The sequence below is a fragment of the Oncorhynchus tshawytscha genome, linkage group LG15 (assembly GCF_018296145.1).
Source record: "Oncorhynchus tshawytscha isolate Ot180627B linkage group LG15, Otsh_v2.0, whole genome shotgun sequence".
Lineage (NCBI taxonomy): Eukaryota > Metazoa > Chordata > Actinopteri > Salmoniformes > Salmonidae > Oncorhynchus > Oncorhynchus tshawytscha.
Genome location: NC_056443.1, coordinates 11,211,934 through 11,283,413, shown reverse-complemented (window position 1 = coordinate 11,283,413; position 71,480 = coordinate 11,211,934). Strand labels below are relative to the sequence as shown.

The following is a 71,480-nucleotide window of genomic DNA, read 5'->3' as shown; positions in this document are numbered from 1 at the left end:
ACCAAGTCTTGAGATGTTGCTTCAATATATCCACATAATTTCCATTTCTCATGATGCCATCTATTTTGTAAAATGCACTAGTCCCTCCTGCAGCAAAGCACCCTCACAACATGATGCTGCCACCCCCGTGCTTCACAGTTGGGACAGTGTTCTTTGGCTTGCAAGTCTCCCCCTTTTTCCTCCAAACATAACGATGGTCATTATGGCCAAACAGTTATATTTTTGTTTCATCAGACCAGAGGACATTTCTCCAAAAAGTACCATCTTTGTCCCCATGTGCAGTTGCAAACGGTAGTCTGTTTTTTTTATGTCGGTTTTGGAGCAGTGGCTTCTTCCTTGCTGAGCAGCCTTCCAGTTTATGTTGATATAGGACTTGTTTTACTGTGGATGTAGATACTTTTGTATCTGTTTCCTCCAGCATATTCACAAGGTCCTTTGCTGTTGTTCTGGGATTGATTTGCACTTTTCGCACCAAAGTATGTTCATCTCTAGGAGACAGAACGCATCTCCTTCCTGAGCGGTAGGACGGCTGCGTGGTCCCATGGTGTTTATACTTGCGTACTATTGTTTGTACATATGAACGTGGTACCTTCAGGCGTTTGGAAATTGCTCCCAAGGATGAACCAGACTTGTGGGGGTCTATAATAATAATAATAATTCTGAGGTCTTTGCTGTTTTATTTAGATTTTCCCATGATGTCAAGCAGAGGCACTGAGTTTGAAGGTAGGCCTTGAAATACATCCACAGGTACACCTCCAATTGACTCAAATGATGTCAATTAGCCTATCATAAGCTTCTAAAGCCATGACATCATTTTCTGGAATTGTCCAAGCGGTTAACAGGCACAGTCAATTTAGTGTATGTAAACTTCTGGCCCACTGGAATTGTGATACAGTGAATTATAAGTGAAATAATCTGCCTGTAAACAATTGTTGGAAAAATTATTTGTGTCATGCACAAAGTAGATGTCCTAACCGACTTGCCAAAACTATAGTTTCTTAACAAGAAATGTGGTTGAAAAACGAGTTTTAATGACTCCAACCTAAGTGTATGTCAACTTCCGACCTCAAATGTATATATTTTTAGCTGAACAGGTGGTGCTCTGCTCCGCCTTCCGTGAATGATGGATCGCCACTGGGTGCTCCAGCACTGCAGGTGGCGTTAAATCACCGATATTAGCTTTACGCTTTTTTCAAACACAAAATAAGAATATATGTTACTTTAAAATGGCGATAGCGCTCGACGGTGCTGCTATGCGGTCACGGAAGCCATTATGGCACAGCTACAAAGACGAACCCTCATTCTATTATGGGTGACGAGTAGGGTAACGCCAGCAGCAAAAACTGCGGCCAAAGACTTCCGAGTCATGACTAAAAAAAAACATTTCCTCAAATTAAACGCAATGTTGGAAGGTAAACCAAACTACATAACACTCCAATTGTCTTGTATTTTAATTTTGGTGTCGCTATGGTGATAACAGTTCTTTTGGAATTACAATAATTATGTCATTCATTAGGCTGGGGAATAAAAGAGATGCTCTATGATTCATGAAAATAACAGACATGCCTGCCTATGAATGAAATGATATTAACAAGGCCAGGGTATGTCGTGCACTGGGTGCCAATCTCATTTGTGCCAAAACTGAAACTATCGAAATTCTAGTCTAGAGAGTGGTTTGTAAAATGTTGGTCCCAATCAGGGCAGGGCAAAAGCTGCTACGCGGAATTTGTAGGCTAAACAGTATTATTAATTACATTTCGTGCATGATATGAACTCATAATTATTAAGGTTATATGGTCTGTAGCAAAAGGTTTGCAGAACATTCCAGATGTGACACGTTAGTGCATGCGTTAAGTTCAAGGTTGCTTAAATGTGTAAGTGAAAAAGCCTATAATCGCCGACTTATTTAACTGGGACTCAAAGAAAGGCGGTCTTAATCGTTTATATGAGTCAGTGGGCAGTCTCCAGCACTTGAATGAAAGCTCCAGTTTACTGCTCAGCTGCTGTATTGGGTGGAGTCCTGTGCGCTTAACGCTCCACTGGAACAGGAGACCTGCCACATTACGCACGGAGAGTTCGCCAAGCACGCCTGTTCCGCGAGGAGACGGGAGGGAAGAGAACTTACAGAACAAAGCTAACGATTTCATGTTTTTGTTTACGAAAAGGAAGAGTTTGTTAATCCATCCCTTTTATACAGAGTGGAGTTTTGGGACATTTTTTATATTTTTCTCTGTAGCCTATGATTATTTTAAGATTATTTGAAAAGGTAAGTGCATCTCTCAATTTTTAAGAAAGTTAAGTAAAGTACATTCAATGTAAATGTGTCTACCATACCCTGTGTCTATGGAAACCTATTTTGGACTCACTGGGTAGAATATTTGCCCAGAAAATACTGGGACTGGGAATAGGAAGTCCCAGTGTCCCACAGCAAAATATCTTGATTTGAGGTTTTATTTGATCATGACCTAAACTCATAAGCTACATCGAAACCAGTGGCGAGAATGGAATGTGTCAAAGCAGTCACCTTGACAAATCACTCAACAGCTTTGAGCGTCCAATGTAGGTGTATTTGAAGGTCCTAAACACGGAGGGCTTGTCTGGTGGAGCCTGTTTGCTCGTCGCTAACATACCTGATCCAGAATAACTAGTCTATCAGTTTATGAGCTCTGTACCAGTGATTCTGTGCCATAACTACCCATGGAGTGACTGGTGGGGGAAAAAAACTACATGTAATAGGTATATTGTAATAACTACATGTAATAGGTATATTGTAATAACTACAAGTAATAGGTATATTGTAATAACTACATGTAATAGGTATATTGTAATAACTACAAGTAATAGGTATATTGTAATAACTACATGTAATAGGTATATTGTAATAACTACATGTAATAGGTATATTGTAATAACTACATGTAATAGGTATATTGTAATAACTACATGTAATAGGTATATTGTAATAACTACATGTAATAGGTATATTGTAATAACTACATGTAATAGGTATATTGTAATAACTACATGTAATAGGTATATTGTAATAACTACATGTAATAGGTATATTGTAATAACTACATGTAATAGGTATATTGTAATAACTACCTGCTATAGAGAGTGTAATAACTATCACAAATGACAAGGACACACTCGTCGAAGGACCTACTGAACAAGGTGCACCTTGTTCTTGCCTATGACTTGGGGATGTGCTCCCCCCAGCTGAGGAGACCAGCAATGGCAAACATGACGACCTGTTGCAAAATGACTGTTGATACTTCACTTCAGCTGAGATGGTTGAGTCAGTGTCAGCTTGGAGTTCAAACTTTGTGTTGAGAGTTTGGTATTTACATGATGTAGACTTACACTGAATAAGTGTTTGGGGAGGGGGAAGGAAGGAAGGAGGGAGACATTTTCCCAAGGAGAGCTGTGGGGGAGTGTTCTGTTCTCACCAGCTGTTTCCCCCGAGAGTATTTAGAGAGTCAACAACATCATATTTATGTTATAGTAAACCAAAACACCACTGTATTATTACATTCATTCTATTACAGTCTTAGTCCAGGCTATCAGGGAAGTAGTCTTATACTGTACAACTACTACTGTGTTATTGTTTGAGCTGGCCTCCTTTTCTTTATGCCGTTCCTCCTCTCTCTATTTGTTTCTAGACTGTGTTTGAGGAGATTAAAAGATTATTCAGAGTGAGAGCAGACGCGTTCCAGGACTTTATCTCCAAAGACTGCTCGGAAACCACTGACCCCTCATGAGATACCCACAAGTCACCTGGCATTTGACCCGATAACCATGGACGTCCGAGTGCAGGCCAATCCTAACCTCCATTTCGGGGTCAACGGGGGTCATGATGGCGCTAATAGAAACTCCCGCAGTAGACCATTTGTGAGTATAACTTGAATGAAAACATTTCAGTTAATGTTTTTTTTTTCTTAGTATCTCAAATATAAAATTCGAAATATTTCTCCATTTGTTCACAATTTATGCACCCATGTTAGGGGGGTATGGCATTGAAGAATTCACCTGTTCCTGGTTGAGAGCAGGTGCTTTTCATTGTGTGACTTGCTGTGCTTTTCAAACCTGACTGTGCTGTTTATACAGCGAAGTCTGTCTCCATGCCCCCCTCTGTCATACTGTCACTAAGAAATTACACAGGAATAACCACTACATCCTGTTGCATGCCTCAGGGATGACACACACACACATATATACACACATACACATACACACACACACACACCACAGAGACTAAGGGAAACCGGTTAAGGTGCAGTTTTGTAGGTCCTGCATCACACAACAAAAGTCAGTGGTGTTTGGTTTCAACTGAGTTTGTCTGCAGGTGTGTGTGTGTGTGCGTGCGTGTGTGTTGGTGCGTGTGAGTGTGCACATGGGTGCGTGTGTACATGTGTGTGTATGGTTGGTGTGTGTATGTGTGGCTGAATAGAACAGGTCTGTGTTGTGGTAAATATTTACCTCTGGTAAAGGTTGATCTCTCCATCCCTACAGTGATGCCTAGCAACGAGATGGCATTCTGCTGCAGTGGCAACCTGTTACCCTAGTAATCACAGGCACAGGGTCGTAACCTGAAACTGCAAACAAAAATAGTTTGTTTGTCACTGATTGACAGTGATGGTAATTGTCAATGAAAGGTGTATGGGTGCATCTGTTTTTTACTTTCTTATTGCAATAAAAAATGGGCCATGGTCAGCCAGGTATTTGTGTCTGTGTGTGCTTTCCTGGGTTTGTGTGTCTACTCCCTACATGTGTGTATTTAGATGACACATTGTTTTATGGGGGATCTACAGTATATATAGCTAGTCTCTAGCTGGATTGTGCATTCTGTTGACCTAATGCCTTTTTCCTAAAACATTAAGGTTCATTTTAAACAATCTAACCAGGTTGCCCTTTGATTCAGCGCATTATCTTGAGTGAAACAGAACCCAGAGAGCAGTGGAAAAGCTATAGTCAGTGTCATCCAGCAGCTGTCAAAGCAGCCCTATCATTGGATACCCTATGCCTGTTGTTCTGTGGCTGCATGTGCTCTGTACAGAGGGACAGGTAGTGATGTAACATGTAGGCAGTGAGGTCTCCCTGTAGGAGGGGCTAGAGGGTGTAGACCCTCCCTCCAGGGCTCTGAGCTTGGTTGGGGGGATTTAGAAGGTTGGGAGGTGGGAGAGCACGAACAAGCAGCCCTGTGTTCTCACCGTCGCTCATACACATACATAAACATACGAGAGATGGCAGGCAGCTTGATGGATTGGGACACAGGGTCTCTCAGTTAAGAATTGTGCAAAAATGTTGGCAGTCAGCTGTCCACCAGCGGGTGGTCTCTAATACATGGCGCACCGAACGAACGCCAGACGAACGGCAGATCAACATTTGGTGTGGTCCTTTCAAGTAGGAGGAGAAAGGCTAAACCAACAGGATCTATGTTTGTTTACATCCTTTACATAACTCTTTTGGGCAACATGAAATATATTCCATACACTAGACCTGGGATGTTATAGGAGATACATTACTGTGACATACATTATTGTATAACAGTAACTCATGTATGACCAATTACCCCTTAACCAAAGAGCACCTTTAACCTACGTTTTTGATGATCTACTAGTGTGTCCCTGTAGCCGGTTCCATTCAAGTGACTCGTGTGTGTTGTGTTGCCCTGTGCTCTGTGTCACCCCCTACAGGAGGATAACGCGCTTCAGTTCTTAAGCCAGGAGGAGCAGGATTGTATCCTGTTCTTTGAGGAGACCATTGACTCCCTTCTGACTGCCCCAGTAGTAGATGAGCTTGATGGACCAGGACCCCCCATCCTGGCATCTGCCCCCAGCACCGTAACACCCCGCTCAGCCTTGGACAGACCCACCAGCACCAAGGACCAGGACATCATAGACCTGGTTCGCCCAGCACAGCCTGATCTAGTCCACCCCATACAGGCACCGTTCAAGTCCTCCATGCCAGGTACAGCACAGTCCACTACTTGCTCCACCCTGAACAGTACTGTTTACATTTGATTATAATTACCAGTCCCTTTTGATCATTAGAATTACTACAGTCAAATGAGATCAGACTTTATCACTGTCATCAGAATGACGGATTACTCAGCATTGACATTTGCAGCGTGTAGTCATTCTACAAGAAACATGATTCAGACTTGCCATTGACCCAATGGTTTTTTGAAGATATAGACTTGTCATTGACCTTGTATTTTGAAGATACAGAACATGTCGAGAACTGATGAGTTTACTTCTCAAACTTTCTTTTTGCAGATTTCACCCAGAATATGGTGATGAACAACCCTGAGAGGCATTTTGATAACAAACCGAGGCGCGAGGGGATGGAAAACTTCCCTACAGAGTGCAACCTGCCCCTTCCTGGAAAAGACAATGCCCCCTATGGCCACGCCCTGTACCAGCCTGTAGGCTCCGTCCCCACCCCCGTCGTCATCGCCCAGAAGATCGCCGAGAACCAGGGGAGCAGGGGGAATACCAACATCCTCTCCTCCTCCCTCCTGTCCAACCACCGTAGGAACCTTGATTTGGAGAACATAGAGAGACCACCCACCTCCCCAGATTATCCAATCAAACAGGGTCCGACCACCTCAGCCAAGCCCAACCATTACCCTGTCAATATCAGCATGATAATGGGCAGCAACCAGCACCACAGCGATTCGCTGGCCAGTGTGAACCTCCAGGACAGGAAGTCTCAGATGCTGGCTAACCTATCAGGGACGTCCCACCCTGTGGAGGCAGAGGAACTCCATGGGCTGCAGAAGGTCCAGGTAAACCTTCCCACCCGCAGTGTGTCTTTCAGGGATCCCACTCCAAATAAGTCTCGGATGGAGGCACTGTCCAAACTGGGCTTGAGCCGAAACCGCTCCCCGTCAGGGGATTTCTCTCTTATAATCACCCCCAAGAGCAGCACAAACGCCAAACCCGCTGCTGCCCCGATTCCGATTGCCACCCCTACACCCGTTCCTACACCTACACTGACACCCATGAGTAAACCAGGCGTGGCCAGACAGGCAAGCCCCTTGCCACCAGTAACAGTCAACACCAACAGCTCTCACGCCAGTATCCATGACAACAAGCCTGCTTCTCCCCCGCCCGAAGTCTCGTCCAAGGACTTTAACAGCTACGGCGGGAAGACCATCGTGGTGAACCCCTCTAAGGCTGCTGCTGCTGCTCCCTCTACCAGTAGCCATGGCAGTAAGGCCCACCCAGTGACCTCTCACAGTGACTTCAACTCTTACGGGGGTAAGACTAAGGTAATGAAACCTGCTCCTGTTACCACAACCAGGCCTGATCCACCACAACCAGACATCCAGAGCAGGGCCATACCTCCCCCAGCATCCACCTCCGCCAGAGTGATGCCTACCCCAGCCTCCAACTTCACCCCAGCCAAAGTGATGCCTCCCCCTGTCTCCACCCCCACCCCAGCCAGAGTGATGCCTCCTCCAGCTTTCAACTCCACCCCAGCCAAAAGGATGCCTCCACCAACCTCCACCTCCATCCCAACCAAAGTAGAAACCATGCCCTACGAGGTCAACGGCTACGGGGGGAAGACCAGAATGGTCACCCCATCCCACACCACCCCCTCCCCCATTACCACCCCTGACATCCTCACACACACTCTAGTGAGGTCCCCCAGCAAAGCTTCATCCCCAGTGCCTTCTCAAGCCCCCAGACCTTTCTGCTACAGCACTCCCCTTAGCTCCAACACGGTGGTGGCGTCTCCCCCGGAACCCCGGCCGAAGTCCGCCGTCTCCAAGCCGTCCTTCCGCTCCCAAGGGATCACTGTGCAGTTCTCCGGACGGGGAGCGTCGGATGAGTCGCGCAGGGATGCGCTCCGGAAACTGGGACTGCTGAAAGACACTTTCTAACTCTGGGATCGCCACCTCTGTCATCCTTCTTTCATTGTCTCCTCTGCATAACCTCCATTCAGATTCCAGGTGGACAGGCGCAACTAATGCATCCAACGTTTTTTTTCTGAAAGGATGTGAGGTGTGGCAGGAGAGGATACCTACATTACTGTGGAATGAAACAGGTTCCTGGTTGAAACCCGGCACACCAGGTTCTGAGCCAATGAATGCTGACAAACGAGTCCGACGCGTCACATGGCCTAGTTGACAAATGAGCACGTGTACGTTTTTTTTTTCTTCAAATACACACACACGCACTCGTCAAACACATACGTGCACATGCACTCATACCCACAAATACATTCACCTAACAACTCCCACACTCCCACGGAGCTGTTATATGCATCAAAGCTCCGTCTCTTTAATGTGCTCTATTTAACTGTAATCCTACTCAGTGTTTTACATTGCCTCTGAACCAAGACATGGTTTTTCCCGCTACATCACAGTAGACATGTACCTCTATTTTTTTCTCTGGGCCAAAACAGACAAAAAACAGACCTGTGCAAAGGGGAACGCAGACAGCTGAATGTCTTTGGCATTGGCACATTTGGCAGAGACAGACGTTTTACTCCCTTTGCCTCCCCCTGATGTCACATACTCAGCTACCAGTGAGAATCCTTTCATCCTCTCACTCTCCAAAGATGGATTTATATACCCCCCCCAAAAAAAAAAACTACATTTACTTTGTATGACACTATATTGATTACTGATCGGTTTGAGGCTGGTACTGCTGGTACTGATAAAGTGAACTTGAATCATTAGAAACTGACATTGAAGTCACCTGAGAATTGAAGAGCCTCACAGCATGTTATTTTGTTAACCGATATGAGCATTGTTGCTGTCCAGGGGGTTATTATGAGTGTGATGTATCTCACCATACAGTTCTTATGAGCATGAACAAGGACATGGCTTATTTCCTGGTAGAATGAGGTTGAATTAGCTTCACTCACTGATCTATTAGAATGTACCTATATTCCCTGTGAGGACGGTAACCATCCTACTCATGCATATTGATTATATTTTACTATATAGGTATTTATGCACCCATTGATTCCCACTGCTGCCTTATGGTATGTTGAAGACAGGTCACTCGGAAGGGGCTTACATTCCTTCAGGTAAGAGCAAAGCTTATAAACGTAACGATTGATTGACATAGCAAGCAAACTAAGCAGCAATTAAAATAGTTTACATTCATTTACCTCATATGCTCAGCTCTAAGGATATAACATTATTGGAAGTTCTGAAGTGACCCCATGTGTTTATCTCCTCATATGACATTTTTGTGACTGTAAGTAACAGAAAAGAACCCAGGCTTGAGTTTTTAGGAAAGGAGTGATATGTCACTACACCGCTGGCTAAAGGGTATTTTTTACTCCATGGATGTGCCTCCCACACAAAACCACTAAATGTGGTTTGAAAAGTAGACTTTTACTACTTTGAGGGTGGAGAAATGTACTTAGTGAGGACTGGCAAGGGCTTGTAATGCCCAAAACACAAACACCGAAGCCACAGAATCCAGAAATACTCACAAGGACCATTTTCTTTTGTTCATGTATGCTGCACTTGCATTTGCAATATGTAATTGAACTGTCATCATAACTGATGCCTCTTGTTTCTCTCTGGACTGCGGCTATATTGGTACATAACCCTGTGCGTGTGTGTGCGTGTGTGTGTGTGTGTGTGTGTGTGTGTGTGTGTGTGTGTGTGTGTGTGTGTGTGTGTGTGTGTGTGTGTGCATGTGTGTGTGTGTGCGTTTGTGTGTGTGTGCGTGTGTGTGTGTGTGTGTGTGTTTGTGTGTGTGCGTTTGTGTGTGTGCGTTTGTGTGTGTATGTGTGCTCGGGTGTGTCTGCGTGAAACATGTTTGTCCATTTTAAAGTTTTATTTGATGAAAAAAGTCAGACTCCGGTTTTGTAGTTCATCTACAGTAACTCATGAAGGATCCTGTGTTACACCATGCACACATTATTGTGGTTGTGTGAGTGAAACATATTTAACTATTAATATCTTGACTCCGGTTTTGTAGTAAATCTACAGTAACTCTTGAAGTATCTAATACACACAAACACACACTGGGGGAAATATACCTGTAGTTTGCAGACCCAGAGCGAGAAACAAAAAAGCCTCACGGACAACATCTTTATTTGACATTCAATTAACATTTACAAATTGTCAACTTAAGTTGCTGGTATGGTACAACAGCGCCTTCATATTTGTTGCTCATTGTCAAATTGTACACAACGTTTAATGTACATCTGTGTCACTTAATAAAGAGAGTAATATACATGACTTTTCCTATCCAGAGTTTGTTATTCTTCGCAGGGCATTTACTATGGAATGTTATGGATGAGTAGAATCTCAGTATTTGGTTTATAATGATTGACCTTCCCTGGGAAATAATTCACCATGGTTTTAATTGAACAGTAAACGGACACGACTTCCATGCATGCATTAACTCATCTCAGCCTACATTCTAAACACTCATTCTATTACCCTTTTGACTGTCCATCCATGAAGGTCATGATTCCAAAGTTCCGTGTCTCCTTTCTGCCGCTACGATGAAATAATTGGAGAGTCAAATTCCCATAAATCTTCCTCGATATTGTTTTAAGCTTTCCCTTTTTCAGATCTGACGGCAGAGGAAAATTGGAAGACTATTGAGATACTTTCTCTTACATACAGAATATTTCCTGGAGCGCTGTAGCCTCTGTGTCCTCTCTCTGATAGGTGGACGGCAGCTCCCAGTTTCACATGGGTATGCTGTCTACACTGCAGTCAGACCACTTTTCACCGCCCCAACAGGGAGCCTTTCTTTCCCTCTGTGGGGCATTGGTCTAAGTGTGTATCTGAGTGTGTGTGACCAAGAAGATCTGGGGCATTGGCTTCTTTGGGAGTGTGAGCGAGGGCAAGTAAAGCTGTGGTTTGGTAGTGTGTGTGTGTGTGTGTGTGTGTGTGTGTGTGTGTGTGTGTGTGTGTGTGAGGGGGGAGGTACTCAGGCAGAAAGTGAGGAAATAAGCATGTTTAGGGTCTGTAATTGTAAAACCCTCTAAGAGTGCCCTCTAACAAAGACACACACTCCCTCTGTCATACAACCTCTTTCTCTTACACACAGATGCACGAATATAGTCTTGCACTCCCTCTAATACACACAAAGGGACATCAATGGAGGAGCAAAGGCTCCAAGCCATATAAGTGGGACCATGTAAGGGACTACAAAAAAACGGTAACTGTAATCCATTACGTTACCAGCAAAAATATTGGAATGAGATTACAGATTTTTCTATAGGATTGAGGTCAGGGCTTTGTGATGGCCACTCCAATACCACAACTTTGGAAGTATGCTTGGGGTCATTGCCCATTTGGAAGATCCATTTGCGACCAAGCTTCCTGACTGATGTCTTGGGATGTTGCTTCAATATATCCACATAATTTCCATTCCTCATGATGCCATCTATTTTGTGAAGTGCACCAGTCCCTCCTGCAGCAAAGCACCCCCACAACATGATGCTGCCATCCCCATGCTTCACAGTTGGGACGGTGTTCTTTGGCTTGCAAGCATCCCCCTTTTTCCTCCAAACATAACGATAGTCATTATGGCCGAACAGTTCTATTTTTGTTTCATCAGACCAGAGGACATTTCTGCAAAAAGTACGATCTTTGTCCCCATGTGCAGTTGCAAACCGTAGTCTGGCTTTTTCATTTGGAGCCGTGTCTTCTTCCTCGCTGAGCGGCCTTTCAGGTTATGTCGATATCGGACTCGTTTTACTGTGGATACAGATACTTTTGTACCTGTTTCCTCCAGCATCTTCACAAGGTCCTTTGCTGTTGTTCTGGGATTGATTTGCACTTTTCACACCAAAGTACATTCATCTCCAGGAGACAAAACGCATCTCCTTCCTGAGCGGTATGATGGCTGCGTGGTCCCATGGTGTTTATACTTGCGTACTGTTGTTTGTACAGATGAACGTGGTACCTCCAGGTGTTTGGAAATGGCTCCCAAGGATGAACCAGACTTGTAGAGGTCTACAATCTTTTTTTCTGAGGTCTTGGCTGATTTCTTTTGATTTTCCCATGATGTCAAGCAGAGGCACTGAGTTTGAAGGTAGGCCTTGAAATACATCCACAGGTACACCTCCAATTGACTCAAGCCATTACATAATTTTCAAGCTGTTGAAAGGCACAGTCAACTTAGTGTATGTAAACTTCTGACCCACTGGACTTGTGATAAATTGAATTATAAGTGAAATAATCTGTCTGTAAACAATTGTTGGAAAAATTACTTGTGTCATTCACAAAGTAGATGTCCTAACCGACTTTCCAAAACTATAGTTTGTTAACAAGAAATTTGTGGAGTGGTTGAAAATCGAGTTTTAATGACTCCAACCTAAGTGTATGTAAACTTCCGACTTCAACTGTATTTATACACTACCGTTCAAAAGTTTGGGGTCACTTCGAAATGTCCTTGTTTTTGAAAGAACAGCACATTTTTTGTCCATTAAAATAACATCAAATTGATCAGAAATACAGTGTAGACATTATTAATGTTGTAAATTACTATTGTAGCTGGAAACGGCAGATTGTTTGTGGAATATCTAGGCGTACAGAGGCCCATTATCAGCAACCATCACTCCTGTGTTCCAATGACACGTTGTGTTAGCTAATCCAAGTTCATCATTTTAAAAAGGCTAATAGATCATGAGAAAACACTTTTGTAATTATTTTAGCACGGCTAAAAGCTGTTGTTCTGATTTAAAGAAGCAATAAAACTGGCCTTCTTTAGACTAGTTGAGTATCTGGAGCATCAGAATTTGTGGGTTCGATTACAGGCTCAAAATGGCCAGAAACAAAGATCTTTCTTCTGAAACTCGTCAGTCTATTTTTGTTCTGAGAAATGATGGCTATTCCATGCGAGAAATTGCCAAGAAACTGAAGATCTCTTACAACAGTTTTTTTTATTTTTTTAACCTTTGTTTAACTAGGCAAATCAGTTAAGAACAAATTCTTATTTTCAATGATGTCCTAAGAACAGTGAGTTAACTGCCTGTTCAGGGGCAGAACGACAGATTTGTACCTTGTCAGCTTGGGGATTTGAACTTGCAACCTTTCGGTTACTAGTCCAACAATCTCACCACTAGGCTTCCCTGCCGCCGTGTACTTGTCCCTTCACAGAACAGCTCAAACTGGCTCTAACCAGAATAGAAAGAGGCGTTGGAGGCCGCGGTGCACAACTGAGCAAGAGGACAAGTACTTTAGAGTGTCTAGTTTGAGAAACAGACGCCTCACAAGTCCTCAACTGGCAGCTTCATTTTAAATAGTACCCACAAAACACCAGTCTCAACATCAACAGTGAAGAGGTGACTCTGGGATGCTGGCATTCTAGGCAGAGTTCCTCTGTCCAGTGTCTGTGTCCTTTGCACATCTTAATCTTTTCTTTTTATTGGCCAGTCTGAGATATGGCTTTTTCTTTGCAACTCTGCTGAGAAGGCAGTTTCATCTGTGGATTTGCCCTTTAAACAGCTGCATATTATCAAGATATCAAAGTGTCACAAAAAAAAGTTAGCCAATAGGCCTATAGCAAATGCAGTATATGGCATTCATTTTTCACATGTAAATAGCACTTTTCTGTAGTGCTCAAAGCATGCCATTCCATGAGAGCATTATTTATTTTCAGCTCGAATCAGTCCTCCGTGACAACAAAATAGACAACATTGGGCTGGCTAATAAGTCCTTCGTTTTGGGGTTATGCTCAGGTAAAAGCATTTGGCTAATCTATACTTCTATATTTCCAAGTCCTATTCTTGAAGATTAACGGGTATAACATCTATTGGACTGACTGGAATTCTGATAGACTGTTTTTTAATGTAAATATATAATTTAATCGTTTTATATGTAGTAGAAAGTGATGGGTTAGAAGAAGCCTACATAACCAACTCATAAAGTAAAATGTAACATCCATATATGGTCACCTATGTAAACTTCAACATTTATTTATCCTGCAATAAATTTGGTTCAATTGGTAACATACATTTTTGTATTCTTCTAAGGACTCTTAAGGGGTAAGAAATCTACAAGTAACTAAATGTAATCAGATTACGTTACTGAGTGTGGGTAATCCAAAAGTTACATTACTGATAACAATTTTGGACAGGTGACCAGTAACTGTACTTAGAAAGTAACCTACCCAACCCTGGGTGGGACACAGATCATGGACACAGTAAAGAAGTCAAGCCAGAGGACTGAGTCACAAACTGACACTTTTACTGAAACACAGGCAGAAATCGGCTTACAGAGCTGGTGCAGAAAAGCCCATGCAGTACAGTACAGATTATCTATCTATATATTCAACAGACAGAAATAATCAAACAGAAATGATCATCACTGAGCATGACTCAGGAGGCAAGAGCACAGATAAGTATCTTATCCATTTGTCCAAAACTACAATACAGCAGACAAATTCCAAATCAACAAACTGTATATCACCCCAAAAAAGTATAGATTTTTCATGAAAATAAAGGAAACATCTAGAAAGCAAAAATGCTGAAAAAATAAAGAATATGTATTATATTCATCACTTATTTTTTATTTCTGATGATGAAACGCTGGTCAGTCAACCCTGGTCTTGTAACCGCCTTGGGGTCAGGGTCGTCACCGTGACAAGGTGTTCCACTTCCAACAGGGTTCGGAGGGGCAAACCATCTCTATGGTACAGATGTAGGATCATAATTTGATCACCCTGTTGCAGGACAAATTACTTTCCTGCAATGCAGGACATTTTAAAACGTGTAGTTCATGAGGTTTAAAAAGGCTTCTGAAGATTTTAATTTCAACTTTACAAAAATTTATGTAAATGTAACCAAAAAGTCTGTTAATCATAATAATTCACATTTCCTGTTGCTGCAGGATTATTGTCCTGCTGTAGCAAACTGACTCAAATGAAGATCCTACATCTGTAACCCTTGCTCACACAAGCAACCACGCCTTTCTGTACATCATCCTGTCCTCCTTGTTCCCTTGTTTATCGAGTCATTTAGTAGTGGTGACCCCATCTGTGCTCCCTCTCCTCCTCCTCCTCCATCAAGCTGCCTTTGAACAGTGTGTGATTTAGCTAGATAAAGAGAGAAAAAAGACTGAACAACAGATCTGTTCCCAGTAAGAGAAGCACAGTTCATCTCCAAAGATGTTACACCCTCACCCGTCCCCTTTGCTTTGACACATTCTGTCCATTGTCCTCCTCATGAGCCCTTGTACACTATATCCTCATCCTGCACGGGAGCGAAGAGAAGACGACTGTAGTCCTGCAGCCCAGCTGTCCGTGCGTCTGTTTGTCTTCGTCCATGTCTGCCCGTACATACGTCCGACAGCTGGTCGATCGCTCTTTCATTCATCTTTTGATTTGTTCTTTTGTTCAGGCGGGGTGGGTGTTTGTGCTGCTGTGCTGGTGTCGTCCCGGGCGACGCACAGAAAGGAAGGGGTGTTCTCTGGAACGCCTTAACTGGCTGAAGGAGGTGCCCCCCTCTTCCCCACCCCTCGTTGATGCCCTTTCTCCTTCTCTTCCTCCGGCGGCGGGGTTAGGTGTGGGGGTCTGCGCTTGCGTCAGTGGGCGGCTGGCGGACTCACTCCCTGCTCAGGCGAGACCGATGGTCTGCTCGCCCTGCCTTGCTCTCTCATTTGCTTGCTCCCTCGGCCAGACTCCAATCAGCATCTCCTAGGGGACAGAGCAGGGCTTTACTGTAGTAGCTGTCTCCAGAACACTCACTGGAGTATTTATCCCATCCTCAAATCCCCAAAACATCCATCCAAGATCCACCTCCTTTCCCCCACCCATCCTTCCCTCAACCTCCTGCCCCAATATCTGTCCCCATTCACTCCTTCAGTACCATCATTACTGCATCTCCTTCCATCCATAGGTTGCAATGGTCTAGCGTCTGTTCGTGAGAAAATGTAATTGTGAGTGACAATTCAAAATAAAGTTTTGTTATTCATCAAAAACATCATTGTGTACTTTGCCATCAGTATCATGTAAGCATCTGTCAAATGTATGTCAGGCATGAATATGATGCGTTATGTTGACGTGGATCTAAATATCTCCTTTCTGAATTATTGTCACTTTTCCAATACAAATATGAGGAAAGGACAAAGAACCACAAGCTATTTCTGTTCTCATGAAAATAGAAAGTTCGGGCAATCTTTATTTCCAAAGATAGAAAGGAATCTTTACAGCTTTAAGGAAAAATAATATGAAAATGCACTTTAGTGCCTGCAAAGCAGAACAGATATATTTTCTTTCACTGTGCAAAAATAAAGGGGGACAAAGTCTGTATCTGATCAGAATACTCAAAACAAAATATTTTTTGACAGTTGGGAGACATTAACCCTTTCTGTTTTTAACATAAGCAGGGCCTGAGTGCAGAATGCAGTCTGTCAGTAGCGTGTCCGACTGAGCTGGCTGGCCCTAGCCTCCTGGCCCTCATATCTGTTGTTTCTCTTGTGTTTCTCTTGCCTTTCTTGTCTGTCACGCTTTTCGTGCCTTTCATTTCTCTCCTGCTTTGTTTCCTGCTTTCTGTTCAGGTGCAGAGAACAAGGAGGGAGAGTCAGTGAGTTGACTAGCACCAAGTCCTTCGACAGGATCCCATTCTAATGCCAACCCTATTCCCCCCGCAGTGAATACAGGCTGTGTGTGATTGTATTTAGGTGTGGTGGTGATTAGGACACAAAACAAACTTTTCATTCCACCACTGTCCCAGCCACTGTGACTGCTGCATTAAAGAAAGTTCACCAGTCACTCCGACTTTCTACCAGCATTTGGCTGGTGGTCTGCTGTTGATTCCAGGCCCTGGTGGTGTGTGTGTGTGTGTAGTGGGTAAGTAAGTTGAGGAGCGAGTCTCACCTTCCTCCGGTCTTGAAGATGAGGTCGGCGTTGGGTGCCCCTTTGGGGTGTTGGTAGCGCGGGCGCCGCTCCCGGTTGGTGTTGGCGGGAGCGGGCCGCTGGGCCAGAGACGCCATCATTTCTACATAGCAAAAACCAAGAAGGTAAACGCAATGCTACACAAACCACGCGAGTTTAAGACAATGCTACAGAAACAAATGCAACACAAACCAACAAAATGTTGAATTTTGGTCGTACTCCTGCTATCTCTCAAAAACACTCCCCATTTCTTTTCCCAATGCCCCATTCTCCAGCTGTCCCTCTTCTTATCAGTACTGTATAATAAAAGGGTGTCCAATCAAAAATGCATCTTTTGACAAACGAGTAAAGTAATGTGTAACTCCTAAGAAAACCTCATGTCTCTTCCAAACCTCATGTCTATCATAATCCGTTACAAAACCTATTGGGAGTTTTAAACTCTTGTAGGATGGCCAGAACTAAATCAATGGAGGCGCGAGAAGAAAAGTAGGCAACAGTCAGGACAATTGCATTGCGTCAGCTAGGAGGATTCTCTGCAAGAATTAAGGCTACTGCTCCCTGACAGGCTCACTTTCCCATTGAACTCGTCATCTTTCTTTGAATCGGCAGTACATAAAACAATAGAGGTAAGATGGATATCAGTTTTGAAACATGACACATAGTATTTTCATATTATACGCTTTTTCAGTTAGAAGATTTCACACAAAAACAAGCATATCTCTGTGAAATGTCAACGGAGCACTGAGCGTATACCATGTTCATTATTTTCAAAGCCTTTTACATTTAATTCAGCTCGTGTCATGCTAATTTAGCTTTTCTGCGACCTGCAGAAACAACTTTAAAGACGACAGCCACAAAATGTCAACTCTTCAAAAGATGCTACAAGAAACCTGCGTCGCTATTTCAACAGAGCACGGTGCTTACTCAAATCAAATCGACATTTATTGGTCACATACACAGATTTGTATTGCAGGTGCAGCGAAATGCTTGTATTTCGAGCTCCAACAGTGCAGTAACACACATAATGCATGAAGTAAAAAAATTAAGAAATTAAGAAATATCAGAACGAGCAATGTCAGAATATATATTATATATATATATATATATATATACACACACATACATACAGTACCAGTCAAAAGTTTGGACACACCTTCTCATTCCAGGGTTTTTCTTTATTCTTACTATTTTCTACATTGTATGAAATATGAAATAACACATATGGAATCATGTAGTAACCAAAAAAGTGTTAAACAAATCTAAATATATTTTGGATTCTTCAAAGTAGCCACCCTTTGCCTTGATGACAGCTTTGCACACTCTTGGCATTCTTTCAACCAGCTACCTGGAATGATTTTCCAACAGTCTTGAAGGAGTTACCACATATGCTGAGCACTTGTTGGCTGCTTTTCCTAACTCATCCCAAACCATCTCAATTGGGTTTGTAAAGGCACACACCTGTCTATATAAGGTCCCACAGTTGACAGTGCATGGCAAAGCAAAAACCAAGCCATGAGGTCAAAGGAATTGTCCGTAGAGCTCCGAGACAGGATTGTGTCAACGCACTGATCTAGGGATAGGTACAGCCTTGAAGGTCCCCAAGAACACAGTGGACTCCATCATTCTTAAATGGAAGAAGTTTGTGACCACCAAGACTCTTCCTAGAGCTTGCCGCCCGGCCAAACTGAGCAATCTGGGGAGAATGGCCTTGGTCAGGGAGGTGACAAAGAGTTCCTTTGTGGAGATGGGAGAACCTTCCAGAAGAGAACCATTTTTGCAGCACTCCACCAATCTGGACTTTATGGTAGAGTGGCCGGACGGAAGCCACTCCTAAGTAAATGGCACATGACAGCCCGCTTGGAGTTTCCCAAAAGGCACCTAAAAATTCTCAGACCATGAGAAGCATGACTCTATGGTCTGATGAAACCAAGATTGAACTCTTTGGCCTGAATGCCAAGCGTCACGTCTGGAGGAAACCTGGCACCATCGCTACGGTGAAGCATGATGGTGGCAGCATCATGCTGTGGGGATGTTTTTCAGCGCCAGGGACAGGGAGACTAGTCAGGATCGAGGGAAAGCAGAACAGAGCAAAGTACAGAGAGATCATTGGTGAAAACCTGCTCCAGAGTGCTCAGGACCTCAGACTGGGGCAAAGGTTCACCTTCCAACAGGACAAACGACCCTAAGCACACAGCCAAGACAACGCAGGAGTGGCTTCGGGACTAGTCTCTGAATGTCCTTGAGTGGCCCAGCCAAAGCCCAGACTTGAACCTGATCGAACATCTCTGGAGAGACCTGAAAATAGCTGTACAGCGACTGACAGAGCTTGAGAGCATCTGCAGAGAATGGGAGAAACTCCCCAAATAGAGGTGTGCCAATATTGTAGCGTCATACCCAAGAGGACTCGAGGCTGTAATCGCTGCCAAAGGTGTTTCAACAAAGTGCTGAGTAAAGGGTCTGAATACTTATGTAAATGTGGTATATATTTTTTGCTTTGTCATTATGGGGTACTGTGTGTAGATGGATTAAATAGTTTTTTCCCTCATTCATTTTAGAATAAGGCAGTAACGTAGCAAATGTTTTTTAAAGTAAAGGGGTCTGAACACTTTCCGAATGCACTGTACATATGAAGTGGGTAAAACAGTATGCAAACATTATTAAAGTGACCAGTGTTCAATGACTATGTACATAGGGCAGCAGTCTCTAAGGTGCAGGGTAGAGTACCGGGTGGTAGCCGGCTAGTAACAGTGACTAAGGTTCAGGGCAGGGTACTGGGCGGAGGCCGGCTAGTGGTGACTGTTTTTTTTTATTTTATCGGCTGTATTAGGTTATGAAATCCAACATTTTGGATATAAAGTTAATGATATGTTAGATAAAGACCACACCGAATGACTCGGAACATGAATAATCACATTTGCCTTGGTAAAATGTATTTTATAACATAAGGAAGTGACATTTTATCACCAAAGTTAGTTTTCACCCACTCGAGGCAGAGTGAGTGGACACCCTATTTAATACCTTGGTAGTCTTCTTGCTCCTGTCTCTCGTTGATGTCCAGAGTGAGCTTCTTCATCCTCATCCTCTCCTCCTGCTCTGCCTGCTGCTGGTTGAAGTGGTTGGCAGCCAGGTGGGAGGATAAAGGCACGTTCAGGATCTTAAACTGGAAAACAAGAGAGACAAAACAGAGACACATTCAAGAACTTTAACTCCAGTTAGGAGATCTGAAACAGGCACATTAAGCATTGAGAAGGAGCAAGAGTTACATCTCATGCTGTCGGCAGACAATGGGACAAGTGTTCAGTATTCACACTGCAGAAACATGCTCTCCTGGCTCACTATTCAACCTTTTACAACATGCCCCGTGATGTTTTTTCTCTGGCCGTGCTAAAACTCAAATGTGTTTCCCGGACGGTGGTCCAGGCAGCAGAGAAAGTGAGGGAGGGCCACTCCCATGGTGTGGAGCTGACAGAGGAATGCAGTGAATGTGTCTGACAGGGAGGGGTCCAGATAGCTGTGACGCTTACTAACACACACTGAACCGCTTTATCCTCACCTCAGGAAACGCACTACAGGAGGGGATAGTGTGTTTAGCATGGGGGTGTATGGAGAGACACGGCATCTATAATGCATTAAGCAATTTATATAGCTTCATTTTACATCAACAAAAAACGTCTATAGCCGGTACTGTTATTTGGTCAAAACAAATGTTTACATAAGGTTTGTAATCCGGTAAATGTCCTTTAAAAGCAGTTGCTGGAAGTGTAGTGGACTGAGTTTAGAGAGGTTTACTTTAACGTCTTGATTTTTCTGGACAGAGAATGTGTACACACTCTGAACCTACAACAGTAAAAGAGCTTGTCGTCTCTACCCCACCACCATTCATTCCACCAGCAGACTGGGCCATAAATACACACACACACACACACACACACACACACACACACACACACACACACACACACACACACACACACACACACACACACACACACACTCAGCTCAGAGTCAATATTATCACTGGGTCTGTCTGACAGTGCTGATTCTGTGGAGGGATCTGACTGAACTAACAGCGAAGGAGACTTCAACAAGTTAGTATGTGTGTGTGCGTGTACCTGCTGTTTGTTGCCCTTGCGCGTGAGCATGACAAACTGCATGGTGTCTGAGATGCCTCCATCTCCCTCTCCAGAGCAGACGGGTCCTCCAGGGCCTTTCTTCAGCTGGCTCTTCAGCTGCAGGGGGATGGCCACGTCCAACTGGTGCACCTTCACCGCCTCCCCGCTCCGCTGCTACACACACACACACACACACACACACACACACACACACACACACACACACACACACACACACAAACTCCTGTTAATACCTGTTTATTTAACAAAAGTAGTACAGTACTACGGACATAGTGACTGTGGCACACAGATTAGAGAGAATAGGAGAGATACTGTACCTGCAGGTTCTCCAGCATCATCTTGTCCAGAGCCTGGATGAAGTCCTCATCCTCAGCACATGCCACATGCTTCAGACCGCCACCACGGATGGTCACCTCCTACAGGACAAGACCGTCAGCAACACAATAAGCCCACTCCCTTTCTCCCTCTCCTTGCCATCTTCTTACATTGTTCTCCTCGTCCGTCTCGTTCTCCTTGTTGGAGTCGGTCAGATAGTCAGTGTTCTCCTCCTCCTCTTCCTCCCGCTCCTCTTCCTCATTCTCAGACCCTTCCTGGAACACACAGCAGGTTCTTAGATGGGGGGGTGATTGTGTGCTAGCTTCTGTAAGGTAGAAAAACAAAACACTAAACCTGGAGAGCTATTGTTGTACGTCGGGCATGATAAGAGTTGAGTCAACACATCAATCTAGCAACACAACAAGATGACCCGCTTCCTTATACAGTATCTTGCTTAGGACTGGGCTTCTGTCCTCAGTTTGCGACCCCCCCCTACAAAACTAGGGGTGAGGGCCAAATGAATGAATGATAGAGGAGTGAACGAGTGAGAGATCTAGTATCCACCTATTATGAGAGACTTGTGTCTTAGACATGCAATGAATGAATGGATGAATAAAAAATTGACAGAATCACTTCTTCCTCTGGCTCATTCATCTCGCTCTCATTGCCAGACTGTTCCTCTGTGTCCGCCCCTCCCTCTTCGTCGTCATCCTCGTCATCCTCGTCTAGAGCCTCGCCTTCACTCCCCATGGCACTGGAGGGCCGGCCGTCCTTCTGTCCATCCATGGCCAGTCCTGCAGGACACAAACATACGCACACACACATACGCACACACACACACACACCTTCATTCGAATGGCGCAGTGTCAGGTTGCAAGACTAAGTCTTGAAGCAAGAGACTTCGAGAGAAAACAGATGCTTGGGGAGACCATGAATATAACTTCAGAAGCCTGATGAGCTGAGAGCAGTAGAGGAGCAGATAGATGTATAGTTAAGAGACGCTACTAAGCAGTAGAACTTAGTTAAGGAGGGTTCGGCAGAGGCAGAGGAATGCCTTCAGTGCCTTATCTTGGTTAAAGGATGAATGGCGAAACAATGAGGCCACTGTACAGCCTGTGGCTTACATCACCCTCATCAATCACTCATAACACTCACGGTACAGACGGACAGACACGCACAGGGTTTTTCAAAAGCGTTCTCTCTCGCACTCCACGTCAGCACCTTGAAACCTGGAGACAATGTTCTGTGCCTGGGTTAATACAGCGGACTACTTGTTCTGTGACTCAGAACGCATTACACCCGCTAAGCGAATGCTTCCTTCTTCCTCCTCTGTGTCCCACGGGGTATTTCATGATCTACATCCTGTCGGTCTCTTGATTGTTTCTCTATCTCTGTGCATCTCTTTACTTTCCTCTCCATCAGATAGCGAACAACTGTGTTTCACCTAAAGAAACACTTTCAGTATTGTGCCACTTTAGAACAGCAGGCGCAATAGGGCTATGTTGTATTTGACAATATATTGACACATCGTGTCATTGGGATGTCACTCAGGTATTTATTAATATTCCCCTATAACCCTGAAGTGAACACTTTACTTGAGTAAATATGTTTTTGTTTGTGCAGACTTAAGAGTGTGCGCTTTAAGTGGCAGGCTACAGTGCAGGCAGGTCTGACTGCTGTGTGTTTGTGGTATATGTGTGAGAGGGCCAGGTATGTGTGTTATTATGAGGGAATTAGACCTGTCTGACAGACAGAGAGTGGTAGGAGCTGAAGCAGCCTCCTACACACGGGGGAATGTTGCTCAGCAGGGAGGACAGAGAGCAGGAGTGGGCCAACCTGAGGAGCTAGCTGCTACAGCAACATATTTCCGAGGCCTGCAGGCACACACACACGCACTAGAAACATGTGGGGGACTCGTGTATGACAATGATCTTTAACAACCTTGTTGTAATGTGCGTGTGTGTGTGCATGCGTGTGTGCCCTTAAGCATGCATTCCTGTGTGTCTGTCAAAATCGCTCTCTCTCCGTCTCTTACCCAGTTTAACGAGGAACTCCCTCTCCAACTCGGTGACGTGTCGTGTGGAGTCTTCCAGGGAGATGCAGAGCTTCATCTTGGGCCGGAGAAGCTCCAGGGTGTCACTGATCATGTAGTCAATGTCGATGGGGAACAGGTGCTCTGCACTCCACACCTCCACACTCTTCTTCCACCAGATATACCTCTGGAGGACAGACAACAACACATCGCAATTTAGGGACAGTCTTGTAACGAATTCATGTATTTGACATTATGTCACAACAGTATCAAAAACCATTCATGGTGAGAGAGAGAGAGAGGCTGAGAGGAGTGAAATAAGGGGAGGTTAAACGGTCATACCGACTGACCTGGAAGTAGATGAGGAAGCAGTCCAGCTTCCTCTTGCTGGAGCCGCGGTCAAAGTACTGTCCGCAGGTGTCAAGCAGGGTGCAGACCATGCGGATGCGGAACAGGTGCTCGGGGGGGTCCAGGGGGCTGGGGCTGCCGTCCGGGTTCACGCCGAACGAGATGAAGGAGAAGAGGGTGCGGAAGATGACCGCTGACTCCACCATGCGGTAGTTGTAGAGCTCCCCCAGAAACTTGGCACTGCTGATCCGACGCTGGTTGAACTTCGGCTGGTTCACCTGCAAAGGAGAGAGGAGAAGGAGCGATGATGGGGGGTGAGATCGAGGAGAAAATGGGCGAGATGGATAGACATGGAGAGGAGGGGGAGAGATGAGAGAAAGCAGATGAGGTGGAATGGCAGAAAGGTGTTGAAGTTGAGTGCATCTGTGCTCAGAAACACCATAAATAAGCCCCAGGGAAGACTTCACCCACATGAACTTCTATCACGCAAACCACATATCTGAACCAGAAACAAGCAGTTTGACAGCCTGTTCACACGGTATACAACACGTAGCCTCAACAATCACTCATTCAAGTCATAAAAAAAGTACCATCAATCTCTCCTGCTCGGGCTCTTCACATAGCCCTTACAGTGCCTTGCGAAAGTATTCGGCCCCCTTGAACTTTGCGACCTTTTGCCACATTTCAGGCTTCAAACATAAAGATATAAAACTGTTTTTTTTTGTGAAGAATCAACAACAAGTGGGACACAATCATGAAGTGGAACGACATTTATTGGATATTTCAAACTTTTTTAACAAATCAAAAACTGAAAAAATGGGCGTGCAAAATTATTCAGCCCCTTTACTTTCAGTGCAGCAAACTCTCTCCAGAAGTTCAGTGAGGATCTCTGAATGATCCAATGTTGACCTAAATGACTAATGATGATAAATACAATCCACCTGTGTGTAATCAAGTCTCCGTATAAATGCACCTGCACTGTGATAGTCTCAGAGGTCCGTTAAAAGCGCAGAGAGCATCATGAAGAACAAGGAACACACCAGGCAGGTCCGAGATACTGTTGTGAAGAAGTTTAAAGCCGGATTTGGATACAAAAAGATTTCCCAAGCTTTAAACATCCCAAGGAGCACTGTGCAAGCGATAATATTGAAATGGAAGGAGTATCAGACCACTGCAAATCTACCAAGACCTGGCCGTCCCTCTAAACTTTCAGCTCATACAAGGAGAAGACTGATCAGAGATGCAGCCAAGAGGCCCATGATCACTCTGGATGAACTGCAGAGATCTACAGCTGAGGTGGGAGACTCTGTCCATAGGACAGCAATCAGTCGTATATTGCACAAATCTGGCCTTTATGGAAGAGTGGCAAGAAGAAAGCCATTTCTTAAAGATATCCATAAAAAGTGTCGTTTAAAGTTTGCCACAAGCCACCTGGGAGACACACCAAACATGTGGAAGAAGCTGCTCTGGTCAGATGAAACCAAAATTGAACTTTTTGGCAACAATGCAAAACGTTATGTTTGGCGTAAAAGCAACACAGCTCATCACCCTGAACACACCATCCCCACTGTCAAACATGGTGGTGGCAGCATCATGGTTTGGGCCTGCTTTTCTTCAGCAGGGACAGGGAAGATGGTTAAAATTGATGGGAAGATGGATGGAGCCAAATACAGGACCATTCTGGAAGAGAACCTGATGGAGTCTGCAAAAGACCTGAGACTGGGACGGAGATTTGTCTTCCAACAAGACAATGATCCAAAACATAAAGCAAAATCTACAATGGAATGGTTCAAAAATAAACATATCCAGGTGTTAGAATGGCCAAGTCAAAGTCCAGACCTGAATCCAATCGAGAATCTGTGGAAAGAACTGAAAACTGCTGTTCACAAACGCTCTCCATCCAACCTCACTGAGCTCGAGCTGTTTTGCAAGGAGGAATGGGAAAAAATGTCAGTCTCTCGATGTGCAAAACTGATAGAGACATACCCCAAGCGACTTACAGCTGTAATCGCAGCAAAAGGTGGCGCTACAAAGTATTAACTTAAGGGGGCTGAATAATTTTGCACGCCCAATTTTTCAGTTTTTAATTTGTTAAAAAAGTTTGAAATATCCAATAAATGTCGTTCCACTTCATGATTGTGTCCCACTTGTTGTTGATTCTTCACAAAAAAATACAGTTTTATATCTTTATGTTTGAAGCCTGAAATGTGGCAAAAGGTTGCAAAGTTCAAGGGGGCCGAATACTTTCGCAAGGCACTGTACATCCAGGAATGAACTCTTGAATCTGGGCCTGACTCCAACCAGCTCCTCCTCCCTGGTCCTCACCTCCAATCCCAGAAACAGCTCACCACCCTGGGCTTGCCTTGCCCTCCCCACACCCTCCCATGGTGCTCACCTCCATTCCCAGGCGGATGTCCTCCAGGACCCCATCCACCACGTGGATGCCCACGTCCTCCTGGTAGGCCACAAGGCCGGCCAGCAGGTTGGCCACACAGTGGATGCTGTTGTACTTGATGTTCCAGATGTTGACCATGCAACAGATCAGGTAGCCTTTAGACTCTGGGTCCTGCCAGGGGAGTTTACGCATCTGCCTCAACACCTAGGGTAGGGGAGGGAGGAGAGAAGGGGAAGGAGACAAGGAAGAGGGAGACAAGGAAGCGGAGAACGAGAGAAGAGAGGAAAGATGATAATCGGCAGGTGTTTGATACTTCTGTTGTGGGTTAGTTTTTTGTTATGTTAAATCAAATACAGACTAATCGGGCGGGGGGGGTCAAGACCCTTTCCCCCCCTCAAATCTCTCTATAGTGTTTTGATGAATATGCATAAGCCAGTGAATGTATAAATGAGGCACCATAAAAATAAAATGTAAAGCCTTTCGTGAACTAACACTTGCGCGTGACTTTAATCCCCCCTTACTGACTTCAAGTTTAATTAGACGTATATGTACGGGATACACATGGTATACACCCGTCCAACTAAATGCTTACTTGCAGGTCCCTTCTTGAAAATGCAACAAGAATACGAAAAAAGAGAATAATTGGCAGTAGAATAGAATAACACATAAGTATAATACAGGAAGGCACAATTTATAGTTCAATATTTACATGTGTACTGGCTACGGGGAGGGTGGGGGGCAACGGTATAAATAGAGCTGTATAATAAGAGTCTGGTCGCGGCAGTTGTGATGTGTGTGTAGCATGAGTGTACAAAATATGAGTAAAACCTTCCTAATATTGAGTTGCTCCCCTTTTGCCTTCAAAACAGCCTCAATTTGTCGAGGCATGGACTCTACAAGGTGGCGAAACCGTTCCAGTGAAAGTTCCAGAGGTCTAAATATGACCCCCCCCCCCAAAAAAAATACTAACCTCCACTGTTACTGTAATCGTCAGAGGTTAGCATGTATTGGGGGTTATGACATTTGCGCGTCTAACTTTCTCACTCATAGCGATTCATTCAGGATGATCCGTAGCATCAAGGCAGCATCCACATTAATGTAGAATGTAGAAACACATTCTATTCTTATTTACAATAAAAGCGACTCCAAAATGACGCAATACATTATGCACCATTCATTTCTATTGAGCACAAAATTATCTGAAACACAGCAGATGCATCCAACAAGTTTGTATCGTCATTGCATATAGGAATATGTGACCAAATACATTTTACTATTATAATACACATAAGTGAATTTGACCCAATACCTATGGTCCCCTAAAATGCGGGGACTATGGACAAAAATGTATGTAAAAAATGTATGTAATTTCATAAACGGCTCACCCGATATGGATCAAAATACCTTCAAATTAAAGCTGACAGTCTGCACTTTAACCTCATAGTATCATTTCAACTGCAAAGTGCTGGAGTACCAAGGCAAAACAACAAACAAATGTGTCACTGTCCCAATACTTTTGGAGCTCACTGTATCTTTAGATGAATCCACTAACTGTAAGTTGCTCTGGATACGAGCGTCTGCTAAGTGACTCAAATGTAATAATCTTCATACCTTCTCCGTGGTGACCTTGGAGAGGTCCTTGTAGAGCAGTTTGCGGATGTACTCCTGCAGCGGGGGCCTCTTCTTCCTGACAGTCTTCTCCATGGGCGGGGGGTTGCAGTAGTAGTAGGCATTCTCCACCATGGTCACGTAGCGAGCATCCAGGTGCTGCGCCTGCTTCTTACGCATCATTTGCTCCTGAAACAAGCAAACATACAAAAACAAGTGAGCCATTCAATATAGAACCCAACTAAAAGCCCCTCAAAAAAGGTTTGTTTTCTTATTATCTTGCTAAACGTAACCTAGAAAATATGGCCGCTGTGCACGCGACATGAATAACCTCGTCCAAATGCAATTTAGGGACAATAAAGCTGGATTAATAGCACTTTATAAATCAGATTTAACCCTGGATTTTGGCACCAGTTAGGAAGGCCAAGACATGTCTCTCTCCGGAACTTTGGATGCACTCCAAAACCTTTGGGGAATTCCAGTATCGTGTTTGATAGGTGTGTGTGCTTGTACATTCGAGGAGGCTGCTGAGGGGAGAACGGCTCCTAATAATAGCCGGAACGGAGCAAATGGAACGGCATCAAACACCTGGAAACCATGTGTCCAATCTATTCCAAAAAAATGCCACCGATTCTGCTCCAGTCATTACCACGAGGCCGTTCTCCCTAATTAAAGGTTTCGCCAACCTCCTGTGCTGTATACGTACGTGTGTGCATTGCCGTGTGTATGTGCGTGTGTGTGTTTGTACCAGAAGGACGCTGGTCCGGAGGTGGGAGTCGGGGGATCGGAAGAGGAAGCGTCCACTGGTCTCCAGCAGAGTGCAGGCCATCTCTATGTGGTGGTGGGAGAAGTCTGACAGCAGCATCTGTAGAGCAACACACACACACACACATCACTCAGTAACATGATGATGGCAGTGTAATACAATAATTGTAACAGTAACCTAGTTTCCATTCACAGTTTTTATGCGAGTAAAGTCATGTCATATATCTTTTTTTTAAAATCACGACAGGCGTGATGGAGACAGGAAGTGTCAGTACAATTTCATAAATGTCGACAAACAATTTGTTCGTTCGACATGGTGGGATCATTTTGTGTCGGTAAATTGAATTATGTGACAATTGCAGTGAAAACTCCTTCATGCGCAAATATTGATATAATAAAACCATCATGACGATGTAAACTTGGGAGTCACGAGGAACGCTGGATATGAAGTTGTACTACCACTACAGCATGGAAAAGTATTAAGTTTATAGGCAGCTGAAATAAGTGCTGGTGGTTAAGTGATGGATGGTGATGAGCTTAGAAGGTGTTATTTGAATGCTGGTGACGTGATGATGGATGCAAGCCCGCCAATTATCAAATGCAAATGATATTGCTCTTATCCATATCTCATCGTATATAACCTACCCTGTCCACTTTATCATCGAACTGTTGTCTCGAGAGCATGCGCCAAAACCAGATTGGGCAAGTTACCTATTTATTGCGACAGTTTTGGTGACAAAACCATTGGTAGAGTTAAAAATGAAATGGAAACATTGAACTTCTGCTTTTTATTTGGTACATGAAAAACGCGCACAGCATTTGATGGAAACACACCTCTTGTTGGAATATTTGAAAATGTTTTTTTTCCCTTCAAATTTTAGAATAGTTGTATGAAAATCTGTCAACCAATTGGATGGAAACCTAGCTAATGAAAGCACAGCTTCCTGGTGAAAGAGAAGCATCCCCTACCTTCAGACAATGCAGAGTGTCCGTTTTAGAGAACAGTTTGAACTTTGCCAGCTCCCCGATAAACCGTACAGTTTTATTTTTGGTTTCGATGTTGATCTGGTCCTTCTTCCGGATCTACAAAGAAACACAGCAAGCATTCTGTATTGAAATCTCCTTCAAAACTGTTTGTTTCCTTCAGTACAGGTCCTATTTTAACGAGGAAGTGGTTCTGTATGAAAGACACAACAAAGACGAAGGTGTTAATAGCTGTTGTAAAGTCTTGGGACCTACATGGAACCTGAAGTCTCCTTTGAGTATGGAGCACAGGTCATCGGCCACATCTGACATGCAGGGGTGAAGGGTGGCCACCAGACGGGAGTAAAAGGGCAGCAGATCCAACCTGGAAGAACACAACACAACCATGAGCTTTACAATGGTGTTAGTACCATTGACTCCTTTATGCCATTTCAAATTAAATGAGCAACGGCACCACCTAGTGGGGGAAAAAGGACAAAAAAACAACAACATTCCCACACAAATCAATCCATGATCAAATCCTTCCATTAACTATTTGCGTGTGTGTGTGTGTGCTCTTTGTCAGGGAACAGTGAAGAAAGTCTGGACCAGCTTCCTGATCAAATCCTTTCAAATGAACTATCTGCTTTATAGTGAGTCTGGTACCTTTGTCTGGGAACGGTGAAGAGAGCCCGGACCAGCTTCCTCCTGTTTGACTTGGTGTTCATGTTCATGCAGAAATCCATGGCAGCCTGTGAACAAACACACAAACGGTCAGACTAATTCACTGCACAATTGCGTATTTAGTACCACATTCCCTGTGAATCATTGCCTTTGTGGCTAAACTCAAGTTGTTATGCATGGAATAGATCCTTCTGGTATGCTGAAGGTGTGTTGTGTTTTCTCCTTGCCTTGTCTATGAGGTCTCTGTTGACGCAGTTGGGAAGCTGCTGGATGAAGGCGTCCACGATGAGCTTCAGGTGGGACCCGGTGCTTGCCTCCTCATCCTCTTGTTCTTCACACGGAAACAGGGAGGACACAGTCAAACATGAATACAACAAAGTCATGCTCCAAATATCCCCTTAGCGAACTTAGAGTCACTCAGCGACAGAAACAGAAACAGCAAAGCCATAGCATAGGTATAGACCTAAGAATGGGGTTGATACATGTGGAATATTAGAAACCTTGTGAATGACTCTGGTTTCCACATGCTCAGCAACACACCTCTGTTTACTTGATTGGCACTGAGCACCCATGAGTGGGCTTTAGCTCTGTTTCCCTGACCTCTCTCATACCCTAACTTGAGCCCTGGAAGAGACACACAAACACCAATACACTGTCCATGTCAATAACCAACATGCCTCCTCTATCCAGAGGTTGTAGATATTTGATTATTGCCGCCCTCTTGATGTAACTGTCAAAATGGACAGCTGGCAGTGCAAAGCGCTGGGTGTTGTGTGCTGCTTGGTGGCAGGCAGGCTGGTGGGTAGAGAATACCTTCATCTTTACCTTGCTCGTCCAATAGTTTTTTGGCAAGCTCTGCCTCGTTCTCTGCCTCGTCAGGTCCATCCAGCTCCAGAGGGTCATCAGCGATGTCTAGAGCCTCGAGCTCCAACTCCAACTCCTCTGTGGTGGCCGCAGCATCTTTAGCCTCTGAGGAAAGGATACAGCAACAAGAGAAGGGTCATTCATACAGTGTGAGTCCGTGTGTCTGTGCCTGTGTGCATGTGTGTATGCGGCTGTACCTTTACCAGCAGCCTCTTCTTTGTCCTTGCCCTTCTCGTTATCTTTGAACAGGATGGCGGGGACGAAGGCCTTCAGGTCCACCATGTTCTCATAGAAGTTCCTGGCATCCTCGTCCTCCCAGATGCCCCCCTCCAGGTCATACTCCCCGGGCTTCCCAGGGGTGAAGATGTCAATGCCAGGGCCGTGCTCTATCACACAGAGAGGAGAGGAGATGGTTAGATACATACAGACACCAAAGACTGTTGGCTACATATAAGTGTAACAATGTGGCTTTATAACAAAAATCACCCAAAATGACAACAAAACGCAACAGTCTTTATATTGTTCCTATACCAAAGTAATAAAGAGTATACAAGGATTGTTATTCTTTACCTTCCTGCACAGTCTTGTCCAGTGGAAGTTCTGGCATGTTCTCATCCAGAAAGTCAGCCAGAGACTGGGTGTTAGCCAGCAGCTTCTGGTAGGATGTAGCAAACTCCTCATACTGCTTGTGTCTGTCCTCACTCAGCTCCCCTTTGGAGTGGAGGATACGCCTGGAGGAAGAAAAAACATGGAGGTGTCAGTATGTACACTAAAAGACATTTAGCATGTTACTCAAAATGGCTATGCATCATGTACTGTGACAGGAGTATACACTGAAATCAATAATACAAGAGAAGTTGTGAGATGGGTCATGTTGAAAGAATTCTCCCAGGAAGCCTAGGCCCCATCACCTGTTCTGCCTCTCGATGTTCTGCAACTCGCGGTGGTCCTTCTTCAGGTGCTTGGTGAGCGAGGTGAAGTACTCCCTCAGAAGGTTCTGGAAGGGCTGCTGCTTCTCCGTGTTGATGATCTCACTGGGAGGGAAGGCCAGGCCAAACTTCTCCCGTGCAGCCTTCACTTTGCGAGGCACCAGGCCCGCGATGTCGTCCCCACAGTGCTTACAGAAGCTGATGACCACCGACACATGCGTGTGTGTCTCGCGGTCTGTCCCAATGATGCTCTTCAGCTGCTCGTAGATGAGCGAAAGGCCCTCCTTGTCCGTAAACAGGCCCACGATGGTAAGCTCTGCAATGAAGCGCAGGTCGGTGCGCAGCTTGCTCACGTTGGGCGCCTTCTCCTCCTTGCGTGCCTCAAAGTGCCTCTTCCAGGCCTGGAGGAGCAGTGGGGCAAATTCAGCGTAGCGCTGGTGAAAGAGGGAGCACAGGTGCACGGCGCAGCCCACATCAGAGATCTTCAGCTTGGCCTCCACCACCGAGCCCACCGCCTCGCCGATGTACTTGCTGAGGTTGAGCGAGCCGAAGTCATTGGAGAGGGCTTCACGCTGCTGCTCAGTGAGCGTGCGCAGCTTCTTGACGAAGGCCGTGTTCTTCTTCAAGCTGGAGTCAAGGCGGCTAAAGAAGGTTTCCTCGGGACGGCCCTCGTGGGCGTTCTGGTTGCGGATGCGCAGCTCCTTCCGGCACTGGTGGCGCTCCCAGGCCTCCTGGTGGAGCTGGTGACCCTCTTCCTTCTCCCTGGAGTGGGAAGAAAGATGGAGAATCAAGTTAGCAATTATCGGAATTCACAAATACTAAACATACACAAAGTTTATGATGTTGAGAGCACCTACAGTAGATACATTACTATGGTGGTTCCACCCCTGAGCTCTTACTTGAGTTGAGCTGCCTCCTCTTCACGCTGTCTCTTGGCCTCCTCCTCCTGAACTTTCCTCTCCTGCTCCTCCTGCTGCTTCTTCTCCTCTTCCTCCTTCTTCCTCTGCTCCTCCTCTGCCTTCAGTTTCTCCTCCTCTTTCCGTTTCCGCTCCTTTTCTTCCTTCTTTCTTTTGTCCTCCTCAAGTCTCCTCCTCTTTTCCTCTGCGGCCTTACCGATATCTTTCTTGCCACTCATCTTTGCCTCATCCTTCACTTTATCCCGGGAGGAGGCGGGCCGTCTATCACCCTCTCTGTCTTTCTCCTTGTTACTAAAGGAGCTCACCTCTTTCTCATCCATGTTTAATGATCTCTTGCCCTCAGCAAGCATTCTAGAAAAACAAAGTTGAATCATTCACATTAGCAGTGTTACCCATATCAGTGCTAGGCAAGCCTAGTTAATAACGTTGGGCCAGTAACCGAAAGGTTGCTAGATTTTGAATCCCCGAGCTGACAAGGTAAAAATCTGCCGTTCTGCCCTTGAACAAGGAAGTTAACCCACTGTTCCTAGGCCGTCATTGTAAATAAGAATGTGTTCTGACTTGTCTTGTTAAATAAAGGTTCAATAAAAAAAGATTGAACCCTAGAGTCCTGAATATTGACTTTGATCTCAGGCCCTTCTTATGAACAAATTTTTCCTTAGTAAACAGCTTATTAGCGTACACCTAATATGTTCCCCCTGTTGATGATGCTCATTATATATTAAGGTTGAACCAAATGATTTCATGTAACAAAAATGAAATGAAATACGAAATTAGGTGAAATTGAATTAAACAATATTGTATGTTGATGCTAATATGATTTCCAATATTCCATTATGTTTCTATATGATAACAATAGCGTAATATATTTAATATGCCATATACTATTTTTTAACAGTTTCACTAATTAATTTGAATTAACTTAATTATTATGACACACCCCTCACTATTGTCATTGGTTACACTAATTGCACTGTTTGTCTACATAACCCGGTTCAAGTACTCATGATATTACCCCGAAGAAGGCACAGTGACCCCGAAACGTTGGTAAATACCCATTCAATTGCTGGGAGTTTATACATGGAGTGTGCCACTTAGTTTATTCGCTGTTCGTCAGTACCTGTGCATAAACTATTCTGGGTGTGCGCAAGGTCATGTATTTTTTTATCTAAAAAATATATATCAACTTTGACTTAACGTTAATATTCGTTGATCATATCATTGGCTAATTCACATTGCTAGCTACACATGTATCACAAAATGTCGCTATTACAGTACTAGCACTGTTGGTTAGCGCCTGTAAGTAAGCATTTCACTGTAAGGTCTACACCTGTTGTATTCGGCTCAAGTGACAAACTTTGATTTGTGACTGACCGAGTTGCTAAAAGTTTGAGCCAGCCGTTGGTGAAAGCATCACAAGATGAGATGTCATTGATTGAATATTGCAATAGCGAACGTTAGTTAACGTTCGCTAGTTATTTTCAAATCTCCGCCAACTACCATATCAGGTAATGTCATAAAATGCATAAAACCTCCAAGTTGACTACACGCCAATTACATGTTTGCCAACGTGCGTTGTGAGCCTATTCGACTCTTATTAAATTGCATTTGTGATAGTGCTGTTTAGGTAACGTTCGCTATGTTGACATTGTCTTACCTACGACGCACGTATAGCTAACATAACATGAACTAAGCTAACTTGCTGAACACACGGTTAGGTAAGAACCGTAATTTAGCAATTGTACGAATACTATGTGCAATTATTTTATAACTACGAAAAAGTGTCAATGTTTTTACCACCAGTTTTGACAAAACTGCACACATTAAGCCAAAGTTACGTTGCTAACGTGTTAGCTAGATAACTGTTAGGCCACTTCGGATTGAGTTGCGACTCGAGAGGTAAACAAATGCCTTGGTAGCCCGCGAACATTAAGATCGTCGATGTCAATCGTCTGCATAAACCAAAAACAAGTGTCAACATATATTAGTAATAATTACATATCGTTCATTATAGAATATAGTCTAAAACCAAATTATTACCTTCGATTTCTCTCAAAATAAACATCGGACTTGTGTTGATAAGTAAAAATGATTTCCTTGTGCGGCAAAGGACCCCTTGGATTAGGCACCAAATAATCTGCCTGAAAGGAAATGTAGGGTCTAATCTGCTTTGTTTATTGAATGGATAAGCAGATTGAACATATTTAATATAGTAGTATTTTATCACTCGATAAATTGAACTACACCAATTTTATAATTTAGTTATGTATTCATGGTACATTAATTTAGACAGGCAATGTCGCAGATTATATTAGGGAGTGGGTCTCTGTTGTGTCTGCTGGAGCAACAGTTGCAGCAGAGAGTTCCAGTCAATTATTTATACTTTAGTCATTCAGCAGATTTACAGGAGCAATTATGGTTCAGTGCCTTGGTCAAGGGCACATCTACAGATTTGTCACCTGATCAGCTCGGGGATTCAAACCAGCGATCTTTCGGGTTATTGGCCTAACACTCTTAACACTCTTGAATAATTTTGCACGCCCAATTTTTCAGTTTTTGATTTGTTAAAAAAGTTTGAATTATCCAATAAATGTCGTTTCACTTCATGATTGTGTCCCACTTGTTGATTCTTCACAAAAAAATACAGTTTTATATCTTTATGTTTGAAGCCTGAAATGTGGCAAAAGGTCGCAAAGTTCAAGGGGGGCGAATACTTTCGCAAGGCACTGTATATACTGTACACTATACCATCTACTGCATCTTGCCTATGCCGTTCTGTACCATCACTCATTCATATCTGTATGTTCATATTCTTTATCCCTTTACACTTGTGTGTGTGTATAAGGTAGTAGTTTTGGAATTGTTAGGTTGGATTACTCGGTTATTACTGCATTGTTGGAACTAGAAGCACAAGCATTTCGCTACACTCGCATTAACATCTGCTAACCATGTGTATGTGACAAATACATTTGATTTGTTCAAGGGCAGAACAACAGATTTTTACCTTGTCAGCTCAGGGATTCAATTCACCAACCTTTTGGTTACTGGCTCAATGCTCTAACCACTAGGCTACCTGCCACTTGCTTAAACAAATGTGTTTTCTACTGACAATTGAGATGTACAAACTATGGCATAAGGGGATGGCGAGCGGATAAAAGGCCATCAGTCATTTTGATTAAGACATTAATGAGCGAGCTAGGACGAACATAGTCAATATGATGTGCAGACACTTTTGAAATGTACAGCGACAGAATTCGGAACATTATTCTCCCTGTACACCAAATCAGAACCGTAAGATAAAGAAATGGGGCATACAGTGCCAAGAAAAAGTATGTGAACCGTTTGGCATTACCTGGATTAATGCATAAATTGGTCATAACATTTGATCTGACATTCATCTAAGTCACAATAGACAAACACCGTCTGCTTAAACTAATAACACACAAACAATTGTTTTCATGTCTTTATTGAACACCATGATCGAGGACGTCATCCCCACTAACTGTATGTACATACCCAACCAGAAGCCATGGATTACAGGTAACCTTCGCACTGAGCTAAAGGGTAGAGCTGCCGCTTTTCAAGGTGCGGGACTCTAACCCAGAAGCTTACAAGAAATCCTGCTATGCCCTGCGATGAACCATCAAACAGGCAAAGCGTCAATACAGGGCTAAGATTGAATCATACTACACCAACACTCATCTTATGTGGCAGGGCTTGCAAACTATTACAGACTACAAACGGAAGCACACCTGCAAGCTGCCCAGTGACATGAGCCTACCAGACGAGCTAAATCACGTCTATGCTTGCTTCGAGGCAAGCAACACTGAGGCATGCATGAGAGCATCAGCTGTTCCGGACGACTGTGTGATCACTCTCTCCGCAGCCGACTTGAGTAAGACCTTTAAACAGGTCAACATACACAAGGCTGCGGGGCCAGAGGGATTACTAGGACGTGTGCTTCGAGAATGTGCTGACCAACTGGCAGGTGTCTTCACTGAAATTTTTAACATGTCCCTGATTGAGTCTCTAATACCAACCAGTTTCAAGCAGACCACCATAGTCCCTGTGCCCAAGAACACAAAGGCAACCTGCCTAAATGACTACAGACCTGTAGCACTCGCGTCCGTAGCTGTGAAGTGCTTTGAAAGGCTGGTAATGGCTCACAACACCATTATCCCAGAAACCCTAGACCCACTCCAATTTGCATATCGCCCAAACAGATCCACAGATGATGCAATCTCTATTGCACTCCACACTGCCCTTTCCCGTCTGGACAAAAGGAGCACCTATGTGAGAATGCTACTCATTGACTACAGCTCAGCGTTCAACACCATGGTACCCTCAATGCTCATCACAAAGCTAAGGATCCTGGGACTAAACACCTCCCTCTGCAACTGGATCCTGGACTTCCTGACCGGCCGCCCCCTGGTGGTAAGGGTAGGTAGCAACACATCTGCCACACTGATCCTCAACACCGGAGCTCCCCAGGGGTGAGTGCTCAGTCCCTTCCTGTACTCCCTGGTCAGCCATGACTGCATGGCCAGGCACGACTCCAACACCATTCAGTTTGCAGACGACACAAGTGGCAGGCCTGATCAACGACAAGACAGCCTTTAGGGAGGAGGTCAGAGACCTGGCCGGGTGGTGCCAGAATAACAACCTCTCCCTCAACGTAACCAAGACTAAGGAGATGATTGTGAACTACAGGAAAAGGAGGCCAGAGCACGCCCCCATTCTCATCGACGGGTCTCTAGTGGAGCAGGTTGAGAGCTTCAAGTTCCTTGGTGTCCACATCACCAACAAACTAGAATGGTCCAAACACACCAAGACAGTTGTGAAGAGGGCATGACAAAGCCTATTCCCCCTCAGGAAACTAAAAAGATATGGCATGGGTCCTGAGATCCTCAAAAGGTTCTGCAGCATCGCGAGCATCCTGACTGGTTGCATCACTGCCTGGTACGGCAATTGTTTGGCCTCCGACCGCAAGGCACTACAGAGGGTAGTGCGTATGGCCCAGTACATCACTGGGGCTAAGCTGCCAGCCATCCAGGACCTCTCACCAGGCGACGTCAGAGGAAGGCCCTAAAAATTGTCAAAGACCCCAGCCACCCCAGTCATAGACTGTTCTCTCTGCTACCGCATGGCAAGCGGTACTGGAGTGCCAAGTCTAGGACAAAAAGGCTTCTCAAATTTTTACCCCAAGCCATAAGACCCCCCCCCAACCCCATTCTTGTACATACTACCTCAATTGGGTCGACCAACCAGTGCTCTCGCACATTGGCTAACCGGGCTATCTGCATTGTGTCCCGCCACCCGCCAACCCCTCTTTTACTGAGCCTCTTTGTTTATCATATATTCATAGTCACTTTAACCATATCTACATGTACATACTACCTCAATCAGCCTGACGAACCGGTTTCTGTATGCAGCCTCGCTACTTTTATAGTCTTGCTACTGTATTCAACCTCGCTACTGTTATTTTTCACTGTCTTTTTACTGTAGTTTTATTTCTTTACTTACCTATTATTCACCTAATACCTTTTTTGCACTATTGGTTAGAGCCTGTAAGTAAGCATTTCACTGTAAATAAACTTTGATTTGATTCCCTGTTGGGGTCATGCCACAGCATTTTAAATCAGGTTGAGGTCAGGACTCTGACTGGGCCACTCCAGAAGGTGTATTTTCTTCTGTTGAAGCCATTCTGTTGATTTACTTCTGTGTTTTGGGTCGTTGTCCTGTTGCATCACCCAACTTCTGTTGAGCATCAATTGGCAGACAGATAGCCTTACATTCTCCTGCAAAATGTCTTGATAAACTTGAATTCATTTTTTTCATTTTTCTGTCGATGATAGCAAGCTGTCCAGGCCCTGAAGCCCCAAAGCAGCCCCAAACCATGAGGCTCCCTCCACCATACTTTACAGTTGGGATGAGGTTCTGATGTTGGTGTGCTGTGCCTTTTTTCTCTCCACACATAGTGTTGTCTGTTCCTTCCAAACAACTCAATTTTAGTTTAATCTGTCCACCGAATATTTTGCCAGAAGCGCTGTGGAACATCCAGGTACTCCTTTGCGAACTTCAGGCCGCCAGGAATGTTTTTTTTTTTTTGGACAGCAGTGGCTTCTTACGTGGGGTCCTCCCATGAACACCATTCCTTTATAGTGTTTTATGTATTATAGACTCGTCAACAGAGATGTTAGCATGTTCCAGATATTTTTGAAAGTTTTTTTAGCTGACACTAGGGTTCTTCTTAACCTCAATAAGCATTCTGTACTGTGCTCTTGCAGTCATCTTTGCAGGACGGCCACTCCTAGGGAGAGTAGCAAACAGTGCTGAACTTTCTCCCATTATAGACAATTTGTCTTACCATGGACTGATGAACATCAAGGCTTTTAGAGATACCCTTTCAGCTTTATGCAAGTCAACAATTCTTAAGTCATCTGAGATCTCTTTTGTTCGACGTATGGTTGATAAAATAATTTATGTTTAAAAGATGATTAAATCATTCTACCCGGAATCTTAACCATTAGAGGTTATGTAGCATGTATAAGGAGTAATTAAAAATATTAAACATCAGTCCAACTAGGTTAGACTGGGAAAGAGGAATGTGTGTGCCTCAGTAAACACAGAGAACAATTAAACTGTGTTTGAACCGATCTCGCTAGAACTCTGAGAAACTTATGATAGGACCGGGGGTACTTCTCAAGGTTTCTCTAATCTAAGGGGAAAGGAACTATCGGCTGGGTAGTGATACAGTGTTGAGAACTCTGGAGAAAGATACCACTCACCTACTGTTCATGTGCATAGGATATGTATGGTTTGTGAGAAAGTATGTGCGTAAGGAAGGAGCAAGATATAAAAGGGATGCATTTGTATAATGGACTTAGTACACTCGTGAATAAACCTTTTGACTATTGTAAACTGGAACTCGTGTCTGTTTCATTCAACCAGAATTTTACAAACTCTGGGTTGCAGACTGTGTAGATTAATTGAAGTTTATGAACATTGATAACAAAATTCTCATAACAATTTGGTCCTTTGAGCCGGATTCCAATACCAGTCTCTGTCGTACGGAGGTAACACGTCGAAAACCGTGCACGGGTGGGTCGCTGACCCATAAATTAAAGACCTGTCCTCTGACATTGGGGTTCCATAACAGGCCGGTATAAATCTAAGGTCAACAGAGACCGTGACGGAATCCCACCGACATTGCTTTTCCCAGCCTATGAGACCAGGTCAGTAAGTCTTTATTCACATATTTGGGGGATTATTTTAAGACTTCTTGAACTTGATATTCTAAACACCTATAATTTATCAAGGTTGGGAACTTATGTATTCTAAACAGATTCACTGTGATGGTTTTTACTTTGTGTATTAACGTAATCGATAAGGGAGCAGGTCCGCGAAGACCTGAGGTACATGTGCACTACCATAAATAAAACTAGCTTAATAATTGAGTTCTGAAAAAGGCCAAGAGGTTAAGAAAGGATATAAAATAGGTGCTGTGAGAGAGGACGGTGATTTTTGTGCAAATAGGATAATTTAAATGGTTCATTAACATGTGGTAAATTAACCATAGATCCGATTTCAAAAGACATACCTAAATAAAGTCCTAAATTGAGGAGAGGCGAGGACATAAAATAGGTTTTGTGAGTGGACGGTAATTCTATGCGAACAAAGTAACTCAAATGGTCAATTAACAAGAGTGAATTAAGCATAGATCCGATTCAAAAGACAATACTGAAAAGAAGTCCAAAAAGGAGGTGAGAGATTTGAATTAAACGAAAAGAGGGAAACTAGTCATGGATCCAAATTAAGTCATAACTACAAGGTTTTAACTAATAATGGGAGGTAAATCCTCAGGAGGTCCCGGAATTAACTGGGGATGAGAGGTAAATCTAATGCCCAAAATTGAGAAAGAAGTACAAATTTGAGAGCCGTCTAGATGTAGAAAAATTAGAATTAACGATAAAGTAGATAGTCAAGGGAAACAGCAGGTCGAGGGTTAGTTACCTGGCTGTTTGAAGCCCGGAAAAGAGAAGATGAGGGGACATACAGAGAGAGAGGTAGAGACGAGAGAGAGAGTAAGGAGTATCATTGCCGGAGAAATGCTTGGACCTTTAAATTAGGGCAATTTTCTGGGAATTGTAGTATGTGCCTGATTTTACGATTACAGACAATTATAAATAGGGTTATATGCAAGGAGTCTTCATGATTTCAATAGATTTGTTGGTCCAGAGGTATAATTCTCGCCTGTCACATGGGAGGCCCGGCTTCGTTTCCCAGCCTATGCTGGATTTCTGATTTGTAATTAAACTATTGGTATGTTTTGCCTGGAAAGATAAGGTTGTTAGTGTTTGTTTAAGGGATAAATAGATTGTTTAGGTTCAATTGAAAGACTAATTCATTCAAAATAGCGAGGTGATTTCGATGTGTTACGTTGTCTGTTTCCTAAATGGTCTGCTGGAATAACGTATTGAGGATAGGAGTCGTATTTAAATAACACAGATAATCATCGTTATCACCATCACAGATAATGGCGATAGAGTTGTGCCCACCGAAATGTTTTTTATTCTTATGGATTGACTGATGTATGTTATAAATTTGGCGAAGTACATGTTACTTTTTAAGTTTTGGACATCTTTTATAAGTGTGAAGCCGAAAGAGAAGAGAAAGTTGTAAAGTTTGGTTATACTCTTATGATAGAGGTAAGGCAGAACTCTGTTTGAGTAGGTGTTATGTTTTCGACTACTGGGAAGGATAGATAAGTTGGTCTATATTTGGTTATAAGGGATTCAAGTTTGAATACTTAACTTTTACGATTCATGATAGTTTCTGATTTACTGTTTATTTATTTATTTATTTAGTTAATACCAGTGAATTTGAGCAGGAAGTTAATGTATTCTAACACTAATCTGTTTCCATTACGTAGAACAAAAGCAGATTGACTGAAGGTGCTTTTCCTTAAGGGAACTATACAGTCATCTCATGGCGGACCTTGTCCATCTGCTGCCATAAGGTTTGGGGTTTCTGTTCAACAAAACTAATGATTGGAGGGAGTACAATGGATTATAATTTTTATTAAGTTTTGTTTGTGGTCAACGTTTGGGTTTCTGAATCGGTGTTGTATAATGAAATGCTGAACAAGTGGTTGTATTTTTTTTCTGGGAAAAGGAGTTTCATTTTCTCTCTTTGGAATGTTTCCTAGAGTCACGATATCTTAAAGGGGTACACACACACATGGAATTTTAGAAGTATTCTTTTCTGAGTTTTAATTAAACACGTGAATTCTTTATAGAAGGGGGTGTTCTGGGATACATGTAGAAAATGTGACGTTTTTTCTTTAATTTGTCTAATATAGTAAAACACTTCTTTTGAAAGGGTGGTTTGACTTATGACCTCTATCATGGTTCTCCTGTGTGGTCTGATTAGCCTCATGGGAGGGCCATTTGGATAATGCATTTAAGGTCATTTGTAAAACTGATTTTAAGGTAATATGTGTAATTGATAATTATGGAGTTTATAGTTTTTCAACATATTTGAACCAATGAGAAGAAAGATAGGGCATAACCTTTGACGTAGGGTAGGCTTCCTTAAGTCTCTCTTCCTATGGCCATAAGGGTACAATAATTTTTCTTTGTGGGTTTCAGAGTAGTGATTTTGATCTGATTATGTTATTTGAAATGTATCTTTTTGACCAGTAGTAGTATATTTTTTTTTATACAATACTCTCATGGAGAATTATGGGTTAAAAATTGGGTGATGGTGGGTTTATAAAAAAACTGTCATAAGGTTAGTTTTAAACTCTCACTATTTTGGCTTAAGTAATGTTTAGTAATCTAGCAAATTTTTGTTTTCCCTTGGGTAATCAGCTGTTGTTGTATGCAGAGTAAGACATTTAACACAACAAGGCTGTGAAATTGAGATAATAGTATTATTATATTTTGTTGTTGAACAAGGTTATAAAGTTAGCAAGAATAAGTTTAATAATGGTAGACTCATTTTAAGTATTTAGGACATTCTGAGCCAACAGGACAGGGATGTATACTGTGGTGATTCAGGATCATTGAGAGAATCGAGAAACTTTATCAACCAGGTAATAATCTTAAAGATTACTACCATAAACATGTTGATTTTTCTAAGAATCCATGAGTACAGACAGGGAGACATTGAGACATTTAGTCAATATTTGGAAACAACCCATATTTGATACTGACTGCTATAAGAAAGAATGACAGACTGAAGGAAGGACAGACGGAGAAGTCCTCCCCGCACTGCTGAGACCTTGATGGTTGGGGAGTAGCATGAGGAGAGAAGATAGAAGTGACACAGAATGGGTAGATAACAGTTACTGAGTGGAGACCAGCATAGTTCAAATATAAACAGGATTAGATGGCAGAGTGTAAAGCTCTCCTGAGAAATGGGGGACAGAAATAATAGTGACAGACAGAATAAGAATAAAAGGGGGAGAGAATTTGATTCACTTCGTTTTAGGACATTAATTCATGGAGAGACTGTTGGCTCCATTTGTTTTAAAAATATGACAAGTTAGGAGGGCAGGCATGTTTTTTATTTTGAGTGTATGTTTAGTAAATTCGCTAGGAAGAGATATGATGATTTTGTTGGAAGTAGTTGTTACCCTAACTAAAAGGGGAATGAAAGCTTAGTTGGTTTCAGGAACTAAGGTGTTAGACACTGAACCCAGAAATTATTCTGCACAACAGGCTGAAATAGTAGCATTGACTAGAACCTGCGAAATAAGAAAGGAGAGAAAGGTTACTATTTACAGAGACAAGTACATAGGCATTTTAATCCATACAAAGCAGCACAGAAATATTAAAGAAGATAGGACACTTGACAGAGAATTGTTACAGGATAGCCAAGAACGAACGCCCCAGGAAGAATTGGACATGTGGGAAATGAAAGGGGCAATCCTAGCAGACAAGGTCTGACATAAGGATAATTTACTAAACTTACCAAAGTCATTGTTTAGATATGCAGCAATATTGACACATGGGCAGAGCCAGGTGTCAACAGGGAGGAAGGATGGTAGAGCAGGTTAGGAAACACTACAGGTTAGGAAAGACTTAGTGTCCTAGAGGATAATTACTTTTAAAAAATGTTTTTGTAGAATATCCACTCCAACATTTGGAAATGGACTAAATTGAACTATTCCGAAGTGGTGTTTAAAAATAATAGATAAGTATATTAAATGGGTAGAAGCATTCCCAACTAACTTGGCGGACATGATTATGGTAGTTAAAATATTAGGTCAAGATATTATGCCTAGAGTTGGTTTACTAGGATCTATTTCTTTAAATAATGGATGGCATTTGAGCTAATCAGGTAGAACAAATAGAATGCCAGAGTTACGGACAGGACAGGTAGACATGGAAGTTGAAGATATACTAGCAGAACACATGGGAAGACTTTTTGTTAACCAAACCCGTATGTCCAAGATTGTGTCCAACAGGTGAATTACAGGAGAAGGTGATTCACTCAATCATACCAGGAGACTGGGTGTGGATCCAGTCCCTGAGGAGAATAGTCTGGAAGCAGCCCTATTGGAAAGGCCCATACCAGGTTCTGTTAAACCACCGCCTTTGCCATTTGAATAGCTGAGAGTCACTTGGGTCCCCGTTACCCACTGCAAGAAGGTGTGTACACATATGAGCACGGCTGATCACACACAGAGTTAGGAGAAGAACCGAGTACCAACAGGGTCCGGGGGTTACCTCCTTAACGAATATTTCCTATCCTGACCGTTCATCACTGTGGGTGCTCCTAAAAATGTGAGTATGGGGTGGTACCTAGCAGACTGACTAAGGGCAGGAGAGGGTTGGTGGTTTTTGGGAAGAGTAGGGACTCTGACGTGCATCATAGTCTTGGTAATCTTTCTGATACATCCAGATCTACCACCTTTAGGTACTAATTATATGACGCCGTTGTCATTGATAAGAAGTAATAGATATACTATTGTCACTATCGTTGTATGGAGGGGACCAAAGCGCAGCGTGGTTAGAATACATTCTTCTTTATTGAATGAAGAACACAGAAGACTTAAACAAAAAGATTACAACGACCATGACCGCTATATAAACACTGTGCTAACATGCAACATAACATAGACAATAACCCACGAAATACCCAAAGAAGATGGCTGCCTAAATATGGTTCCCAATCAGAGACAACGATAAACACCTGACTCTAATTGAGAACCAATCTAGGCAACCATAGACCTACATAAACACCTTAGATGGAAACAACCCCATAAATCTACAAAAACCCCTAGACAGTACAAACACCCTAGATGAGACAAAAACACACATCACCCTTGTCACACCCTGACCTAAACAAAATAATAAAGAAAACAAAGAATACTAAGGTCAGGGCGTGACAACTATACTATATACTCACTGATGAGTGACTTACAGAATAAGGAGTCAAAGAAGATCAAGATGTAGGATTTAAGGTAAACATTAAACAATTCCCTAGGAAAGCAAATAACTTTACAGGGACTGGGTTGGCCGGATTGAAGTTCTCGGACAACCCACCTCGGTTCACTTTAACTCCTGATGAGTACCAGTGTTATAGATACAAGAATGGCACCAATAACTTAGATGATTCTTATGGCTGAAAGGTAATCGTTAATGTGACTGACTTAGGCTTGGAAGTACAGGAGAAAAGGACGCATACGACAAACTACCAAAAAGGGTGGTTAGGAACTTGCGCCCCAGGGTTATTGCTCCAACCAGTTCGAGTTAGTCATCAGAGGCCAGTTATAGGAGGCTAAAGTAGGCACAGGAGGAGTTTTGACCAGGATGGGAGTCTAGATGGATGCTGATGAATCAAATAGGTGAAGGCTTTGCAACTACATTATTTTGGTGGTTGACAATAAATAAAAATGTGGATTGGATTAGTGACATTTATTATAATCAACAGAGATTCGTGAATGATTCTGGGGATGCAGTAAAGGGGTTCTCTGACCAATTATCCGCCACCTCCCTCATGACCTGGTAAAATAGACTGACTCTCGATATGTTATTGGCAGAAAAGGGCGGGGTATGTAGAATGATTGAGGTTCATTGCTGTACGTTTATTTTTTAAATAACACCGCTGCAGACGGATCAGTGACCAAGGCCCTGGCTGGTTTAACCACAGCTCACGAATGAGCAGAGAACTCTGGGGTGGATAATTCTCAAACAAATTGGTTTGACAGTATGTTTGGGAAATGGATAAATGTCAATCACTGTGTTGTGGGCAACCTTCACCTGTATGACTGTGTTGATATCCTGTGGCTGTTTGATTCTGTGTGTGAGGTCTCATTTCCAGATCTCTGGAGAGGTCAATGACGCAACAGATAGTGAGATACGGACCGATTCCGAGCTCCGTCCAGTGGGATGATGAATACAGGCTTCCAGGCCTAGGAGATGGCTATGCTCCTCTTTTAACTACGAGGAGCCAATGTTAGATGAGACTATTTTAGCTGTTTAAGCAGAGACTGTTACTTTCATGAAGATTATGATGATAAATCCTAAACCGGAAGAGTTATAATTGGATATAAGCTTAGAACAGTCATTGATGAGTAATCGAATGTAAATACATGTATTGGTTTGGTTTATTCTTGTAACATTTATGTTTCCATATACTGTTTGAAAAATCAGTGTGTCTTATTTAGTCATTAAGGGTGGATTGATAAAATAGTTTATACGATTAAAAGATCATGATTAAATAATTCTACCCGGAATCTTAACCATTAGGGATTAGAGCTTATGTAGCATGTATAAGGAGTAATTAAAAATATTAAACATCAGTCCAACTAGGTTAGACTGGGAAAGAGAGGAATGTGTGTGCCTCCGTAAACACAAAGAACAATTCAACTGTGTTTGAACCGATCTGGCTAGAACTCTGAGAAACTTATGATAGGACCGGGGGTACTTCTCAAGGTTTCTCTAATCTAAGGGGAAAGGAACTATCGGCTGGGTAGTGATACAGTGTTGAGAACTCTGGAGAAAGATACCACTCACCTACTGTTCATGTGCATAGGATATGTATGGTTTGTGAGAAAGTATGTGCGTAAGGAAGGAGCAAGATATAAAAGGGATGTATTTGTATAATGGATTCACTCTCGTGAATAAACCTTTTGACTATTGTAAGCTGGAACTCGTGTCTGTTTCAGAATCTTACAAACTCTGGGTTGCAGACAGAGTAGATTAATTGAAGTTTATGAACATTGATAACAAAATTCTCATAATGGTTCACATCAGGCAATGCTTCTTGTGAATAGCAAACTCTATGTGAGTATTTTTTTTATAGGGCAGGACAGCTCAAACCAACATCTTCAATCTCGTCTCATTGATTGGACTCCAGGTTAGCTGACTCCAATTCGCTTCTAGAAAAGTCATTAGCCTCGTGGTGCACTTACTTTTTACAACCTACACTGTGAATGTTGAAATGATATATTCAATGGACAAGAAAAATACAATTTGTGTGTTATTAGTTTAAGCACACTGTGTTTGTCTATTGTGACTAAGATGAAGAACAGATCAAATTTCTGCAGAAATCCAGGTAATTCTAAAGGGTTCACATACTTTCTCTTGCCACTGTATAAGCAGACCACCAAAAACTCTGAAATCTCCATCCCTAACTACAACATTTTCAGACAAGATAGAACGGCCAAAGGGGGCGGTGTTGCAATCTACTGCAGATAGAGCCTGCAGAGTTCTGTCCTACTGTCCGGGTATGTACCCAAACAATTTGAACTTCTACTTTAAAAAATCCACCTCTCTAAAAACAAGTCTCTCACCGTTGCCGCCTGCTATGGACCACCCTCTGCCCCCAGCTGTGCTCTGGACACCATATGTGAACTGATTGCCCCCTCATCTATCTTCGGAGCTCGTGCTGCTAGGTGACCTAAACTGGAACATGCTTAAAACCTCAGCCATTCCTACAATCTAAGCTTGATGCCCTCAATCTCACACAAATCATCAAAATGAACCTACCAGGTACCACCCCAAAGCCATAAACACGGGCACCCTCATAGATATCATCCTAACCAACTTGCCCTCTAAATAGACCTCTGCTGTTTTCAACCAAGATCTCAGCGATCACTGCCTCATTGCCTGCAGCCGTAATGGGTCAGCGGTCAAACGACCTCCACTCATCACTGTTAAACTCTCCCTGAAACACTTCAGCGAGCAGGCCTTTCTAATCGACATGGCCCGGGTATCTTGGAAGGATATTGACCTCATCCCGTCAGTAGAGGATGCCTGGTTATTCTTTTTAAATGCCTTCCTCACCATCTTAAATAAGCATGCCCCATTCAATAAATTTAGAACCAGGAACAGATATGGCACTTGGTTCTCTCCAGACCTGACTGCCCTTAACCAACACAAAAACATCCTATGGCATTCTGCATTAGCGTAGAACAGTCCCCATAATATACAACTTTTCAGGGAAGCTAGAAACCAATATACACAGGCAGTTAGAAAAGCCAAGGCTAGCTTTTTCAAGCAGAAATTTGCTTCCTGCAACACAAACTCAAAAAAGTTCTGGGACACTGGAAAGTCCATGGAGAATAAGAACACCTCCTCCCAGCTGTCCACTTCACTGAGGATAGGAAACTCTGTCACCACTGATAAATCCACTATAATTGAGAATTTCAATAAGCATTTTTCTACGGCTCGCCATGCTTTCCACCTGGCTACCCCTACCCCGGTCAACAGCACTGCACCCCCCACAGCAACTCTCCCAAGCCTTCCCCATTTCTCCTTCTCTCAAATCCAGTCAGCTGATGTTCTGAAAGAGCTGCAAAATCTGGACCCCTCCAAATCAGCCGGGCTAGACAATCTGGATCCTTTCTTTCTAAAATTATCTGCCTGAAATTGTTGCAACCCCTATTACTAGCCTGTTCAACCTCTCTTTCGTGTCGTCTGAGATTCCCAAAGATTGTAAAGCAGCTGCGGTCATCCCCCTCTTCGAAGGGGGACACACTCTTGACCCAAACTGCTACAGACCTATATCTATCCTACCCTGCCTTTCTAAGGTCTTCGAAAGCCAAGTCAATAAACAGATTACCGACCATTTCGGATCCCACCACACCTTCTCCACTATGCAATCTGGTTTCAGAGCTTGTTATGGGTACACCTCAGCCACGCTCAAGGTCCTAAATGATAACTTAACCGCCATCGATAAGAAACAATACTGTGCAGCCGTATTCATTGACCTGGCCAATGCTTTCGACTCTGTCAATCACCACATCCTCATCGGCAGACTCGATAGCCTTGGTTTCTCAAATGATTGCCTCGCCTGGTTCACCAACTACTTCTCTGAGAGTTCAGTGTGTCAAATCGGAGGGCCTGTTGTCCGGGCCTCTGGCAGTCTCTATGGGTGTGCCACAGGGTTCAATTCTTGGGCCGACTCTCTTCTCTGTATACATCAATGATGTCGCTCTTGCTGCTGGTGAGTATCTGATCCATCTCTACGCAGACAACACCATTCTGTATACTTCTGGCCCTTCTTTGGACACTGTGTTAACAACCCTCCAGACGAGGTTCAATGCCATACAATTCTCCTTCCGTGGCCTCCAACTGATCTTAAATACAAGTCAAACTAAATGCATGCTCTTCAACTGATTGCTACCTGCACCTGCCTTCGCGTCCAGCATCACTACTCTGGACGGTTCTGACTATATGTGGACAACTACAAATACCTAGGTGTCTGGTTAGACTATAAACTCTACTTCCAGACTCACGTCAAACATCTCCAATCCAAAGATAAATCTAGAATTGGCTTCCTATTTCGCAACAAAGCATCCTTCACTCATGCTGCCAAACATACCCACGTAAAACTGACCATCCTACCGATCCTCGACTTCGGCGATGTCATTTACAAATTAGCCTCCAATACCCTACTCAATAAATTGGCTGCAGTCTATCTCGTCGTCATACTTGTCGCCAAACCCACTGGCTCCAGGTCAGTGGGTTGCTAGGTAAAGTACCCCCTTATCTCAGCTCGCTGGTCACCATAGCAGCACCCACCTGTAGCCCAAAACCAATTCTTCCTTTGGCCGCCTCTCCTTCCAGTTCTCTGCTGGCAATGACTGGAACGAACTACAAAAATCTCTGAAACTGGAAACACTTATCTCCCTCACTAGCTTTAAGCACCAGCTGTCGGAGCATCTCACAGATTACTGCACCTGTACATAGCCCATCTATAATTTAGCCCAAACAACTACCTCTTCCCCTGCTGTATTTATTTGTTTAGCTCCTTTGCACCCCATTATTCTATCTCTACCTTGCACATTATTCCACTGCAAATCTACCATTCCAGTGTTTTACTTGCTATTTTGTATTTACTTTGCCACCATGGCCTTTTTTGCCTTTACCTCCCTTCTCACCTTATTTGCTCACATCGTATATAGTCAATAATACAGTATAAACAAGTCTGTTTGTTTTACTCCATGTGTAACTCTGTGTCGTTGTATGTGTCGAACTGCTTTGCTTTATCTTGGCCAGGTCGCAATTGTAAATGAGAACTTGTTCTCCACTTGCCTACCTGGTTAAATAAAGAATAAATAAATAAATAAATGTTCACCACCAAATCAGAACAGTAGGCCAAGTTATGAGGAGGAAAGGGACCAAAGTATTAGTGTGAGGTACATGGAAACTAACAGCTTACTACACAATATACACTTATGTATACTGTAGCTAAGAAAGTAATACTATATCTCCCTGGAATATTACATAATTTATGCAGCAGCATACAATATATTTTTAGACTCGCCTTGTTGTGCTGTTCTCATTTGAACAGGAAAGTGGCGAGGTGGTCCTTGTGGTAAACTTTATCATAAATCTGTAATTCTTTGGATATATGGCTCATTGTTGGGCTGCGGTGATATTAAAAAAATATCTATTTTTACTCAAATTCATTTTCTGAACACCCCCACAACATTAAGTACATATTAAACCTTCAAGAAAACATGTTTTCCCACCTCGGGCATATTATTGTCAATTTTTGTCTGATATGGACACCATTTATCTTCAACCATATCACAGACAATATAGAAGTTGTCTGAATATGATTATAAAATGTACTTGTTATAAAATAAACATTTACCTAATGCTCACATGTCCCCCAATTCAATTATTATAAATATAACATTTATGTAAAATCTCTGAATGTTGCTGTATTAAACCCTGAAATAGACACCTGTCAGTGGTCTCATCATTTCAGAATTTTAACATAAATCTAATCTTCTTGGGATTGTCCTTAACATTTCAGACTGAGCTCAGAAAACATTCAATGAATCTTTTCCATTTTATTTAACAAATATTGTCATGTGACGGGGTTGAGACTAGGGTGACAGGGATTAATACTGAAACGGGGTTGAAGAGACACATCGGTTTCCATATAAACCAGTTTACTTTACTATCAACATCCCTTCAAGATTTACCCCAAAACGTTGCATTTCATTGTATGCAACCATGTAATAAGGACATTAGATATATTTAGAATAATCTGGGTTTTATTAACCAAACTGCAGTAAATATCAAACCTATAAAAACACATCAGGCATTAGGGTAATTAATAACATTCAACAGGTTTCATCAGAAAAGTTCAACGTGGCATCAACCTGTAGGAACATTTTCCAAGGGCATTTAGAATGCTAGAACAGCTGTAACTACAGCACTAGTATTCATTCATTCATTCATGGTTTTCTTCTTGAGAGTCTGGCCCACACGTCTCTCTCAACCTCTACGTGGCAGGATGTCACACACTGTGGGGGTGGAATCATCTCAAGGACTTCATCAAAGTGATACCAGTGGATGTCGTCTCGAAGGCCAGAAAAATTTGTTTAGTCCTACACAATGCAATCATTTCACTCGCACTCATTTCCTCCATGCCCAAGGATGATGCCTGGATAAAGGTCATCATCATATTCCACTACACACCACTGCCCAAGAAGACTTGCATTTCCCCATTGGATTTTGTCCACATGTTGTGGATTTTTCTCATTGGCTGGCTGTTCTGGAGCAGCCAGGACCTTCTACCTGAAACTGAAGTGATGTGTGTTAAAGCATGTACAGTTTAGGTCCTTCTTTGTTGAACAAAGGCAGCTGACATCATGAGACATCAGCTCACCAGGAGCAAGGCTGATGACCTGGTGTATTGTCATGGTGGAGGGCACCGCTTTTATTGGGCTTGGCATCATCTCCATTGCACGTTCAACATCGGCACTCTTCACAAAGAACAGCTTCACTGACGTGTTTATCTCACGGGGGGCTTAGTAAATCTCCTGTGCATCACTGAGAACTCAGCCCTTAGCTACCAACCTGTCTGCCATTCTCTTCAACGTTCCTCCCACACCATCAGGAGCCCCTTTTCCATGGCTTGACTTTAAAAAGTTCCAGTTCCTCAGTGCTCTTTTCCTCTCCATGCTGTTCTCTACTGTTTACACTTCGGACGCTGGTCCCTCTCACTTAAATCACTGATCTTTTTATTTTTCTCCTGCCTCAACATTTCTTTTCTATCTCTGTTTTTTCTCAAGGTATTGTTCCCTTTTTTCTGGGTCAGCATTTTGATGTGCTCGACCCAGCTTTTGTCTTTCTCCTGCTGTTGTGGGTACCGTCATTCCCTAGATGTTTCAATGGATAATGTTAAATCAACGATTCTTATAATGTATACACTATAATCCTTGAGTAATTTAGGATCTAGAGCGACTTAAAGCAACAACTGAAGTTAAGAGCCTTGCCCAACTCTTCTACCACTAGACTACCTGCCTTAAAATATAAATTTTGTTCACATGGAACACATTACAGCATGTTTCATAAGTGAATATAAACAATATATATTGAATAATTCATTTGTTTAGATGCAATATTCATAAATAAAGTAAATAACTCAACCCTCACATGTATCAAATCAAATGTATTTGTCACATACACATGGTTAGCAGATGTTAATGCGAGTGTAGCTAAATGCTTGTGCTTCTAGTTCCGACAATGCAGTAATAACCAACGAGTAATCTAACCTAACAATTCCAAAACTACTACCTTATACACACAAGTGTAAAGGGATAAAGAATATGTACATAAAGATATATGAATGCGTGATGGTACAGAACGGCATAGGCAAGATGCAGTAGATGGTATCGAGTACAGTATATACATATGAGATGAGTAATGTAGGCTATGTAAACATTATATTAAGTAGCATTATTTAAAGTGGCTAGTGATATATTTTACATCAATTTCCATCAATTCCCATTATTAAAGTGGCTGGAGTTGAGTCAGTGTGTTGGCAGCAGCCACTCAATGTTAGTGGTGGCTGTTTAACAGTCTGATGGCCTTGAGATAGAAGCTGTTTTTCAGTCTCTCGGTCCCTGCTTTAATGCACCTGTACTGACCTCGCCTTCTGGATGATAGCGGGGTGAACAGGCAGTGGCTCGGGTGGTTGTTGTCCTTGATGATCTTTATGGCCTTCCTGTGACATCGGGTGGTGTAGGTGTCCTGGAGGGCAGGTAGTTTGCCCCCGGTGATGCGTTGTGCAGACCTCATTACCCTCTGGAGAGCCTTGAGGTTGTGGGCGGAGCAGTTGCCGTACCAGGTGGTGATACAGCACGACAGGATGCTCTCGATTTTGCATCTGTAGAAGTTTGTGAGTGCTTTTGGTGACAAGCCGAATTTCTTCAGCCTCCTGAGGTTGAAGAGGCGCTGCTGCGTCTTCTTCACGACGCTGTCTGTGTTTATGTTAAATTAACACATTAGATCTCGTAAAACATAATACAAAGAAAAAAAACATATTTGAAATGCAAGAGAAAGGCCATAATGTATTACTCCAGCCCAGGCGCAATTTAGATATTGGCAACGAGATGGTAGCATTGTATGTGCAAAGTCTGATCAAAAGAACCATTTGTATTTCTGTTCAAAATTTTGTATCAAGACTGCCCAAATGTGCCTAACTGGTTTATTAATACATTTTCAAGTTCATAACTGTGCTCTCTCAAACAATAGCATGGTATTATTTCACTGTAATAGCTACTGTAAATTGGACAGTCCAGATAGATTAACAAGAATTTAAGATTTCTGCCAATATCAGATATGTCTATGTCCTGGGACATTTTCTTGTTGCTTACAACCTCAGGCTAATGTGATTAGCATATGTTAGCTCAACCATCCCATGGGGGACCCACCAATCCTGTAGAGGTAAAAAAAAATATATTTTTTAAATAAAGTTTAAATGAATGCTAAATTGATTTCAATTCATTATACTGGACATTTCAATTTATATACAGCATCTTATAATATATATTTTTTATGACCCAATACTTGAAATATAATTTATAAAGTCAGAGGGACTGAAATGTTTCCCGAGCCCAAGAATGACACACATGGTGCTTTCAAGACAACTGGGAACTCAAACTGGGAAAATGTTTTGAACGGTGATCCAACTCTGTATTCCAAGTCGGGAATTCTGGACTATTTCTAGAACTCCGACCTGAAGATCACTGACATGATTCGATCTTCTTTTTTATGAGTTTATGAGTTTGTCTTGAAAGCACCATATGTCATTCTCACTGGACTCACTGAAGTCTGAGATTTCCCAGTTCAGAGTTTCTGGTTGTTTTAAACGCGGCAGAAGTCATGCTGGATTGACAGCATGGCCAATGTATTCAACCTTCTCTTACCCATGGTGTTGAATGTTTATTCTTTTAAGCTTGGAAAAGAGACCCTTAACATTATATAATGTGCATTAGATATTATACATTAGTTATGGTGCATTAGTTATATTACATTAGTTATAGTGCACTAGTTATAATAAATGAGTTATGGTGCATTAGGTATGTTGCATTAGTGATATGCATTAATTATGGTGCATTAGTTATGTTGCATTAGTTATAATACATTAGTTATGTTGCATTGATGATAATACATTAGTTATGTTGCATTGATGATAATACATTAGTTATGTTGCATTGATGATAATACATTAGTTATGTTGCATTGATGATAATCCATTAGTTATGTTGCATTGATGATAATACATTAGTTATGTTGCATTGATGATAATCCATTAGTTATGTTGCATTGATGATAATACATTAGTTATGTTGCATTGATGATAATACATTAGTTATGTTGCATTGATGATAATACATTAGTTATGTTGCATTGATGATAATACATTAGTTATGTTGCATTGATGATAATACATTAGTTATGTTGCATTGATGATAATACATTAGTTATGTTGCATTGATGATAATACATTAGTTATGGTGCATTGATGATAATACATTAGTTATGGTGCATTAGTAATATGCATTAGCTATGGTGCATTAGTAATGGTGCATTAGTTATGGTGTATTAGTTATGCGTATTAGTGATATGCATGAATTATGTTGCATTATATAAGGTGCATTAGTTATAATACATTATTTATGGTGCATTAGTTATGTGCATTAGTTATGGTGCGTTAGTTATGTTGCATTAGTGATAATACATTAGTTATGGTGCATTAGTTATATGCATTAGCTTAGATGCATTAGTGATATGCATTAATTATGTTGCATTAGATAATGTTGATTAGTTATAATACGTTAGTTATGGTGCATTAGTTATGGTGCATTAGTTACGGTGCATTAGTTATAATACATTAGATATAATACATTAGTTATGGTGCATTAGTTATAATACATTAGTTATGGTGCATTAGTTATATTACATTAGTTGTGGTGCATTAGTGATGTGTATTAGTGATATGCATTAGTTATGTTGCATGAGTGATAATACATTAGTTATGGTGCATTAGTAATATGCATTAGCTATGGTGCTTTAGCTTAGGTGCATTAGTTATTGTGCACTAGTTATGTGTACTAGTGATATGCATTAAGTATGTTGCATTAGATAAGGTTCATTAGTTATAATACGTTAGTTATGGTGCATTAGTGATAATACATTAGTTATGGTGCATTAGTTATATGCATTAATAATATGCATTAGCTATGGTGCTTTAGCGTAGGTGCATTAGTTATGTGTACTAGTGATATGCATTAAGTATGTTGCATTAGATAAGGTTCATTAGTTATAATACGTTAGTTATGGTGCATTAGTTATAATACATGAGTTATAACACATTAGTTATAGTACATTAGATATGGTGCATTAGTTATGGTGCATTAGTCCAGGTGAGTCCCATGAAGCACTGATGCGCGTAATGATGGTGACAGGTGTGCGTAATGATAATGCCTTGCGCCCTCGAGCACCAGAAAGGGGGAGCGGGAGCAGGCGTGACACATTGTTGAATTTGCGATTTCCAATGTTGAATTGAAAAGGATTTGCCAGTAGATTGGCAATGTGATTCATGACTGCTTGTCTATCTTGATCATGGACTACAGGAAACAGCAAAGAGTGCACGCCCCCATCCACGCCGAAGGGAGCCGCAGTGGAGATGGTCAAAAGCTTCAAGTTACCCTGCATGCACATCACTGAGGACCTGAAATGGTCCCTTCACACCGACAACAAATTCCCTAAAACAACATTATGTTGGAGAACTGAACATTTAAATATCTGGCAACAGCTCTGGTGGACATTCCTGTAGTCAAAATACCAATTGCAAGCTCCCTGAAAACTTGACACATCTGTGGCTTTGTGTGACAAAACTGCACATTTTAGAGTGGCCTTTCTAGGAAGTTGTTTCTAATGTTCGGTATACTCAGTGTACACACCATTCACATACATATATATTTATATTCCAGACTCGATTTAGTTTTTTGTACATGTTTTTTTTTGCTGTGTATACAAATACTGTATTCTCGACATAGCTTATTCTATTATTTCTACTACTGGACGTTTTATTTGTTACACTGTCTGTACACACCGCAAATGTGTTAATATGCTGATTCTTGACATAGCTCACTCTAATATATCTACTGCTGTACATACTTTATCATTCTTAGTATATCATGTTGTCACGTCTGCTCCCGCTCTTCTCCCCGAGCGCCAGACTGCCCTGCATTATGCACTCCTGCCACCATCATTATGCACGCCTGCCTTCCCTTGTCACACACATCAACGATATTGGACTCACCTGGACTCAATCACCTGTTTATTACCTCCCCTATATTTGTCAGTTCCTCACTGCTGCTTTGGTTTTCGTCCGTTTTTGTGTTTCACAGTTCTGATGCTGTTCCTGTCCGTGTACCTGGTTCGCTTCTGCAGAGTCGTTCCTTACGCATGTGTACATTTATCCGGTGTAATACCGTATAAGATTGCATTTGTATTAATTGGATTTGTTCTGACATTTCAAGATGTTATATATTAGTGTACTTTGGCATTTTATCTGCATTGTTATGAGCTAGTAACAAGCATTTAGCTGCACCTGCTATAACGTCTGCTAAACTGTACTAACCAATAAACTATATATTTCTATTTTTTTTCAGTGAATGTTGCATATGCATTCATGCCAAAGTGAGTTTAGCCATGTTAGGGCGACATCTAATCCCACAAAAGTTCAAACTCAAATGTTAAACAACATTTAGTATGCTATTAATTAATTTACCCTCTGCTATACCCATCTCCCCATAAACGTAATACGTAGTCAGCGGCATACATTTTGGTCTTGTCCGAGATACTGAAGCCAGCAAGTTAAAGTTGTCAGGTCCACTCAAGACAGATGACTGAAATACAGTATGGCGAGAAGAACATTTTAACTTTATATGTATTTCTATTTTATCCAATGCTCAACATCAACAGAAACACATGTCCATGTAAACTTCAGTGTATGATGACAGTTCTAGAAAGATTTACTCAAATTTGGGGACGTGGCAATTTAGTAGCCAATCAGGTTCCCAGGATGAGGTTTCAGGCAAAGGGACAGCAGCGAAGATTTTACCCAGCGTAAATACATTCTCTAATACACGATTGGTTCAAACACTACAAACTTTCGTGTAATCCAATTAAACGTGAATGCGATGAATAAACGTTTTATTATGGAACATGAAGTCATCGGCCAAATGTGCCTTTTTGCTGAAGTGGACCAATCAAAGCTCGTGAAGGCTCATATCTATAATCTCATTGGATCTCCTTTAAGAAGGAAAAGGGCCGAGGCTGGGGTGTGCTTATTAAGCTGTTGGCTTGTGGAATAGACATAGTGTACATATTGTGTCTGGAATCATCAGCCAGGTAGGTAATACAATGATATTACTTATCTTACAAGCTAATATTGATGCGTTGATAGTGTTACTTTGTATGATCAGCTAACCCTAAATGGTAGGATTTGCAATTCAGACGCATTCCAATAGTCTGGCGAGAGCTAACGGCTAGCAGCCGATCTTATTATGATGAAGAGACTGAATACAACATATCTTACATTACTGTCAACAACTGATTTCTGGTTTGTTGTCCCACATTTTGTAATGTAGCGAAATGGAACATTTTACATAAACAGTGTAGTCCGTGTGAATGGTGTATATGTTGCTACATTGTTACAATCTGTGCCTTTTTATTTGTGTTCAGACAGCCAAAAGCTATATTCTTTCCACTTTACCGTTATAGTGAGCAATTTTGTTATTGCATTCCCCTGATCTGTATTCAATTACTGTAAACTATTTAAAAACGTCAATGTTACAAATACCACACATGTCTGCATGGCAGTGCACTCATGATATTTGGCATTCCTGCCTGACTCATATATTGTATCTACAGTATCTACATCTATTTTCTTCCGTTTTTAAATGTCCTATCACAAGTCTATGCTGACATGCTGCCAGCAGCAGTTTAATAAACAACCAACAGTTGATCATGTGAAACAAGTCCTGTAACACCTTAATGTCAAAGAGCCTGTCAAAGAAGCAGCCCTAATGAGCAGCAAATGCAGATGCTGCCTGTGAGCTACTCACAGGCTTTGATGTTGACACCTCTTCCAGAATGTTTTTAATATCTCTCTTTCACTCTCTCTCATAGGATGGAGATCAGGCCGTTGCTCATGTGCTTTGCCCTCTGCGTGGTCTATGCCACCAGTAAACCCACAGAGAAAAAGGAACGCATTCACCACGATGCACCTCTCAGTAGCCGCGAGCACGACGATGCTCAGGGCTTTGACTACGACCACGATGCCTTCCTAGGACAAAAGGAGGCCAAGTCTTTTGACGACCTCAGCCCAGAGGAGAGCAAGCGCAGGCTAGGGTGAGTAGACTCAAGTGTCGGCCTGGTTGCGTCTCAATAGTCCAATATGGCCACCTTTCCTCGGGTCGGCTGTGCATCAATAGTATCAAGTTGAGGGTAGGGCTGTGACGGTAATTGAATAACTGTGTAACTGATGATTACAGATGAAGAGTGAAAATAAACCTGTTTAAATAGGCCTACATTAATTTTAGGATTTAAAAAATTATTTTCAGGTAGATAAACTGTACCTAATAGCGGGAGTGTGTGCAAATGTTTTGTTAACCTAGTTGGTCTATTAAACTTTCTACATCTCCCCTTTACATCTTACCTTTGCTTAAGCAGCTAATTGCTTGATGAGCGGGATGTAGAGTGCTATAGGCTAGGGCTCTTCAGTGACATTGTTTGTGTGGACTCTTTTAAAAAAAATTTTTTTTTATACAATGCACATTTTCATTGCTTGCTAGTAAATAAATCAGTCTTTAAAAAAAAAAAAAGTTGATGTTTCTGACTTCATGAATTATTCAACAGCAGTTGACAAGGTTGTTTTGACTCTGAGGCCTATAATGCTCTAATGTTGTGTCAAATGGACAATTTGCCAAGCCTGTCCAACCAGGCATGGTATAATTTGATACAGAATCTTTTCTTAAATTATAGACTAATCAACGCTGATCAGGCCTGGTTCTGGCTGATATGCTGCCCTGAACCAGATCAAAAAAATTGCTGTCCTCCTATCCCTGCAAAGTATAATAGTAGCCTAGGACCGCAATGCACTTTTAGGAATTCCCATGTGGTAGGCTACCGTTTATAAAACCGGCAATTTACCATTCATTCCTGTAATCTGGTTACATACATTTCTGCAAATGCATGTATTAATTAGTCAGTTACTGTTCTCATTCTCTGAGTGGAAACGTTGTTTGCACAGTTCAAAACCTGCTACACTTGTGACAAACATGTTTTGATTTATTTCAAATCATAATTTACGAGCTCCATATGAGCATGTCTGGTTTCTCTGACCTGTTAATGTTAAATGGGGCGCATGCAACTGAACACGCATAGAAGTACCTGGCCTGCTTCTCGCAAATGTCAAAGGTAGGAAAGTGCCCTGCTGGGCTTCTAAGTCATATTTTCTTCACTTCCCACAGTAAGTCAACGAAGTCCATTATAATAGTTCCTCACAGTATTTGAAAAATCTTTCCAATCCCTCGATAATCAACATAGCTGATAAATAGGCTATGGACATGTTTTGTGTATTTGTTTCTATTTTAATGATGGTCAATTTCATCTTCATACTATGGCATAGCTGTCACCTTCATACTTTTATCTTGCATCCTTCTCTAAGGAAGCCTAACGTAGGCCAAGGTTTTCTTTATTATGTTTTAGTGAAAGAATAAATATTTTCTCTTGTGTCTGACAGTAGGGTTAGGGTTTGATTCATGGGTGCTTTTATGGGGGTGTGCGTGTGTCAGTTCGCTGATTCTCTCTATAGGCCTAAATGTCCACTCAGAAAGTTTCCAAAAGTAGCCTGTCTCGACTAGGGCTGTGACGGTCACGAAATTTCGTTAGCCAGTGATTGTCATGCAAATAGCTGTCGGTCTCACGGTAATTGACCGTTTAATTTACATAAACACATTTAGCATCTGGCTTCCACACAACGCATACAAGCCATTGATGCAGACCTTTGGAACATCTATATTTTAAAATGTCTAATAAATCCATGTAAAATAGCCTACACCTTCACAATAAATACATTATTTATTTTAGACCGGTCTAAAGAAGCATGATATGAAGAAAATGTAGTCTATTTCAGAAGAACAGAGTAGCATACTCTGACCTTTCCTGATCTGGCTATGCCAAATGGCTGTGGGCTACACTAGTTAATTTAGCAGACAAGATTTTGTGGCATTTTATAATATGAAGAATACATTTTGAACAAAGCTGAATAAAATATGAATATTTTTCCAACCGATTTGAGGTTGTGCGCACATTTGGCCATTCTGTGTTGAGAGGTTAACAAAGAAATGGGTATTCCTATATGCTTAATTTAGAGTTTTTATCAATGTAATACAAAAAACGTTGACTTATGTTTTGATTTTTAATATATTGTAAGGCTGCATGATGTGACTCTTTTGATGATTTGAAAAAAGTCGCTTGAAATGCATTTTTGTTTTTTTGCGCAGGCTGTACACTACTTCCGTCACTCATTCACAATTTGACAAGCATTTAATAATGCCTAGGATTTCACGGCGGCATCCCCTTTGTGTAGCTGTCTTTCTCACAGGCTACAAGTGAAGACACATCTGTAACACAACTGCGCAAGTCCTTATCCAATTCCGAGGTGCATATTGAAGATATTGGAAGAAATGTCTACACTTACATTTCGTCATTCAACAATATGAGTAGGTCCAGTGAACAGCAAAAGCACAAGCCAATTTCAATCTACTATCATCCATAGTACAAAGGTCAACATATTCTGTGCTAGAAATAAATATTCTGGGACAGTTGTGGGATGCGATAGATCCCAAATTAATACAAACACTAGCATTAAAAAAAGCTTTTTTATTGAATGTGGCTGACGTAACGGATCAGAATGTTTAGCTTAAAATGTTGATAAACGATAAGGCTATTTCGTCACATTTGCAGCGCAACAATGTGCACATGCTAGTAGGCTAAAAGCGCAAATTTTCCATTAGCGGAAAATATCTTTATCAAAAGTGACTGCAAATGCAATGTAATGCTTTTATTGTAAAGGTGCATTTATGGTGAAAATGATCTTCCCCAAATTTGAAACTCACACACATGCCAGTTAGGCTCTACACTCCTTGAAAGCGGCTTAATTTTAAGTAGTTTGGCCACTTTAGTTGTGATACGAACTTTATTAAAACATACAGTTGAAGTCAAATGTACATACACTTAGGTTGGAGTCATTAAAACTCATTTTCAAACACTCCACACATTTCTTGTGAACAAACTATAGTTTTGGCAAGTCGGTTAGGACATCTACTTTGTGCATGACACAAGTAGTTTTTCCAACATTTGTTTACAGACAGATTATTTCACGTATAATTCACTATCACAATTCCAGTGGGTCAGAAGTTTACATACACTAAGTTGACTGTGCCTTTCAACAGCTTGGAAAATTCCAGAAAATTGTCTTTGCTTCTGATAGGCTAATTGACATTGTTTGAGTCAATTGGAGGTGTACCTGTGGATGTATTTCAAGGCCTACCTTTAAACTCAGTGCCTCTTTGCTTGACATCATGGGGAAATCAGCCAAGACCTCAGGAAAAAACATTGGAGACCTCCAAGTCTGGTTCCTCATTGGGAGCAATTTCCAAACGCCTGAAGGTACCACGTTCATATGTACAAACAATAGTACGCAAGTATAAACACCATGGGACCAGGATGCAGATTCATGTGTATATATTGAAGCAACATCAGTCAGGAAGTTCAAGCTTGGTCGCAAATGGGTCTTCCAAATGGACAATGACACCAAGCATACTTCCAAAAGTTGTGGCAAACTGTTTGCATGACACAGGACTGATGGTAGCTCTCACCTTGTCTTCTCCGGAGAAGCTTTTTTTCCAGATGCCCCAAACAATCGGAAAGGGGATTTATCAGAGAAAATGACTTTGCCCCAGTCCTCAGCAGTCCAATCCCTGTACCTTTTGCAGAATATCTGTCTGTCCCTGATGTTTTTCCTGGAGAGAAGTCGCTTCTTTGCTGCCCTTCTTGACACCAGGCCATCCTCCAAAAGTCTTCACCTCACTGTGCATGCAGATGCACTCACACCTGCCTGCTGCCATTCCTGAGCAAGCTCTGTACTGGTGGTGCCCCGATCCCGCAGCTGAATCAACTTTAGGAGACGGTCCTGGAGCTTGCTGGACTTTCTTGGGTGCCCTGAAGCCGCCTTCACAACAATTGAACCGCTCTCCTTGAAATTCTTGATGAACCGATAAATGGTTGATTTAGGTGCAATCTTACTGGCAGCAATATCCTTGCCTGTGAAGCCCTTTTTGTCTAAAGCAATGATGACGGCACATGTTTCCTTGCAGGTAACCATGGTTGACAGAGGAAGAACAATGATTCCAAGCACCATCTCTCCTTTTGAAGCTTCCAGTCTGGTTTTCAAACTCAATCAGCATGACAGAGTGATCTCCAGCCTTGTCCTCATCAACACTCACACCTGTGTAAATGAGAAAATCACTGACATGATGTCAGCTGGTCCTTTTGTGGCAGGGCTGAAATGCAGTAGAAATGTTTTTGGGGGATTCAGTTCCTTTGCATGGCAAAGAGGGGGACTTTGCAATTAATTGCAATTCATCTGATCACTCTTCATAACATTCGGGAGTATATGCAAATTGCCATCATACAAACTGAGGCAGCAGACTTTGACACAAATATGAATTTTCATTCTCAACTTTTGGCCACGACTGTATATACCCACCCCAATTTGGGTGGTCTCCTTCTCTCTAAACCTTTATTTCTAGGCATGAAGTTAAGTGATACGGGCAATAAACGGTTCCTTCTCCCATAATGTGACCTGACCTCGACCCCCCTTCCTCACTAATCCACAGCTCTCCACCCTTATCAGTGCCTGCCAACATGATCGTCTTCCCTGCACTCAGTACATTCCAAGCTTAATTGCTTCCATCATATACATTCCTCCTACAGATAACCACTAACTTCTGGTGTAAACTCTAGACTATGGCACCCTTTATGTCTCTAGTATAACTGATGATTAACAACATTTAAAGTCTTCATCTGAACCCATCACCAGTAAATGGAGAGGTAGAATTCCCCCTTTCCCATCATCAGATTCAAAGAACAGGCGATCACTTTCACATAGACTCTACTAGATCTAGGTGTTGACTGTTATTACATTGGTATTGTAGTAAATATAGTTTGACCTCTTTTTGAACTACATTTTTAGTTAAGTCTCTTTCTCGCTTTTCCCCTTTCTGATACAGTGTGATTGTAGAGAAGATTGATGGGGACAGTGATGGTTTTGTCACTGAGGTGGAGCTGAAAGCGTGGATTAAGAAGGCTCAGAAGAAGTACGTCTATGAGAACGTGGACCGCCAATGGAAGGACTTTGATGTCAACAATGACGGCATGATCTCTTGGGAGGAATACAGGAATGTAACTTATGGTACCTATCTGGGTAAGAAGGGCATGACATGTGCATGCATGAGCCCGGGACATGCAATATGTCCAAAACAAATGTTGGTGTTTGGTTATGACTGATTCGATAGTTGCAGGGCCTTTAGTATTAGTTTCACTGATTGGTTGATTTACCGTATCAATTCAGGTCGTGGTGTATCACGTGTGATTAACTAGAGATCATTCCCTTTGACCCCACAGATGACCCGGAACCAGATGATGGTTACAACTACCAGCACATGATGGCGAGGGACGAGAGGCGTTTCAAAATGGCCGACCAGAACGGAGACCAAATCGCCAACAAAGAGGAGTTCACAGCCTTCCTACACCCAGAGGAGTACGACCACATGAAGGACATAGTGGTGCTGGTATGTGTTTCATTCTCTGTGTTCATTAAATTTAAAGGTATTTGGAAAGAATGAAACAAGGGACCAGTGTTCACCGGTTGGCTCTCTGACCATCCTCCTTTCTCTTTATTTACACCACAGGAAACCATGGAGGACATTGATAAGAATGGTGATGGTTTCATTGACCTGAATGAATACATAGGTAAGGACTGAGGTGGACATACTCTTGAGTATACAAAACATTATGAACACCTGCTCTTTCCATGACAGACTGAACAGGTGAAGCTATGATCCCTTAAATCAAATGAAATCACATTTTATTTATCACATGCCCTGAATACAACTGGTGTAGACTTTACAGTGAAATGCTTGCTTACGAACCTTTCCCAACGATGCAAAGTTTCAAAAATGAATGGGGGGGGAAAGTAACACGAGGAATAAAATGCACAAGAATGGAGCTATATACAGGGAGTACTAGTACAAGGAACTTGAGATAGATATGTACATGAAGGCAGGGTAAAGTGACTAGGCCTTATTGATGTCACTTGTTAAATCAACTTCAATCAGTGTAGATGAAGCAGAGGAGACGGGTTAAAGAAGGATTTGTTTTTTAAGCCTTGAGACAACTGAGATGTGGATTGTGTATGTGCCATGTTGATGGTGACTGGGTAAGACATAAGATTTATATGCCTTTGAACGGGTTATGGTAGTAGGTGCCAAGCGCACCTGTTTGTTTCAAGAACTGCAACGCTGCTGTGTTTTCCACACAGCAGTTTCCCGTGTGTATCAAGAATGGTCCACCACCTAAAGGACATCCAGCCAACTTGACACAACCGTGGGAAGCACTGCAGAAGGTGTTCCTAATGTTTGGAATACTCAGTGTATAGTCACTTTATTCTGAGGTCCCCATTCAATAGATTTACTATATTGATGTTTCTACCCTCAGACACACTTTCATCCCCCTCGTTTCCTAGGTGACATGTACAACCATGAAGATGAGATGGAGGAGCCAGACTGGGTTGCTACGGAGCGCGAGCAGTTCTCAGAGTTCCGAGACAAGAACAAAGACGGGAAGATGGATCGGGAGGAGACTTTGGACTGGATCCTTCCTTCAGATTACGACCATGCAGAGGCCGAGGCCAAACACCTCGTCTACGAGTCTGACTTGAACAAGGTGAGACAATCGAGCTCTCTCTCGTCTCTATTGGTTTTCATTCTCTCTTGCTTTCACTCACACGGCTGTGTCTGTTTTTAAGCATTCTATTGACTAAATATCTTTTTTGTTTTGATTTCAGGATGGAAAGCTCAGCAAGGAAGAAATCCTGAACAAGTACGACCTGTTTGTAGGAAGTCAAGCAACTGACTTTGGTGAGGCGCTAGTACGGCATGATGAGTTTTAGGTTATTTGGTCCTAGATAAAACAGTTTTAATCTTGATTTGATAAATGATCAAATGTACTTTGTACAACACCTATTCACTACATTGTCTCCAATTAGTTTGTGGTTGATAGCACTCAATAGTTGCGTGGGTGTTATATTTACTGACTACCCATCCCAACACTTCATTTTATTGTTCCGTTACAAACATAGGTAGTTTAGTTTGGTCATTATTTTTGCCTTTGTTTAAAATATGATGCTATACTCACAAGCACTGAATATTCCATTTGAAGTTGTAGTAATTTATAATTCTTCCAACAAACCCTTCATATGTGGGAATTATTTGGTGTTTTTTACAGTCATGTTTTGAATGACACTGATTGTAATGATGGCCCATAATTTCTTAGTATAGTTAGTAGATAAGAGATGCTACCCAACGTTAGCCTCATACGTATCCTTTTACCCAGTGTGTGCCTTCTGAGTAGTCTTTTGGGAGCTCAACCAATGAAACCGACACTGAATATCAGAGGGTCATGGGAACGTGAGTCCACTACAGTGAAATCATCCCTCACCCTGCTCTGTTTCTCCATAAACGCTCACTTTGACCCCCTCTTCTTCATATGTACTGTGTTTGTCTGTCATGACTAGGGTTGTTATTACAATGTTGCCAAGTTCATCACTGCTTCTGTAGCCTTTTCTCCTGTCAATCACTCCCTCTCAATAGTCTGCAGTGGCTTCCTCTCCTTGCCTCCATCTGCACTTATCTATAAACAAATTACAGGTGAAAGAAACATGTTGGATGACCAATGTGAAACAAAAGGAAACCATTTTAGACTATTGAGAACCAGCACACATGTGATAAAGCATCTGTTCTATTGGTTAGAAATAAAAGCGGTTGTACTTACTTCCTATGGGGCATGCTGAACTGAAAGGTTGGTGCATTGCAGCGTTGTTACTGAATTCCGCTTGCCCTAAATTAAGATTATATTGAAGTATTTACATACTTGGCAAGTGTTTTATTTTCTGAGTTTATACATAGAATGTATGGACATTCATCTTTTGGATTAAATGCTGTACTTTGGATTCCACAGCCCATTTTCTCAATAAAAAAAATGAATTGAGTAAATGTATTTGTTCAAGTTTGAGCCTCAGTGCACATCTTATTTTGTATGTCTGGTTGTGTTTGTTAATGATTTAGTTAAGATATCCAGGAAATGGAGAGAGTGGTTGAAATAAAACACTGTCCACCACTGTTTTTAAAAGTGCATCGTAATACAATATAAATCTTTATTTACCTTATCTTACAATAATTTGACATGAGTATTTCATAAAGGGGTAGATTCAATAAACCCTATTTCTCCTGAACTCACAATTTCAATCAAGTGTTAGGGAACCTTAGATGGTTTATTGAATCCACCCCAAGACTGTTGGCTGTTGGGGATGGGCTCCTGATGGACTGAGACCAGAGTCAAAGATTAGGCTGTGGAGACCTCCGTCTTGGAGGCTGAAACTGAAGTCTCCTCAATCTGCTTTCCAAACACTGTCTCCATGATGCAGGCATTGAACTGAGGAGGGAGACTGATATTTATATGACAGAGAATGAACATGATAAGGTTGTGTGTCTTGTTCAGACTCGTGTCTTAATTCAGGTGCTTCATTTCTGAGTGTATGTCAATGAGTATGTGTGCCGCTGTCAGTGTATTTGTATGTATTTGGGGCTTATAGAATCACCTGTTTGTTCATGAAGGCGTAAATGAGAGGGTTGTATACACAGGAGCTTTTAGAGAAGAAAGCAGGGATGGTGACCAGGCGGTAGTCTTTGTTCTCGCTTGTTGTATAGGCGAAGTACAAGCCTGCCAAGGCGTAGGGGCCGTAACACAGAATGAAGGAGCACACCATCACAATCACCATCCTGGATACTTCCTTTTCCGCCTTCTGGGTGGAAGCTGACTCAGCCTGTGCAGCTGCCACCTACACATACATACATACACACACACACACAGACGGACAAACTGGTCACATCTGGGTTCCAAAAATTTACTATACTGTACTTTGTTTTGTTTTGTTTTTTAACCCAGAAAGCATTGTACTCACAGCCCGTAGTGCTCCCAGTAGTTGGGAGTAGGAGAAAAAGATAATGGACATGGGCATGAGGAAACAAGTAACAATGAGGAATTTGGTGTAGCTGGCACAGTGGTACTCCTCATTGTTTGTATACCAGTCAGGTCCACAGGAGCAGCCCAGACCCTCAGGGATATACCTGTAAAACAAACCCAGGTTACTGTAACTCAGGCCCCACACATTGTCTCTCTGCGGGGTTTCCTCCATGCCTATATAAATCAGCGACTTATCTAACTTGAAAAGCAGCAAGCGATGCAAACATTGTAGCCAATAAGTGACGTAAATTGCTGCTCAGAACCTTACATGTACGGCAACACATCATTTTAACTCATTTTAGGATATTTGCCATTTTCCCCATCCCCTGTGTGTGCAATATGAACCAAATAACCTAATAGTAGCCAAATACAAAGAGTATTTATTAATCCAGACAAGATCAAAGTGTTTGAGAGGCTGGGGATGAATACCTGCTCCAGCCGAAGAATGGTGGGGTTGCACATCCGATCCCCATGACCCAGGTGAAGGCAACAGCCGCCAGAGCCTGGTTGTTGTCAAATTTGAAGGTGCCGAAGGGTTTGCAGATGACCACGTATCTCTCAAAGGCAAGGACAGCCAGAGACCAAGCTGACACCAACCCTGAGTAAGAGAGAAGAAGCTATCAATAGGTTGAGATATCAAAGACATCAAACACAAAAACTAGTTTGCATGTAAATAATCAGAGGAGTAAAACGAATCGCTTAATTTGTTGCTGTTTTTGTTGCTACGATTAGTTTTACCTGCTATTGAACCCATGCAAGCTTCCATTGCACACAAGGTGTAACCCAGGAAGTAGTATCCTCTCGCACTAGAAACGAACACTTGACTCACAGAGAAAGTCACAAAGATAAAACCTGCTAACGAGACATTGACCAGGATGTAGTTCAGCGGTTGTCTCAGCTTCTTGTACTTCACTGTCACCACGAGAATGATAAAGTTTAGGGGTGTTCCAGCAAAGAACACAAAGCCCATGAAAGCAGCCTGTAGGTAGAAAGCCCATATTGGGGCCAGGTGATACTGTGGCCCCTCAAATGGGCTGACCTTAGAGATGTTCTCATATAGATGGAAGTTCTTTCCCATCCTGGCTCCTCTCTGACTCAGTACCCCTACCCGTCCGTCCCTTAGATGTGCACTGTGATGCTGAAAGGCTCCCTTTTATATGACCACAAACCACTTATAGACCTCTTTACATTATGTCAGGAACAAGCTTCTCCTGCGGATCTTCCTGATCTTGTAGGTGGAAGAATAAACTTTAGGATTAAGCTGCCCCCATGACCATGACCCGTAAGTAGAGACCTTACTTTGTTGGGCGCAGTAATCCATCTTAAAGAGCCAGTGTGAAAGAATACAATTTAGAAGAATAATTGAATTTATAACAGAGACACGTTGTTTTTGTTGGTGCGGACAGTGTTAAGATAGAAAGCATTGCCATACTTCTGGAGTTTGTCATGTATATCACTGAATCAAGCTAAGCTGTGTAGGCTGTTCTAATGAGGTGGTAACTGCCTTATCCAGTTCCCATTCATCTCTGAGGTACTAATCTTTGATAGACATTAACCTTCCATGAACGTAACCTAAGGGGAGGGGGATGGGGATGTGGTGAACAGGGGTAAAAAGAACAAGCTGACTGGGCAGTGGCAATCACATCAACAATGTTTGGAAACTCCACTTTAACAATTCATTACTGTTAAGTGCTAATCCATTAACAAATGAATTAATTGCTTGCCGATTCTAAGCTAGCATAGAGAGCCTTGCTCTTGTTGTCTACCTTTCTACAGGGAAGCTCTAGCACACGGAGCACTGTGAAAGATACAAGTCACAATGTAAAAATAGAATGTCTCAAAACACCATGATTGTTTAGTGAAACCATGAAAAGTAGTGCACCTAAACTGAGATCTGGTGTTTAGAGGGTGTTTGAATGTTAACCCAATGTACGTGTTGTGGTTCACAGAGTGTGTTTAAAACAGAAATGAAGTACTCTGAGACACCTAAAGTGGTTCTTCAACCTGAATATTGGTGTTTTTAAGAGTGTTGTAAAAATATTTTTATTTTTGGACTTTCAGTGCATGTAAAAGGCAGCATCAAAACACAAAAACTGTGTTTCTCATACAATAAGTGGGTTAGAAATGGACATGGTTTATAGATTATATATTGATTGATGACAAGGGACTATGAAGAATATTTGTTGTTATTTTTTCAATGCTTTACTTAGACAGATTTGAAACAGGAGGGGCAGTAAAATGATACATTTTGTTTGAATTTTACCCACTCAACAACACAGCCAGACTATAAGAAATGATTCTGGGTTTATTGACATTGACAACAAACAAAAAACACTTAATAAAAAAATGAATGCAAGTCATGCAGTGCACCTATCTCACACCTATCTGTATCCCCTCTGTCATTTCAATAAAGTGTGAATATACCCCCAAAATATATATATTTTTAATTATGCAAGTTGTTTAAATGATTTGTTAATTTAATTTGACCAAAAAATGTAAGATTGAATACAACTTAATGTGTTACTCAAAATGTAAGTATCTTTCATGAGGTTAACCAAAGAGAGACAACATTTAGTGATTGAACTCATTGGAAATGGTTTTAATCAGCTTGCATTTTCTATCTTGCCGCTTGACTCTGATTGTGGGTAATTCAACATTTTTAGACTTCATAATTATTTCACACAATGTTGTATACATGTTTGAAGAAAGAAAAGTATGTTTTTTATACTAGTATTAAGCTTGTTGTGTCATGAGGTGTAATGGATCCTGATGAATGGATATCATAACAGTCAGACAAATTGACGTTCATTGAGCACAGCACCCATTCCCAAACTCATAATTGTTAATGGAAGAGGCAAGTGCAAAATTCTCAATTCACGCAGTTCAACCTCCATTCACTGATGGTGATTTGAACACCTGCCAAAATGGCAAACGATTAAATACATGAAACAATGTTAACCATTACAATTCTCCAGATGAAGTGATCTAATTCTGCACTAGACAGGATTGAAACACCATAGTAGTGTTTAGAAGCTTTAGAGAGAGGAAATGGCATCAAAAGAGAAGGTATCTAATTCTGCACTGAACAGGACTCAAAACATCAACATTATGCTTTCAACTTTTTTTCCGGTTAGGGCTCTCAGTCCAGTCAGGTGTTGCACTCCTGATTGATTAAGTGATGTTACAATACACCATGTAATGTTTCATAACAGTTTAGGATGATGTGTTTAAATAATCCAGCAAAGTTCAAGTTTTCAATCAAATCAAATGTATTTATAAACCTTTTTACATCAGTCGATGTCACAGAGTGCTGTCCAGAAACCCAGCCTAAAACCCCAAACAGCAAGCAATCTTAAGGCTCTTAAAGCAGATGTTTTGTCTCCTTCAAGTTGGTGGCAGCTCAGTTGCCACTATTTTGGGTATTACAAAGCACTTATTTTAACAGTGCACATTCAGGTTTAAATTATTAACCTACTGGAATCAAGATGTAG

General features: G+C 42.1%; 4 protein-coding genes across 17 annotated transcripts; 2 read left to right on the top strand and 2 right to left on the bottom strand.

Moving 5' to 3' along the window:
• Positions 1–1,992: 1,992 nt before the first annotated feature.
• LOC112214405 (flocculation protein FLO11) lies at positions 1,993–10,216 on the top strand. The gene is made up of 4 exons (XM_024373101.2): positions 1,993–2,266; positions 3,663–3,891; positions 5,697–5,970; positions 6,279–10,216. Exons 2-4 carry the CDS (start codon positions 3,799–3,801, stop codon positions 7,889–7,891), a joined length of 1,980 nt encoding a protein of 659 aa, XP_024228869.1. The 5' UTR covers positions 1,993–2,266; positions 3,663–3,798; the 3' UTR covers positions 7,892–10,216.
• Positions 10,217–14,168: 3,952 nt separating this feature from the next.
• LOC112214404 (regulator of nonsense transcripts 2-like) lies at positions 14,169–34,906 on the bottom strand. Of its 10 annotated transcripts, none has more exons than XM_042298149.1 (23): positions 34,826–34,906; positions 32,768–33,136; positions 31,851–32,630; positions 31,510–31,670; positions 31,137–31,325; positions 30,889–31,044; positions 30,303–30,406; positions 30,058–30,143; positions 29,668–29,776; positions 29,398–29,511; positions 28,412–28,528; positions 27,667–27,852; positions 26,056–26,259; positions 23,663–23,938; positions 23,316–23,499; positions 21,914–22,074; positions 21,451–21,555; positions 21,283–21,381; positions 20,945–21,118; positions 19,851–19,992; positions 16,815–16,935; positions 15,805–15,852; positions 14,169–15,632 (listed from the first exon to the last, which is right to left on the bottom strand). In XM_042298149.1, the coding sequence occupies exons 2-22, from the start codon at positions 33,133–33,135 to the stop codon at positions 15,846–15,848; spliced, it is 3,843 nt and encodes a 1,280-aa protein (XP_042154083.1). In that variant the 5' UTR covers position 33,136; positions 34,826–34,906; the 3' UTR covers positions 14,169–15,632; positions 15,805–15,845. The 10 variants fall into 10 exon arrangements, with proteins under 10 accessions (XP_042154083.1, XP_042154084.1, XP_042154082.1 ...); XM_042298150.1 differs by having other exon boundaries at positions 14,169–15,629; XM_042298148.1 differs by lacking the exon at positions 15,805–15,852.
• Positions 34,907–39,702: 4,796 nt separating this feature from the next.
• Positions 39,703–66,963, top strand: LOC112214401 (calumenin-A). 5 transcript variants are annotated; one of them, XM_042298141.1, is made up of 7 exons: positions 39,703–40,020; positions 58,750–58,971; positions 63,918–64,099; positions 64,312–64,478; positions 64,599–64,659; positions 65,432–65,631; positions 65,753–66,963. In XM_042298141.1, exons 2-7 carry the CDS (start codon positions 58,751–58,753, stop codon positions 65,855–65,857), a joined length of 936 nt encoding a protein of 311 aa, XP_042154075.1. In that variant the 5' UTR covers positions 39,703–40,020; position 58,750; the 3' UTR covers positions 65,858–66,963. The 5 variants fall into 5 exon arrangements, with proteins under 5 accessions (XP_042154075.1, XP_042154074.1, XP_024228864.1 ...); XM_042298140.1 differs by having other exon boundaries at positions 39,708–40,020; positions 63,918–64,111; XM_024373096.2 differs by lacking the exon at positions 39,703–40,020 and adding an exon at positions 57,814–57,969.
• A 345-nt stretch (positions 66,964–67,308) lies between these two features.
• On the bottom strand, positions 67,309–69,067 carry LOC112214403 (putative violet-sensitive opsin). The gene is made up of 5 exons (XM_024373097.1): positions 68,728–69,067; positions 68,419–68,587; positions 67,928–68,093; positions 67,565–67,804; positions 67,309–67,398 (listed from the first exon to the last, which is right to left on the bottom strand). Exons 1-5 carry the CDS (start codon positions 69,065–69,067, stop codon positions 67,309–67,311), a joined length of 1,005 nt encoding a protein of 334 aa, XP_024228865.1.
• Positions 69,068–71,480: the final 2,413 nt, after the last annotated feature.

Bases quoted from the DNA above. Each gene is read 5' to 3' on its own strand.
- LOC112214403 (XM_024373097.1), bottom strand. From the start codon at position 69,067: ATGGGAAAGAACTTCCATCTATATGAGAACATCTCTAAGGTCAGCCCA. The intron at 67,805-67,927 runs GTGAGTACAATG...ATGTATGTGTAG, and splicing joins TACTGGGAGCACTACGGGCT to GTGGCAGCTGCACAGGCTGA. The intron at 67,399-67,564 runs GTGATTCTATAA...CTCCCTCCTCAG, and splicing joins ACGCCTTCATGAACAAACAG to TTCAATGCCTGCATCATGGA.
- LOC112214404 (XM_042298142.1), bottom strand. From the start codon at position 33,135: ATGCTTGCTGAGGGCAAGAGATCATTAAACATGGATGAGAAAGAGGTG. The intron at 28,529-29,397 runs GTAGGGGATGCT...GTTGCTCTACAG, and splicing joins ACACTCTGCATTGTCTGAAG to ATGCTGCTGTCAGACTTCTC. The intron at 26,260-27,666 runs GTATGAAGATTA...CCCCTACCCTAG, and splicing joins CCAAGGTCACCACGGAGAAG to GTGTTGAGGCAGATGCGTAA.
- LOC112214401 (XM_042298140.1), top strand. From the start codon at position 58,751: ATGGAGATCAGGCCGTTGCTCATGTGCTTTGCCCTCTGCGTGGTCTAT. The intron at 58,972-63,917 runs GTGAGTAGACTC...TTTCTGATACAG, and splicing joins GAGAGCAAGCGCAGGCTAGG to TGTGATTGTAGAGAAGATTG. The intron at 64,660-65,431 runs GTAAGGACTGAG...CTCGTTTCCTAG, and splicing joins TGACCTGAATGAATACATAG to GTGACATGTACAACCATGAA.
- LOC112214405 (XM_024373101.2), top strand. From the start codon at position 3,799: ATGGACGTCCGAGTGCAGGCCAATCCTAACCTCCATTTCGGGGTCAAC. The intron at 3,892-5,696 runs GTGAGTATAACT...CACCCCCTACAG, and splicing joins ACTCCCGCAGTAGACCATTT to GAGGATAACGCGCTTCAGTT. The intron at 5,971-6,278 runs GTACAGCACAGT...TTCTTTTTGCAG, and splicing joins GTTCAAGTCCTCCATGCCAG to ATTTCACCCAGAATATGGTG.